Source organism: Aplidium turbinatum, chromosome 16, assembly GCF_918807975.1.
Source record: "Aplidium turbinatum chromosome 16, kaAplTurb1.1, whole genome shotgun sequence".
In the NCBI taxonomy this organism is placed as follows: Eukaryota; Metazoa; Chordata; class Ascidiacea; order Aplousobranchia; family Polyclinidae; genus Aplidium; species Aplidium turbinatum.
Genome location: NC_137487.1, coordinates 11,184,946 through 11,257,034, shown reverse-complemented (window position 1 = coordinate 11,257,034; position 72,089 = coordinate 11,184,946). Strand labels below are relative to the sequence as shown.

At 37.2% G+C, this 72,089-nt stretch overlaps 3 protein-coding genes across 6 annotated transcripts; 2 read left to right on the top strand and 1 right to left on the bottom strand.

Annotated features, from left to right (window-relative positions):
* The first annotated feature begins 18,366 nt into the window (after positions 1-18,366).
* On the top strand, positions 18,367-23,034 carry LOC145785446 (zinc finger SWIM domain-containing protein 3-like). 3 transcript variants are annotated; one of them, XR_014291173.1, is made up of 5 exons: positions 18,367-19,730; positions 19,997-20,167; positions 20,322-20,474; positions 20,633-21,283; positions 21,744-23,034. XR_014291173.1 is itself a non-coding variant. In XM_082597102.1 (4 exons), the coding sequence occupies exons 1-4, from the start codon at positions 18,431-18,433 to the stop codon at positions 21,007-21,009; spliced, it is 2,001 nt and encodes a 666-aa protein (XP_082453228.1). In that variant the 5' UTR covers positions 18,367-18,430; the 3' UTR covers positions 21,010-23,034. The 3 variants fall into 3 exon arrangements, 1 of the variants encoding a protein (XP_082453228.1); XR_014291172.1 differs by having other exon boundaries at positions 20,633-22,686; positions 22,812-23,034; XM_082597102.1 differs by having other exon boundaries at positions 20,633-23,034.
* Positions 23,035-30,577: 7,543 nt separating this feature from the next.
* Positions 30,578-39,294, top strand: LOC145785848 (12S rRNA N(4)-cytidine methyltransferase METTL15-like). 2 transcript variants are annotated; one of them, XM_082597556.1, is made up of 6 exons: positions 30,578-30,953; positions 31,293-31,481; positions 35,520-35,590; positions 36,288-36,444; positions 36,827-36,900; positions 37,757-39,294. In XM_082597556.1, the coding sequence occupies exons 1-6, from the start codon at positions 30,625-30,627 to the stop codon at positions 37,918-37,920; spliced, it is 984 nt and encodes a 327-aa protein (XP_082453682.1). In that variant the 5' UTR covers positions 30,578-30,624; the 3' UTR covers positions 37,921-39,294. The 2 variants fall into 2 exon arrangements, with proteins under 2 accessions (XP_082453682.1, XP_082453681.1); XM_082597555.1 differs by having other exon boundaries at positions 36,827-37,892.
* A 348-nt stretch (positions 39,295-39,642) lies between these two features.
* On the bottom strand, positions 39,643-56,297 carry LOC145785847 (integrator complex subunit 11-like). The gene is made up of 11 exons (XM_082597554.1): positions 56,070-56,297; positions 50,344-50,572; positions 48,122-48,336; positions 47,869-48,010; positions 47,631-47,773; positions 44,673-44,871; positions 44,394-44,552; positions 43,679-43,860; positions 43,346-43,403; positions 40,036-40,179; positions 39,643-39,854 (listed from the first exon to the last, which is right to left on the bottom strand). The coding sequence occupies exons 1-11, from the start codon at positions 56,270-56,272 to the stop codon at positions 39,708-39,710; spliced, it is 1,821 nt and encodes a 606-aa protein (XP_082453680.1). The 5' UTR covers positions 56,273-56,297; the 3' UTR covers positions 39,643-39,707.
* Between the last annotated feature and the right edge of the window lie 15,792 nt (positions 56,298-72,089).

The window sequence follows — 72,089 nt, the reverse complement described above, 5'->3', positions numbered from 1 at the left end:
TCCTTCGATGGAATTGTTAGTACGAGGAAGATCATCAACAACTCGATCCTGTATATTCCAAAGCATTGGAACGAAGGCAGGACGACGTCGACGGCCACGTTGCAAGATACCAATCCAGGTAGTTTCAAAATGTACAACAAAGTCATGAAATACGTCATCAATGTCGTCGTCAAGCGATGCCAGTAGCTCGTCGAACGCCTTCGTTACACGGTCAATTGGAATGAATGTGAGCGATTGGAACGTTTTGATGAGAAACGCGTTAATTGCCTGGGGATTCTCTGTACCACTGGTGAAGACCAAGTTCCTGTACCTTTCTCCACAGGGATTGGGCGAAGTGAAACAGACAACCCTTAACTTCAGCAGCTGGAAAAGCGGCCCTTAGCGATTGGATTGCGGCCATTTCAAAATCCACCATCACCGAAACAGGAGCCAGGTCATTTCGACAATCCTTCAAGTAGGTAAAAATACGATCATACGTAGTTCTGTTGTTGTTCTTTGCGAGACAGTACACAACCGGTATTGTTCTTGTGCCGGCTGCGATCATGTGGATGGTGTAAAGCTGATAGCCATTAGGAGCGCTGTCAAATGTTCCGTCACAAAAAATATTGTGCCTGAAGAAAACCTAGAGATAGGTTTTCTTGCCTGAAGAAAACCTAGCGCAAATTCGAAACCAGTGGTGTTCGACAGCTAAACGTCCCAGGTTTCGTTCGGTTGCGAAAATGTACAAATCTAATTCCTCGTCAAAAAGGGCCAGAACTCCTCTCCACGTGTTGTACGGCGCAGCTCGTCGGGAATGTCGTCACCATCGGGGGCTTTGCGTTTTCTTCTGACCATTTTCGCTAATGTATCGACCTTTGGTAGACTACCAGATGCTGCCAGGGGAAAATCTTGTGTGCAGTTCTGGATAACGTTGCTGGTAGATTCTTCGCAATTAACGGTAACGGTTACTTCTCAAATACTTGACCCGTTGTGCTGTGTAATTTTCAGTTACCATTTTGTGTGAGCAAGACAGTTTCTCAAATGTTTAGATTCGACCATATTTTTGCTGTGATACTATATGATTCTTTAGCATTTCTTTTAATATGTATTTTTCTTATAGGCTTGAAAAGAGCTGTATGACTAGCCGAAAACGTTCGCTTTTTGTTTTTTGTTTTTATAATGTTAAATGTAGTGTTGTTGCTGAGTTATGTCTGTTTATGGTTTAAAAGAGTTACCTCTCTACCCAAATTGATTTGTAAATCTGTTGTAAAGTTCGCAATGCTATGTAAATTATGAATGCAATCTTCTGTAGGCTACACATTACACAATGCACGTGATATTTGGCCGGTTTTTCCTGTAGAGTGCGAAAAGGGTTTTCATGTAGGCTAAGTAGGCTATTAAGATTGCATCTGGCAGCAAAAGGGTAGCCTATGTTAAACTTAAATAAACAATGTTTCAATGTTTTAACAATGTTTCAACGCAAAACTAAAGTTGCTCATGTTTGTGACCTGTCCCAACAAGCGGTGGAACAGTTGTCTTTTAAAAATTATGCTCGCCGCCAGCGAAAAACAGTCCGGTCATTCAAGAAGGTGTTTGGCCTGGGTCCACACATGGCTACAGTAGTTTTGCTTTAAGCAGCCCCACTACGCTTATAAGTTAACCAACAAAAGCATACCTCAAGCAAGCAAAAAATTTAGAAATTTGGATTCCAGCTACTCATATTTTAACTTTTTTGTTTCATCACTGATAACTTTTTGGCTATAGTTGCTAGATCACTGCAAAAATGCCTGTTCTCTAAACTCGATTTACGGAATAACTGTTAATAAGTTGCATTGGTAGAAAAAAAGACAATAAAGCACTAAATAAAGCCATGATAAGCAATAAGAAAAAAATTACGATCAAGCTCAATATTTGACCCCCTCCCCTCTCCTTGCCTTACACTGTATAGGCCTACAATTACACACAGCACACATTTATTAAAATAATAGTACGCCATTTAAAAGTATGGTTAACAAACAAAAATTTAAAATGTTGGTAGCCTATTTTTTCGTAAAAAAAAAACAAAAACAACTGGAATCAGCCAGTTATCTCCGTATGCATAAATTTGGCAAGAGTCCCTTATGTGCTTTATTACAACACCACAGTGGAAGGCAGACTAGACCGCTATAGGCCTAGAGGCTATTTTTTGAGTGTTTTTTTTATGGTAGTTTGCTTTTGAAGTTAAGACCATTTTGTTCAGTCAACTGTTAAAAAACAATTTATTTCAACTTTTTTTTAAATACTTTTGCTTATAAATACAATGCAAATTGTGAGCCTAGCCTACAAGGCTACTATTTTTTTTTACTGACAACTTATCTCTTGTTGTTGCTTTCTAAGTGTCACTTTTAAAAGTTTACGTTCAAATTAAGAACACAAACATGTTGGCAACAACAAAACATGTATGCAGTAAATAACCTGTTTAATTGCAGATAACCTTGACAAGAGTTCTTACACCGACGAAACAAGTTCTCATACACTTGATCAATCCGCGGCAGCTAATAATTTTGCCAATTGTACTTTATTACGGTCTTCAAGTTGGCTATTTTGTAACCGAAATAACTAGAGCGTTCATTTCCTGTATATTTGGAGTAGAAAAGGTGAGTAGGCTATGTGAAGTTTTTGACTGTATGATTAGATTTTCTGTACTTTCAATTAGGCCTTTGTGCACATCTGCGACGTGTGATCCCCATTTTATGTTGATCCCCATTTTATGCACAGGTGAGTGGTACAAGAAGGTGCAAGTAAAAAGGAGTCTGCACATAATCATTTATTTGGCTTCAGATCATCATCATCATAATCCATCGTCGGTTTGTTCCCCACTAGTGGGGGTGGCCGATTGTTTCCGCGCAGCAATTGTTTTAATCCCTTTTCTCCATTTTACCCTGTCATATTCACCCAGATGTGCATACATATTACACATCCATATGGAGTTACATGAAAAAAAGAAAAATAAGCGTGCAGGGGAAAGATTTTACTTTGATTTGAAAGATCATCCCCCCCCCCTTTGAGAAAAACTAAATGGAGAAAACTGAATCACTCTTTGAATTTTACAAAAAGTGCTGTAAGTGCCTTGCCATTTTGCCCGCAGTCAACGTTTCCAAACATTAATATTTTACTCCGCATTCTGGCTACTCTTCCAGTTACCACTTGCACCAATGAAAGATATTTTTCTGCTCTTCGAAGACTTAAAACTTTTAGAAATTCAACCTCTGTGTGAAAAGGTTCGTCGAATTCCTTTTTTCCTTTAGTTTCATCAGTAGCCTATCAATGATTTTTTGCATTTTTATTGCTTGCGTTAATCAATTTTTCATAGCTGTTTGCTGTAAGCATGATTCTACTAATTCGACATGTTAAAGCAATTCTGGTGATTTATTTTTTTAAATCAGTATGAACTTGTGTGTCATATGCTTTATAATTCAAAGGACCTTTTATATAGCAGGGTGTGACCGCTCTACAACTGTTCAGTATCCATGGTCTGCAGCTAACTCGTGTAGTTCATGGAAACACCGCAATATCTACAGCTGTGAAAAATTGCACTAACCATTTATATAGCGGATTCCGCAGTAATTTGTTATACAAATCTTGAATATATCAGAAATAAAGTAACTTCTTTCTCTCAAAGCTTTTTGTCTGACACTCATTAAGATGTATGACGTCTATGACGTTACGTTTTCTAAACTTTGGGTTAACTTTAAAGCATAAAAGTTAGTGACTTACCAGAATAAGATCGTTTTTTGGATCAACCAAGGAGAAAATTGATAAATAATGAAACTGTAATAATCTCGCAAAAAAAGCAATCAACCTACCTCTCTAGAACAAAGTTTGCCTAATTTTAAACAAAACTGCATTAAAAGAGCTAGTTTTGCCAATACCAAACATTCAAATATCTCAGCCAGGAATTAGCAACAAGAAAACATGGAGACTTAGCTTTATTTCCGAAAAATGCCGAAGAAAACATGATCTTATTCTTTTGCTATGCCACCGGACAGCACCATTTTACAGAAATATTCATACCCACATTTTTGTTGAAAATGCTCTCAGCATGCACCAAATTCGAAGTAATTTTTCAAAATTTTCTGGGGGAAGCCCCCCAGACCCCACCTTTTTTTTCAAAAGTGTTTTATGAGAAGCATAGCCTACTGTTATCGCAAAACGTATTCTAGCGCGAGACAAAACGGACCCCTCAAGGACCAGGCAACCAGTGTTGGGCGCGATAACTCATTTTTCAGTTAAGCGATAACGATAATCGATAAACGAAAAAAGCCTAAAGCGATAACGATAAACGATAAATCAAAAAAAAGTTAAGCGATAACGATAAACGATAAATTATCGCCGATAATGTCCGATAACGATAATTTTTTTTTTCTTGATTAGCGCTGCCCCATCCCATGCAGCACGAACTGTTTTCATCAACATGACGAAAAATCGAACATATAATATACTGTAAAGGGACAAAACTTTTGTAAGTTATGCATGAATAGAATCGCAACAGCGGCAGTAGGTATCGAATCTTCAACCTCTTGATCCAGAATCAAACCACTGAGGTAACCGCCGTGCTTATAATTATACCTTCAGATACCAGTTGGATGCTTTTATCAATTGAGTTACACTGCTGCTTACGTGCAGTAGGCAAAATAATTAAATCAAATGAAAATACCATAAAAAATTCCAAACTTTGTATTTTGCTTTCTGCTTAAAGGGCTGTTTACAGCAAAGTCAGCAATAATTGAAAAAATTCCAAAAAACGCAAAATGCTTGAAAATTTATCAGTAATCTTAAGCGTTATTGGTAGTAAAAATGTTTGTTTGTTTGTTTGTTTTATCTTTATCCTGCATTGCGGGAAAGCGGACTTGAGCGCTATGCATCGGTGTACGCCTTCCGACATACACCTGACCCACGCTGCAGCCAACGGCAATGTCTGTTTCCGGTTGTCTACTCTGCTTAATGCTTATGACTTAAATTTGGTACTACCCATTACTCGAAATCCATCACTGGGTAGAGGCAATTATCGTAAAGTTTCTTGCCCAGAGAAACAACAGCAGTGCAGCTTGTCAAATTAGTCGTGTTTGTTTAAGAACAATAACATTAATTATCGTAATTTACTGACAATTTCAGATAATTTTTTTTTTCTTTGTGAACACCATCATTAAAGCAATGGCAGAACGCTGAGTTGTTGAGATAAGAATTACAATATAGGCAGTGGCGTACGCAGGATTTTCTCAAGGGGGGGGGGGTTTGACGACCGGCGGGCGAAGCCCGACGGCGTTTTTGCTTAAGACACTCAGCGACAGGGGGTCTGGGGGGCCTCCCCCAGAAAATTTTGAAAAATTACTTTGAATTTGGTGCATTCTGAGAGCATTTTCAACAAAAATGTGGGTATGAATATTCCTGTAAAATGGTGGTGTCAGGTGGCATAGCAAAAGAACAAGATCATGTTTTCTTCAGCATTTTTCGGAAATAAAGCTAAGTCTCTAAGTTTTCTTGTTGTTAATTCCTGGCTGAGATGTTTGAATGTTTGGTATTGGCAAAACTCGCTCTTTTAATGCAGTTTTGTTTAAAATTAGGCAAGTTTTTTTTAGACTGAAACCATCATTCCCAAGCATAAAGAGACTGAAAGCATCATTCTCAATATCGTGACGTCACACGCGTGCCAAAGTGGGGTTGTAACCCCCAAGGCCCAACCCCCCTCCTCTTGGCTATACCACTGGCCACTGATATCCCAGACGTCTTCATAATATCCCAGTATGGTTTTAGTTTAGACTTTATCCATTTCTCTCTCACTAATCACTATAATAGGCTTACAGAACACTATGCTGCATTGGCATACCTGGGGTGGGGTAGGTGGATTGGGCCATGTATTTCGTATTGGCTTAGTCTATAAAACAACATTGTTACAGTAATTGCTTTGACAGAGCAATGCAAAACATATTAAATGCCTTAATCTACGTCGTTAACTACTAAAACATTTATAAGGGGGGGGGGGGGGGGGGCATGTCCCGATGGCCCCCCCTGCGTACGCCACTGAATATAGGCACTGTATTAGTGGGAATAAAAATATTTAATTAAGATAGGCTATGTCGCATAGGTAAATGAGAAAGGTTATACTGTATTTTGCATAATTTTACCACGCAACTCGATGCGCCTATTGTCATGCAAAAACTACTAGGCCTACAAGATGCAAAAACTGTGATGTCGGTCTGCATGTCAAATGCTTCAAGCAATATCATATTCCGCAATGACTTGTTTCAGTGATGTTGTGTTACTTTGCAAATTTTCATCTTCATATTTTTTGAACTTTCATTTCAATAAAATGCTTGATGACAATAATGACATGACAAGACATGAACAAGACATTTTCCATTTATCTCTTTGAGCGATAAGTAAAACGTAATAACGCTTAAGCATTTCCCACAAGAAACTTGTGAAATTTGATAACGGATTTGCCTAGCGTCTTATATATTGGACGGCCTTTTTCTCAAAAAGTACAAACACAATTAGGAAAAAAAGAATTGTGATATGTTTTTTAGGTCATAATTATGCAATATTTAAATTTTCCGAAAATTTTTTTAAGTACTTTCACTTTCGGCACAAATGGGTTAACTTTCTAAATTAAATGGCACTTACGCATTTGGTTATTATTTTTGGATTAAAGTTATATTGCCAAGCTAGAAAAAAATCGATCTTACAGTCTATAACCGATCTTGTGTTGTTATTGTGTGTGAATTTTGTCTTTTAAACTGAGTTTGTGACGTAACAGCACGTCTCAAGGCAAGTTCTTTCAATTTTAGTTAATCTACTCATCTAAAGATTTAATGCGCTTAAAACAGTAAGTTTCATGTTTTGACGAGAGAGATTTTATTTTTTTACGACAATTACTAAAAACTAACACTTCCAACGAAAAAAGAAAACACAAGAATAAAATAGTTGATCGTGAGGTGGCGCGAAAGACCATGTTTCCGATGTAAAAGCGGCCTCGCATTGCAACACTTTCACAAACCACTTGCCAACTTCTTTCGCTTCGCTTCAAAGGAATTTGTACCGCCTGTGCGCTTACATTTTAATTGTAAAATTCACTCGCGATTGCCGATTGCAGCAAAACAACAAGAGAATTATTGCATGCATTTCATTGCATTGCAATTTGCAACTCTAAAAATTATTGTGTTGTCAGAGCCGTCGCTGCAGGGGGGCGTGCGGGCGTGCCCCTTCCCCCTGACAACGACCTGTGCAGATGCACTTCAGGCACTGAAGAAAAACTGGTTTTAATTTTAGTTTCATTAACTAGGTGGCAAGTCAAAATATTACTTTTCATGGTCTTTCCACTAGTGTGTTGATCCGAAGTAAAATTTATCGGCGATAATCAAATATTGCCTTTGACGATAACGATAAACAATAACTGAAAAAATAATTGAGCGATAACGATAAGCGATAAAAATTTATCGCCGATAATGCCCATCACTGCAGGCAGCACATGGAATTATACAGTTGGTTGATTTGGCAGACAATCCCACTTCGTCAAACGGCCCAACAAGGATTTCGATAGCAGACGTAGCCTATTTACTCTGCTTTTTGCTATGTTTACTTCCAGGAAAGATTCGACAAATTTTCCAAGCAGTCTAAAACGGCTTGTGTTGGTAGTTCTTCTACTAAGAGACGTTGCTTTCTTTGTGGAGATTTTTACCAAGATCTCATTAGAAGGAATTGCATTCCAGCGCAACAAACGTAAAAACTATGGTTTCACTGAAAAAATGTTCTAATGAGGCTGGGTTTGGGGGCTTTGTATAGCCTATAACTTGTGTGTGGAGGGCTGATTTGAACGATACTTTGCAGTGATTATTTGTAATTTATTTTCGTATGTGTTGGCTTTTAGAGGAAATCAGGGCCAAACGGACCAGCGTAAAAAACGTAAAGTGTTTCAATGCTTTCGATGTCAAAAAATCGTCAGGTAGCATATGAGATAGGCTATAGGCCTATTAGGGCATTAGGCTATAGCCTTTAGGCCAATTTTTTGCATAACTTATAACTATTCAAATTGAACCGATGCAGTGTTTTTTATGAGACTATTGCCCCGCTTGTGGCCTGTTAGCCTATATCCCATGCAAAAATCGGTAAATTTTTTTTCGGAAACGATGCTACTTTCAGCTGTAATTTTTAGCACAAGCATAACCTATCAGCAGGCCTTTTCATTGCCAAGTAACCCATTAAAAATTGTTTATCTGCAGTGAAGAAAAACAGTTTTTTCTTAGTGGGTCCGTTTGGCCCCACCTTCTCCCTTTGCAACGAAACAGTGACATAAAATTACAGCTATATGTTTCAAACCACCTTCAAGTGGCTCAAATCACCCCATTGCCTCCAAACCTACTGCTACTGTATTTGTAGCCTACGTTGCTTTGATAAATAGTGGTTTCACGATGGTTGTCATTTTTAGATCAGTACTTTTTTCTTGATATCAACCGCTGAGGCAGCAATCGTTGCATTTGCAATCGGAACTATAGCCAGCCGCATTGGACGAAAGATTCCGTTTTTCTGTGCTTTTCTGTTGGACTTGACTGGTCATATCATCTGTTTGTTTTGGATTCCAACTGAGAATTCGCTATGGGTCGTTTATGTGTTGTTTCTTTTGATCGGGATTTCCGATGGTGTTTGGCCTGCACTAACCAACGGTAAGAAGCTGAATCAACGAATAGCCTAACAATGTAGCTTAGGCCTTAGCTAGAGATAAGGCTTGGGGTAATCGAATGCAAATACGTACGGTGGGTTACAGATTAAGAGTTAGCTAGCAGCATTTGTGTTCAAGCCTAGTAGCAAGCCTACATACACACTTCGCAAAATTGTTTTATATCATACGTGCTAGCAATGTAAGACACCTCCGTCCCTTCTAAGGAAGCGATCAACAACGTGATCCAAAAACTGCCAGGAAGAACACAACTCTGCAGCCCGCTCCACCCTGAAGAGATCTGTTCCCTCCTCGAAATTATCTTTCAGAGCAACGTCTTCACATTCAAGGAGAAGTTCTATAGCCAAGTTGATGGTCTACCAATGGGAAACGTCGTATCTGGAGTCCTCACCATCTTCTTCATGGACACCCTTGAAAAGCAGACACTGCGGAGCCAGACAAACCTCACCCTTTACAGATGATACGTTGACGACACATTCTTGCTGACAGTCATCAACAGGGAAGCCTTAGCCATCCAAAACTCTCAATCAAGCTCACCTAGCTATTAACTTTGAAATAGAACTACCAACAGCAGACAACACCATGTCAATACTAGATTTCACCATAAAGATCGACAGAGACGGCACAATCCACCACGAGTTCTACCAGAAAAAATCAAAGACAAAGCTACTCTCACACTTCAACTCGGCCCCACAAGTACCAAGAAGACCATACTCCTAAACGAAATACAGAGAAGGTAGGCCTAAGGACTTTCTCACCCAATAGATCAACACCACACCTGACGGAATTCGAGAAGACCATCGAGGACAGTGGATACCCCAAGGACTTTCTTAAGCAACCACCCAAACGACGACGACACCAGCAAAACAAACAAACCCCCCAGACACCATATAACCCAATACATTTTGAATTTCCTTTTATGAGCGACGACGCGTAGCCTACGTAAAGCAGAAAAAGTCTGTTAGGCTACACTTGAGCGACCGGGCCAATCATTAGATTAATTCGAACAACCTGACGTGTAAGTAGGCTATGTTTTATGCTGTGCCCTTTTGGTTCAAAATAAATTATCGGCTTCCTGTTTGCAGATTATAGCCAAAAGCCCACTGTTTGTTGACGGTGTTTGTTGACGGTTATATGTGGTCGCAAAAATATTTTTAAGTCCGTAAACGCATCTTAAACTGTAGCACATCATTCAAAAATTTGAAGTTACCAGTAGCTTACTAATTATATTTTATAGATATGTATGGAGCCTACTTTCCAGAAAACCGAGAAACAGCTTTCACAGTGTGGAACATGATCCTTTCGCTAGGAATAGTTTGGCAAACAAGCTGGTCCACAAGTCTCTGCGTTTATCAGAAAATCTACTTTCAAATCGGAATGCTTTGCTTTGGAATTCTGTGTTACGGTAAACAACTGCTAATTTAGGCTAAATACACTAAAATTTCGACTTAGCCATGCTTTTTATCGGCTTGACCCACTTTTTTTCGCGATTTTGTATTAAATATCGCAAAGCATCTGTCGATTAGCCTACACACTGCTTGGCGTTTTTATTTATGTCGAATGACGATCGGGACCTTCAGAGCCTATCGTGAGGTAGTCAGTTCAAAGAAAATATCAGGCCTTGGTTGTGATAACATATGGCTTGAAACCTGCACTTCTCCACACTCGCAATCAGCACTTCTTTTCCAGATCTCAACACAAACTCTAAATGCGGTTAAGCCTAACTACTAATTTGTACGTGACTGCCTCGTATAGCCTATTATGATATGTAGCCTTGTGTTCTTCTAATTTATATTTGGGCGCATGCAGGGCCGTGTGAGCACCATCTCGCTTCCCTCACGAAATACGTTAGTGGGCCCCTATGTTTAGTGATGGCTCTTAAAAATAGGACAAGAGAACGTTAGGTTATGGCCGTAAGCTCTTTCAATGTAGGGAAAAAACTCACACTTATAATGCCAACATCTATATTATGATTGGCCCATGATACAAGAGAAGGATCCACAAAGGATACAAACTGATATGCATAAATCAACAAGCGAATAAAGAAACAGTAACCTCAAGTACATGCAGTTCCACCAGAGGCTCTATCCACTTTTAGATTTCGGGGGAGGGGGGGGGGTGATTTTGGACAGTGGGCTAAAATTGTCATAATCATTTCAACTTCTGGAGGGCTACGCTCCCCAGACCCCCCATTGTAGCATCAGCTTTTTTGATCATGAACGTGCACAGGGTTTCCAAATCGTTTCACAAAGTATGTTTTGGAAGACAGTGATGCCGAAGTAGAGGGAGGGGAGGTATATCCTCCCCAATATTCCCCTCCCAATAATTCAGAAAAAAAATATTTGCTATGAAGTTGTACTTCGATTTAGTTGTTTGCAAGCATCTCGAATTGCTGTTGTTTTTCTTTTATTGATGTTTGATGACAGTTCTAAATTGTCTTGGATTTGACGCTAGACAATAAAGGACCTTCATTGAAGGTCTTAAGGACGAGTTGGACCAGGCCACTGCACTGCAGTAATGAAGAAACTGCCAGAGGTGGGCAGTAGCGCGCCACTAGCGGCGCTACTTTTTAGTTGGAGTAGCGGCTGCAATAGCGCGCTATTTTTTTTCAAAGTAGCGGTAGCGAGAGAGGCGCTACTTTTTTTTCAGTCGCACTCCCGCTACCCGCTACTTTTTAATTTAAAATGAAAAAAATACTCGTTTTTTTCGCAACGCTGACGTAGTCAAGCAGCTAATATAATCGGTTTGGTTGCAAAGTTTCGGTGTTTTGGGAATCTCGTTTTCTGGTGTGGAGCTGCGATCCTGTGAAACGTGGGTGCAGAAGGAAACAACAATTGTGGACGCCTTTTTTACGGATAGAAGCAAGTCCTTGAGCTTTTCGAATACCGAGTTAAAACATCTGTTCATTAAATACAACACCCCCATTCCTTCCACTGCTGCGGTGGAGAGACTTTTCTCTCTTGGTAAAGATGTGCTTAAGCTAAAGCGGGCAGGACTTAGTGACTCTCATTTTGAAATGCTCGTGTTTTTGAAAGATGCCTAACAATAAACTTCCCTTAGAATGTGTTTTCTATAACGACGTTAAAATGACAGTGTAAACGAATGATAACATTCGTTTTCAAGGTCATTTTTGCGTCACTAGGGACTTGAAGAGTGTTTCCTAGTGTCATTTTAGACAAAAGTAGCTGTAGCGCGCGCTACTTTGGTCCGAGTAGCGGTAGCGGGTAGCGCGCTACTTTTGTAAATTGCTAGCTAGCGGGTAGCGGTAGCGCGCGCTATTTTGGTCCAAGTAGCGGTAGCGGGTAGCGCGCTACTTTAAAAGTAGCGGGTGCCCACCTCTGGAAACTGCACAAACATATTTGGGACTTGTGCTGATTTTGAAGCCTTTGGCACTTATAGAGCAATTTGGTATCACGTTGCAAGGAGAAAAGCTTGACATTGACTCTTGTGAAGAGCTGTTTCAGACCTTGAAAATCACTCGAAAGAAATATCGTGATTTGAAGTTTGAGAACAATTACAAAAATGCAGTTTCACTTCCGGAAAAATTTGCTGTTAATTTTATCACGCCTTTGCAAGCACCACGGCAAAAAAGAGTTTTTGAAAAATTGGGTGGAGGCTCGATGGCAGCTACTGCAGACACTCAACTGCATTATAAAATAGCCTACTTTAACAATCAGTTCATGGACAGAGTTATCTCTTGTTTGTTTGTTTGCCTGAAGGTGGACACGAAGATTGGCTTCCTTGCCTTCTCGTCCACATAATCTAAATCTTCAACCCCCAGGTGTAAACCTGGATACGACAAACAGAGTTATCTCTGAACTGACTGAACGGTTTGAAAGTAGCCTGAATTCCGATTCGGCAAAGTATAAAGAACTTGCATGAATTTTCAATACCGGCTTAGTTCCTGAACTGGTCAAAAATTATCCAGAGCTAAATAGACAATCGATGAGTTATTGAATTGATTCATTCAGCAAGGCAACATGAGCAAAATCTCTGTACGATGCTAAAAGAGCTTACCAGGCATTGTCCGAGTTGGAAAAACCTCACTATTCTCAAATAGGCTACTCCAGCAAATTAATTTGCCCGGTAGCCTAAGCTCTGCTGTTGTGAGAGGTCGTTTTCCAATCTTCGTAGATTGGAAACCTGGCTGAAAAAAGGTTGAATTCCAGCATTGTTTGCAACATTCACCACGATATTCTTAATGACATCAGCATAAATGACATTGCTAATGAGTTTTCAATACGCACTACCGTAAGACGCAATATGTTCGGTTGTAACAAGTTCTTGATGATGTGTTTGAAAGTTAATAGGCTAATTTTGTCATAAACTTGCAGATGTTTTTCTGTAGCTTTGATTGTTTTCAGTCTCCAGACTAGTGACTTTGTCCTATAGTGCACTAAGTGTAGTGATTCTAGTCAAGGAGAGGGCAAGAAAAAAAGTATAACTTCTGTTGTTGTTTTTTGGAAAAACTAACTAGGTGGAAGGTCATAGGTTCGAATCCCGCTGGAGGTACCAATTTTTTTTTGCTTGTTTCTTAATCTTGCAGCAGTCATTCACAAGAGCACTGGTAGCGCTTTTACCTCCATGATTTCTTGTCTGTATACTATTATGCTGTTAGCAGCTAATTTACCGAGGTCCGGTGATTGTTTAATAAACTTAATACCAGTAGCCTACCACTAAAATTGTGTATAAAACTATACATCCCCCCAATGTTCAAGATCGTCTAAAGTTTGATAAAATTTTGATTTATCCTCCCCAATCCTCAAATAACTTCGGCACCACTGTCGGAAGGGCATTTTTGGGTAAGAAAACTAAGCTAAAACTCCACAGTGTGAAAGACTGGCTCGTAGTTCAGGGTTGCCAAATCAAAAATTTGAAAAAGTGATAACAGCCGAAATATTTTTTTCAAAATTCGATCAATAAAATATCACAAAACCTTTTCAATGCCAAATGAGTAACAACAACCGAATAATAAGAGCCAAAATATTTTTTTCAAAATTCGATCAATAAAATATCACACAACTTTTTCAAAGCCAAATGAGTGGGTGATTTTGCATTGCTCACCCCCCTCACCTCCCCTTGGATAGAGCCCATGAGTTCCACCCAAAGTGAAATTTACATGACTTTTGACTTTTTTTTATTTGTAAAAAAATAATGTCTAAAAAGACATTTTGACTCTTATGTTGGTTTAAAAATAATGTCTAAATTTTTAAATAAATAAAAAAAGTGTCAAAAGCCATGAAAATTTCACTTTGTGTGGAGCTACATGAACTTGAGGGGTTACTGTTATTTATTCACTTGCCTTTCAAATTGGTAATAAAAACAAGTTGTGATGTAATTGGGAAATTCCCTTCTTGGTGAATAAAAAACGCCTGGGCAGTGGGCACTTGATGTCATTAATCATTGTCAGGTCTTCATTTCAATTCAAGACGATCTCTATAACTGGTCTGGAACGAACAGCATTGTTCAAGCGAGGTTTTTAGCTGGATGGTTCAAGCGAGGTTTTTAGCTGTCATGCAAAGTTCTTTTGATATTTGCGTGTGCATTTTTATTCAGGGAGCTAAATATGCTCAATAACAACAAATTTCAACTGGGCACTGCAGTTTTTTCAGAAAATTTGAGGTTTTTATGTGTAAAACTAGATTAGCCTGGCAGTAAAGCTGCAGAGGCCAGCAGGCTAGTGTGTTAGATATGTTTAGTACATAAATTAAAACTCAATCCAAGCTAATTAGTCTAAATTGTGTGCTTTTGAAAGTGACATATATGTTTCTTTATACCTGTAGTTTAGAGACACCGCTAGCCCTAATGTGATAAGTGAAAATGGGCAGAAAATGTTGTGTTACTGGATGCAGATCTGGTTACGATGGAAATTAACAAATTTCAATGTATCGCTTACCCAAGGATAGTGAAGAGAGAGAGAGAGTGCTGGTTAAAATCATTACCATGAGATAACATACCAGAAAGCAAAGATACTGTAGTGTGTGAAAAGCACTGGCTCGTAGGTTGCAAAAAAGTTTTGTACTATGGTAAATTAAGGCTAGCAATAGCATCACATCCATCAGTTTCAAATGTAGTTCAAAAAGTTTTGTTCCTAATAACGTTTGTAAAAAAAGAGTTGTGGTACTCAGAGGGCTACAAGTAGTAAAAGAATCTTTGTTGCTGATGAAATAGACCAGTATCACAAAACAGACACAATTACTAGTTTTGATGCAGATACACCAGTGATGAAAAAGCTAAACGCTATATCATTCAATCCGCAGTAATTTCATTTGTTAAGGAGACAAGCATTGTGATACAGTCAACCGATTTAAGTTGTGGAATCCCATTATTTTTTATAACTTGCACAAAAATTTAAGTTTGATTGTTCGAAGTGGCTATTCTTACAACATATTGTAAAACTAGCCTCTGAAGCTATTCTTACAAGCACCACTCAAGCAAGACGTTGTTTACTCGAGCAAGACCTTAATGCGCTCAGGCGTTTCATCCGACGACGCTCATACGTAATTTCGCGCGCATGCGTATTGGCTTGTGCTGCACACTTGATCGTAGAGTGAACCGCGGTAGTTGCTGATTTTGCTGATCGAAACTACACGTCAATGAATCCATCGTCATCATGATTACGAAGGGAGCATTATATTACAGTTTTGAGACACTTTCTTCGGCTATTAAACAATGGGAAAAAGAAAACTTTGTCAATACAATACAGTATGCTTGTGTGCATGGAGGAAGAACACCCAAATCATGTAGTCAAGGAAAAAGACCAAATCAAAGGTAAGTAATGATGGTTTTGTCCTTGGTGCCCATAGGTTGAGCTACTCATGTAGCCTATATGCATAAGTTTTGCTAATAGATTGAGTTTTGCATAAGTGCAAATTGCCTACATTCCTTATGAATGCTAAGAACTTAGCAAAATGCATATATTCTACTGAACCATTCCCGCATGCTGTCTATTGTAATAAGTTTTGCTAATAGATTGAGTTTTGCATAAGTGCAAATTGCCTACATTCCTTATGAATGCTTAGAACTTAGCAAAATGCATATATTCTGCTGAACCATTCCCGCATGCTGTCTATTGTAATTTCCATTGAATTGTCATGCCCAGAATTATTCCTAAGTTGCATTGAATTACCCATTAGTTTTGTCAATTTACCCATATGTTACGTCGAATTGCTCATCAGCACAATTCGTCGAATTACCCGTAAGTCTCATGAAATTATCCATAAAGACATGCCTTATGGGTACTTCAACGCAGCTTTTTGGCAATTTGACGTCACTTATGGGTAAATCGACTAGATTTATGAGAATGCTCGGCTGAACTTGTGGTAATTCAACGTGACTTTATGGGTAATTCAGGTGGGCTTATCGGTAATTGGATGCAACTTATGGGCAATTTGACATGACTTGCTGTATGGCTACTTTAACGTGAGTTATGGCTAATTCAGGTGTACTTATGGGTGATTCAACACGGCCTATGTCACCTCATCTTTGTTGTTTTTCAGTACTTTTATCAAAGGTTGTCCATTTGGAATCAAAGTAAATGCAACGTCAGATGGAAAAGCGCTATGCATCACTGAGATTAGTAATGTCAATGATCATAATCATGATTTCAATGAAGTAAGTGGAAATAACCCTTTGTAGTAGTCATAGCCTTTGAGCTATGGTCACACTAGCCCTGTATATGATAAGGAGGCTTTCATCAGAAATTATGTGAAGGATAAAAAAGAGCAATAACATTAGGGGGGGGGGGGGGTTAATCGGCTTTTTTTTCAAATTCAATTTTAACCCAGGTTTTAGGATACAACAGTACATTCTAAGACCACTAGTAAAAAAAATTGAAATTTCCGTCCAAAACCCCCTCTATCCAAAAAATTACTTTTCGTGTATAATTGCATTTTGATTATGACACTTGAAGTTCAAATATTGTTTGCTACTGTACTAAAACACGTTAAGAATGTTGCAAGACAGTTTTTCTGATCTTGACTTCATCGTAAGACACGGTAAAGTGGTCATTTCACTTTGCGCGCATGACTACGCACATGCTGAATATGACCAGTTTGTGCGAAACTGGTCATATTCAAGCCGCCGATTCACCAAACCTGGTGATCTTGCCCATCTCTGTGGGTTGGACACCTGTCAAAAGATATGTCGTTTTCTTGATTATGTGCATATAAATTATTTTTCAGAATGCATTTAATTTGATGCCTAAACAACGAAGATTAAATGAAACAGAAAGAAGTGTGATCGGAGAAATGCTTGCCACCAAAGCAAATAAAAAGTTGGTACAAAAGCACATTCCAGCTTCTACAGGAAAAACAGTTATTCTTAAAGATCTGCATAATATTGCCGCAAAACAGAGACCTTTGTATGAAAACACCTATGATGAACTTATTAATGAAATGAACAAAGAAAAAGGTTAGTCGACAGACAAAACTTTTTTGTCTGTTATACAGTACAAGATATGTTCATGCTAAATAGTAGAGATGACTTTCTAATTTCTATGTGCAGTATGATAAGTAGTGATAGAATGAGCTCCGGTTCCGGTCAAATTCTGGCTCCGTACTGGAGGTGATGTGACTCCGGCCTAGAGCCGGATGTGTGTGTGCAAGCTGTGGTCAGGGTCATGACCTTGGAAAAATCTAATTTTTTGCATCATTGTAGTACTGCAGCAATGCAAGAATAGGCTACCAGGTTGCCTGTAACATTGGTCAACACCGTAGGCATATTTGCAATCTACAGGTCGCTGCTGCAGATTGAGTGTCACATGATATTGTGAGCATTCTTCTTGAACCATTTCAGATATAATGTCAATTAAGCAATTCGCGATTGACCTCTTGCCGTAATGGTTTAGACTGCAGATGAATTATTTCGATGACGTGGGTTCAATCTCACCATTGCCAGTTCAATTTAAAGTGTTGACCGCCTGGTTTACCGGTCAATAGACTCCGTCTACTGCAGCAAACTGCGGATTACCAGTACGCACATCATAGTAGGCTACACAAGAAAAATATCTAATTTTCAGACGTTTTTCTATTCAGAAAACGTTTGTCTAGTATAACCAACACAGAACATTAGCAGTACCCTACAACGTGTGGAAAATTTGCAACATTGAGCTATAAAGGGTCAATTGAGAGTATTTTTTGCTTCATTTTCTTCACAAGAATTCATTCTACTTTCCCAAACTCATGCTCCAAAGATTTTTGTTGCAACATAAGGCGCTATGGGGATTGTAAGATTGAAAGCGGGATCAAGGAATTCAATCAAAGGTCTTCAATATCTTGAAACAATTCTACTTTGAGTGGATAGAAATAGAAAACATTGCTAAATTTGAAATCTACGTAAAAGTTTACTCCTAATGGATCCTTTTAACGGACCCTAAGCATTGCAATGTGGCATCTTTTAGAGAATGGGGTGAGAGTGGTATACAACCGCTCAGTTGGAACATTGATTATATGATGTAAATATTACCAAAGGCCTAAACATCCTTCCTCTGGCCAATAATTAAAATAACATAGAATAGAAAACAAATTTCACTAAAAGTTGATGTTTTTGCTTTTAAATCTGATGGAGTGCCTAATAGGCCTAATTGTTTTGCGCTATTTTAGTCTGGCCCAGGATTGTCAAGATTCTTGCTTTGTAGGGTATACTAATCCTCAGTTTATTTTCATTTTAGGTGCTGCAGTAGATGTGTTTGCAGATGATGACAAACAATTGCAGGCGATATACTTTCAAACGAAAGACATGCGGGAAACCTTTGCGGCATATCCCGAAATGCTGCTGATTGATGCAACCTACAAACTTAATGACTTGAGAATGCCATTATATGTGATGCTGAATGTTGATGGCTTAGGTCAGAGTGAAATTGTGTGTCTGTGGCTTGTAGCCACTGAAGACAAACTGACCATCAGCAAGCTGTTAACTCAGTTTAAACTCCACAATCCAGCTTGGGATAAAGTGGAGGTTGTAATGGCTGACAAAGACATGGCAGAGCGGGATGCCATGATGAAAATGCTGCCTACTGCAGAAATTTTAATTTGCTATTTTCATACCCTTCGCACTTTTCGTAGAGAAGTTTCCATGGAAAAATTAGGCATTTCTTCAGCCCAAAGGCAGGTATCACTGGAAATTTTAGGAAAACTGGCAAATGCCAAAAATGAGTCAGCTTATAATTTACTGTATAACCAATTCGTTGACACAGTCCCAATTGCTGTCACAACATATTATAACGATAACTGGCATGCTATTCGACATCAATGGGTGGATGGACTGAGCAACTTGAAAGCTAATTTTTTGAACAGAACTAATAATCGACTGGAATCCATCAATGGAAAGTTGAAAAGTGTCATAACAAGATACTCAGGAATGACCATGTTTTTTAAAGATCTGATGGCATGTATCCAATCTCTTTCCACCGAACGTGACCACAAAGCGTCAAATGCTTTCCTTAAGGTTCCAATTGATGCGATTTCAAGTGTGGCGGAGAGACAATACCAACAGCTACTGACACCATTTGCATATATTCATGTGCAACAACAATTCAAGTTAGCGGAAAAGGTTGTCATGTCAGAGATTTTGAATGATTCTGCCATAGTAAAATCTCGTGTCCATGGGGAATTGGCAGTCACAACAACAGCATGTCCTTGTGGATTCACATCATCAATGCTGCTACCTTGTAGGCATGTCTTGGCAGTTAGAAGGCAGCTCCATATGTCAGAGTACAATCCCAATCTTTGTTCAGAACGGTGGACAATGCAATATTTTCTTAAATCCCATCGCCTGACAAGAAACTCACTGGACAACGGTCCTGCATCCACATTACCAGCTGTTGAGATTCTTAACAAGCCTCAAAGAAGATGTGTTTTATCAGAACAGCAAAAGTATCGCCGTGTTCAAGATATTTCCCAGAAGATTGCGTTAATGATATCTGAACAAGGAATGGATGAATTCCAATACAACCTGGATAATTTACGACAAATTGCAGAGTTCTTGCAGGAAGGAAAGAAATTCCAAGTTGTGAACTTTTTGGGTCAAACTCAGAAAGGTAGGCCTATATGCTAGCACTATTTACTAAATCAGAAAAACTAGCCTACTTTTTCAAATATCTGAAGAGATATGGGTTAGTTACTGCAACTTGCGTCGTGATTTTGCAGTCAATTTTTTTTTGAGCAATGATTTTTATGGCGTTGAGCTATCCAATATGTGGGCTAATATGTACTGCATGCGCAGTTGCGCACTAATTTACGATTATACAAGGTTGCAGATGCTCAGTAATTCTGCTTTTGTGAACAACTGCATGATCCTTTTCAGGCACTGATACTGGAAGTGCTGCTGCAACATCTTCCAGCAATGATCCTGGAATTGTATTTCCTACGGTCTCAAACAGTACTTTACAGCACACACCCGGTGACGTCTTGTCGACCGTTGATACCAGTGCGATTATGATGCAGACACCGTCCAGTTCTATTCAGTCTTTTACAAGTATGTGCTGTTTCTGAAACATTCATTTCTGATTAGTTGTTTTTTCTTGCATTGCATAATGCATTATGTTTATTAATTTTTTAATAAAAACGTTGAAATAGTGATGTTTTCTACGTTGTAGCCTATATTCGATTCTCGTTGTGTTTATTAACAGATGATGCAGGATCAATTAAATTTCCACCGAAGATGATGAAACGTGGCAGGCCAAAAGGAGCTGGATTGACAGTCATTGGGTTACCACGCAAGAGACAAAAAAAGAGCGGACCAATTTCATTCAGACTGAAGTCGTCTTTTCAGAAAGAAGCAGGTTTGTTGCATTTATGTTTGTGTGACTTCATTTTTGTTATAGCCTACGTTAGTTTAAAAAACTACACTTTGACTTCTGTGGGTCTGCCTAGCCGATAGGCTACGTCAAAGCGTACGTAGGCTACATCAAACAAAGTCACCCATGGTCATATTTTTCAGCAATACTCAGTTGGTTTGTCGATTCTGAGGTAGTAGAAGAGGTCTTGCGTCCATTCAGCGATCGACTGATCGAAGAAAATGAAATTGAAACGTTGCCCGAAAGAATTCCAATGAAGTGTTTAGATGAAAACATTGCCATTGCTTCTGTGCGAAGACATTTTTCTTTTGACGGTTGGACGTTGATGGAGAACCTACTGACCACTTTGCGAAATAAAGGCCGCTGGTTGTGCATCTCCTGTTATTTAGATCTTGATGCAGGCGACAGCATCATGTGCGACTCGTGTCTGGATTGGCACCATCTGAGATGTCTTGGTAGAACAATGCCGCCAAAAACGAAGTCTTGGTTCTGCAGGAAATGCAACCTTATGGAGAAGTGACATTGAATGTTCAGGTGATACTGCAATCTCGCTTTGTCAATTAAACCAAGGTTATGTAAACCGTGAACTACGAAAAGACTTATTGGCCTTGACGCGTTATGCTTGAAACTTGTAACATTTGATAAAAATCGTTTCTTCAATGGTCCTCACATAAAACGCTAACGATGTGTTCTTGAATGACTAATGAGTCCAATCCTGGCATTAAAAGTTCTGATGCATTTAGGACATTTAACATTCTTTGGGAGAGTTGGCTGAAAGTCATGGACTAGTACAGGTTTGTAATGTAGTTGCTGCAATATACTACGGTCCAACAAGACCTTCAACAGTTCATCAATATTCAACTATTTTACTGTTTCCAACTTAACACAATTAGTATACGTATGTTGAACTCTTTCATAGCAAATGGTGGTACAGAACTTGAAAATAGCAAGTAAAAGGTAGCTCGAAGCTGCAGTTTTTTTTTTGACTGACTCATCAGGAGCTGTCATCAGAATAAAACAAACCTAAATGTGGTGAAGTACTTATAGTAGAAGGAAAGAAGAAAAACTGGAGCTTCAAACTATCAGCTACCTTATACTCGCTAAATCCAGATTTGTTGCATGTGTGTAGTATTTACATTTCTTCACTGTAATCTTAGGCTATGGCATAAATGCTTTGATTTCTTATGGCAAAAAATGGGTGATGAAGATCCATAAGTTTATAACAGTAAAAAATCAATTGTTTATTGTTGAAAGTGGTTGGCTTCAGTTGAAGATGCCATGAGATCCATTGAAGAGTACGAAGCAAAAGCAGGAACGAAGCTTGTTGTTGTTCAGAAACGAGCATACGGTGCCATGTTAATGTTGATTTTTAACATCCTGTCATTGTAATTCACTAGTGTACTAAGTGTTGATATTCATACTACAATAATAAGCCTTTTCTTTGTTGACAAAGATTCTGAAAAGGTTTCTGCAAAGCACAGTGTTTTCACCAAAGTGGAGGTTAGGCATCATAAAAGAGGAAACGGTTTACTAACTGCAAAAAATGCTATAAACATATGTAAATGTGTTCTGTTTCATCAACTTTGCATCTCGTTTCTTAAAGACACTCAGTTTTCAGGTGTAAAAGCTTTGTTGATTCAGAGTAGCCTAGCCTACTTCACTGACCTCTTTTGTATTTTTTCCATCTAGTGTGCCAAATCCATACGCCTATGTGGTGTTATTGATTGGACCAAGTGACATGTCCAGCGGTAACCAAAGGCAGGGTTTGGGTCACAACCAATCTTTTTGAGACAATTTATTTTTTACCATATTCACGTAGTAGGCTTGGTGGTTTTCAATGTTACGTACAGTACCGTATATTATTTCTGTAGGCTACTATCATAAGATGAAAATTTAGTTGATTGTAACTCATCTTAGATGAAGATAATACGATTGTTGCATCGTTGCGGCCAAGGCATTTGCCTCTTGGATGCAACTTACAAGACGTCCAAGTATTCCCTTCCTCTATTTTTTCTTTGCGTCAGAACGAATGTTGGTTACCAGGTTGTTGCTACGTTTATTATCCAAAATGAACAAGCTTCGGACATAGCAGAAGCACTTTCTGTTGTAAAAGGGTGGTCAGAAAACTGGAACCCTTCGTTTTTCATGACCGATAAATGTGAGGCGGAAATCAAGGCCATCGAAAGCGTTTTTTCAAGTTAGTGAATTGCATTAACATTTTCGTTGCTTGTGTGCTGTCTCCATTGCTCATGCATTTGTGTCGTCACTGTTAAGTTGCTACTGTACTTTACCACTCAGTGCCCACGACTTCTTGTTCCGCAGATTGCTACGTGTTACTCTGTGCCTTTCATCGCGAACAAGCCTGGGAAAGGTGGATGAGGAAAAGTGACAATGGCGTTCGCGATGATAAAGCAATTGTGCTGACATACTGGACGCAATGAGGAAAGCAACTACATAGAACAGACTTGTTTGCAATCAAACCAGGCGACAATGAGCGAATGGCAAACGCGATACCCCCCTATTCAGGGATAATATGCGTGTCTGTGACCGCAGGGGACCTGGAGCCGAGTTGTTTTGCACGTTGATAGCACCATGCAGTTGCAAGCACAGTAATAGGCTACTGAGCTCACATTTTGAACAATTCTGTGATCTTCACACCAAGGCTTTTTTTCAGTTGCTAACACGGCCACAAATCGCAGCGCATATGCGTGCTTAGTGTTAAGTAACAGCCTAGTGGAAAGTGTTGTGGATTGAATTTGCTAGTTCAAATAAGTATATTAATTCCGGTACCCAAAGCCTCAAATGAATTCACGAATATCGCAATTGTTAACAATGGCATATAAATTAGGATGTTAGTGCACACAAAGTAGGGAAAGTATTGCTTGAAGAGTTGATTCCTGGGACAAAAATTGAACACTGTAGGCTATGTCGAGCAGAAACTGGTTTAGTGTTTTAAGGTGGTCAAAAATGTAAGCATGCGTCTATTTGCATCCAACAAATAACGAAACTCTAAACTTCTCAGTTTGGTCGGGAAACAAAAAGGGTTGCGAGGACAAATGGCAGGTCTCATCTAGGCAAGGAGAGGAGGGACACATGGGTGATGATCTGGCCTAACAGTTACTGTGCTGTGCTCAAAATATGTACAGTTTTTGTTTAACATGTGCGGTATTCACTTTTTGTAAATAGCCTAGCTTTTCGGAAATGCAACGAGTCATCTGGCGCTATTTGCTTGTGTTTGAAGCCCGGTTGCTCGCTTTGTGAAAAAGCTATCAACCTCAACTTTTGCTTGTCAATAGACAGAGATATGTTGTTTAGATTAGCGTTTATTAAATGCTGTTATCTTTAAAAATATTTGTGGGATAAATGGTTAAAGTCGGTCAAGTTCAACTCTTTACCTAAGAAATATTTTTAACTTTTAGAGTCTGGCTGACCTTAATTTGGATAGATGATAGCTTGTGCTTTCCAGCAATGGTTCAATTGTTAAATTCGAAGCAGAAACAAGCAACTTACAACTAATTTAATAAAGACATATAATGATCGCAGACCGGGGAGACTTGTATACTTGCTTCGATTCGGAAATGCAACGAGTCATCGGGCGCTATTTGCTTGTGTTTGAAGCCCGGTTGCTCGCTTTGTGAAAAAGCTATCAACCTCAACTTTTGCTTGTCAATAGACAGAGATATGTTCTTTAGATTAGCGTTTATTAAATGCTGGTATCTTTACAAGTATTTTTGGGATAAATGGTTAAAGTCGGTCAAGTTCAACTCTTTACCTAAGAAATATTTTTAACTTTTAGAGTCTGGCTGACCTTCATTTGGATAAACGATAGCTTGCGCTTTCCAGCAATGGTTTAATTGTAAAAATCGAAGCAGAAACGACAAAGATATATTATTGATTAAATGCTGGTATCTTTAGAAGTATTCTTCGGATAAATAGTTAAACTTGGTCAAGTTTAACTCTTTTCTAAGGAGATATGTGGTGTTTTTCGGGCCTGTGTTACATAGCTATTAGGTAAAAGCGGACACTTGCATGCTTTTTTTTGTCATGGTTGACTATTTTCACCCCACTTTTCCACCATTTTATGGTGGATTCCTCCTGTGTGACGTCATCGCCTTTTTAACCAGGGTGGCGACTTGTATACCAGTTCCAGATCACGCATGAGCGCATATTGATGTCAAACGTAATGCTTGAGTGGTGCTTGTAAGAATAGCCTCTGAGGCTATTTTTACAATATGTTGTAAGAATAGCCACAGCCTTGATTGTTACCATCTTGGAATTAAACGCTTTATCTTCTCTTTAGTCAAAAATAGAATTGTTAAAATGACCAAGGGGTCACTGGTCAATTATAGAAGAAGTAGTTAATTATCTATTAAAAGCAAACAAAAGTCGCGGTCAAGTGCTAGATTATTACAGAGGAGCAATGTCTTCCACATGCTTAGTTGGAAGCAAACTTTATTCTCCAGCAACATTGATTCGAGTTTTTCAATATTTTACTTGATCCAGAGCAGCATATGAGCTATTTTGAAAGGATTATCAACTTCCCAGACTAAAAACTCTTACTAGAATTGCATCAAAAGTTAATAACATATGCAAGGTTTTAACTTCTTAAAAACTATTTTAGATACATTGCAGAGTCGCCAGAAACAAGCAGTTCTTTTAAGGCAGTGGCTATTTGACCGGCGCTGGTCTTTGAATCTGAAACACTATTTGACCGGTCATGACGTCACTATACAGGCACCTTTTTCTTTTTCTCTTTCAAAGCAAAAGACGAGAAGCGCGTATATAAGTTCTAAATTGGACAATTTTATTCAAGTGCGATACTTCGCCGGCTCAATATTCATAATGATGAATGTATTTTATATTATACTGACTGTACAAGATTTTATTCTGACAATGCTTGTACTTATCACTGACAAACTGTGACTTTTAGGAATTTCTCTTCTTGTTTATGGAGAGAAACCATATAAAGCAAGTGATTCCAAACTTCAACAGATGCTCAGAGATACTACAGAAATGAAGCAGTTGTAGTTACATGTGCATTTAAAAACGTATAAATAGAATTGGAGCAAAACTTGTGTAGACATGTAGGCGTCCGCACTGTGGTGTCAGATGATTAAGATGCTGCCTCACTATGGCACCGGGAAATTTTGATGCTATATTGAATAAAGTGTATGCTATTGGATGCTTGGTGGTTATTTATAAGTATTACTATGGCGGTTGTACATAATAATAACACTTGTGTCTGAAACTATTGTCATGGATTTTCTGTTTTCAAGCTTGTATTTGAATAGTCTCTCATGGAATGTCCTTCATCTATAAGGCTAACCTAACAGCTAACCTATCAACCAGAAATATCAAAAAAACTATGACTATTAATTTAGAAGTAATCACATTCAAACTGCATGTTAATGGTGTAGGCATTAATAAAATATATAGAATAATAGACACAATCAATTGTATGCTTGTTAAACGCATAAACCAGTTTATTGCATAAGATTCCTGAATATCAATCTGCTGGCAGATTTTTTTTAGATAGTTGCATCTTGCATGTATCGGTTACATGCATAAAAAAAGAAGTTCATTACCGTACTGGTATGCAATTGTCTGGTTTCCTCTGTACTGCACTATTGCAAGCACCAAGTAAACAAATGTTATGCAAAATGTATATATTACTTTAATCAGGTGCTGCCACAATGATGCGGCACCTCTATTGCCTGACACTACAGTGTGGGTGCATATGTGGCATTCCGTCTGTCTACATGTCTATTGTCTATGCTTCAATGTTGTGGAGCCTAAATAATATTATTATGAGATATAATATTAATAGTCTGGTCAAGAATACGGTACGGGTGTCACAAAGCATTGAAGGTTTGTCATAGAGCTATGTCATTTTGTTAATGTTATAAATTTATAGTTACCTCAACTCAGAAACTTATTGGACAAGATTCCAACTAGTGTGATTCATTATTGGTTCAGTAAGATGCAAAACGTTTTTTGTATGTGTATGAGCGTGCGTGCACACATTGTCATAACCTTAAAAATATACATTCCTATAAATAACTGTACAATTCAAAGACAATATTTTAACATTTTATATTACGGTATTTGAATTCTTGACATGCAATTACTCTTAATACATGTTATGCTGAAGATCACCTTCATAAAAGTGTTGATTCTAAAAGTCAGATGTAGGCATGCAATTTGATGATACATGTGCAGTTGTGCGCAAACTTCATAAACATACATCGAAATTTTGCTCTGCAAATATTGCATGATAAGAGCTAGAACCTAGTGCAGCAGCTGCAAATATGCAGTGTACAGTATGTATTATATATTGTATAATGTATAACCTTTCTATTGTGGTTTGATAATGTGAAACTGAATCTAAAAAAATTGTTTTTCCTTACTAAGGTATTCAAAGTTTGTAAATTTAAGTGACTACATTTTTAATTATCTTAATATTGTTGTACTTTCTGTACATTCAAATATATAAATACCAATGCTATTATCAATAATCTGCCAAGTTTATTTGTATAATCAATAAGCATTTAATTTCTATTTGCTTGTTAAAACTAAAATGTTTTGTTAGTTTAAGGTTGGTCATTTTTGTAGTGTGCAATTGTGCGTATTATTATGTTACATCATTTGTCATTGTGCCCTTCTATCTTTACATGGCTGTGTAAATAGAATGTAGGAAAAGCATTGCATTTGCTACCAAATTGTTTCTTATAATTGATAAATAATAGTGAGTCTGCTTGTGTGGGCAGTAGTGCTATTATGAATTATTTTATGGATTAAAAATATGAAGTTAATCAGTTAATCATGAGTTTCATTTATTAGTTTCTGCAGAAACAAGCCGACAAGCTTATATTCTTACTTAAGGTGACTGTAACGTATGTAGACTTTTGGCCTGTTTATATAAATTGTATGATTGGGAAAATGCAGTATTGTACCGTATACTATATATCATAGCTTAAACATCAATGTTCTGTTTTACTTTGAAGAAGATCATCAAAATGTAAGATTCGGAATTTGATGTTAAGCTGAGGTTGTAAATAACCACAGGAGAATTCTCAAGAAGTTTCAATTTTTGTGATTTAATTGACTATCTGTCTAATTTGATGTGCTTTGTCTTACAGCGAACCCACTTGTTGCACATCATTACTTACTGTTGAACAATTAAAAATATAAATACTGCAGCTAAATGCGTGTCATGAACACAGTGTAAAGGTATGTGATCAAGTTGCTATATGGATCAATAAAGCAGACTGATTTTGTAATAAGAACTGAAAGTAAAGAAAATTAGAATCAACTAAGCAAAATTAATACTCAGATTGCTTAAAAGTTCCTAGATGCATTGGAAGTTGAGAGCATTTGAACAGAATGGCCCATTTTGAAGGATCCGATTTGGAGATGCTGATTCGGAGACAACCGATTTCTTGAAAATGCAGCGACAACTTTTTTTTAGAGAATTTGTAGGGATCATTTAGGTGGGCGTTTTTTTTTAAACTTACCTTTCCATACCCGTGCAAATGAAAAGATTATTGTCATGGTGAGGTAGATGTAAATTAGCTGGTATCTTGCAGGTATATAGTGATATCTAGCAACGATTATTTTATGATATATAGATCATGTAACGACAAAACATTGGTTTACTCTAAGCAGCCACTAGATTTTAAACTAGTTGATTATCATCATCAAATGCTCTTTCGCAACTATTTTTTTCCTGCTGAGACTTTGGTTGAGACTTTATTTGATTAACCTCTATTGTTAATCATGAAATGCCATTTGACAACTGTTTTTTTCACTGAGACTTTAGTTGATTAATCACTACTTTAAACAGGATTGGGAAAAACCCGGATTTTTTTAAAAAAGCCCAACCCGCATGTTTTTTTTAAAAAAACCCGGGTTTTTTGGGGTTTTATTTGAAAAAGATGCAATAAAGGTAGATTCATGCTTATTTCACCTCAAATACTACTTTTTACGAATGAAGTGCCTCTCACTCACAGTACATGCTGGCATAACTCAATAAAATAATGCACTAGGGCTGTTTAACTATGAGGCGTTCTTGCATAAATGAGTTTTAGTGTGGTACAAAGTGGCAGTACTTGATTTTGTGTACAGAAATATCCACTGTATTTTCAATTTATCTTTGGAAATTTACTTCACAATCACATCCTTAAGTCCTAATTTGAAGTTTGTTTTAAGTACCTTGTAGTACTTTGGTTCATTTTTTCAATTTTCTGATAAAAATTGGACAAATATGATGCTCTGGGTTTTTTATGGGTTTTTTAAAAAAAAACATCCCGGTTTTTTTGGGTTGGGTAAAATACCGACAACCCTGACTTTAAACTAATCCATTTGAATAAACAGATGGTGCTATGGGATTTTCTAAATTTTGTCATGGTTGTTACAAATGTTACCTCATGAGTTATGAAACGGATATAGAAGCTATCAGTGATAAAACTAGTCAAAGAAAATACAAGTATTAAGTTGTGCGTTACATAGGCCAACAAAAATTTTTGGCACTTATTTAGAATATTTCATGTCACCTGATTCTGAAAATGCACTTAGTGTTTCGAATTGGCACTAGCTTTAGAGATATTCCTTAAATGTAATTTGAAATCAACATCCGAAAGCTTTCCATTAGTTTAATAACCAGGGGCGCCAGAAGCGGAGAAGCGAATGCCTCTCTGCCCTCAATTTTTCTGTGGATGGGGGGTAGGAGAGCAATGGTGCCCTTTTAAGGTCACGTAAGCTACTGCACATTTTGCAATAACAGTATATATAACAATTTCTGCTATTCGCTTATAGCCTTTACAATTATTATCGTTTATTTTTGCCTCAACATAATATTCACAACACAAAATTCTGTATCACAGTAGGTTACATCATTATAACATAGCATGATGCCCTTCTGTGCCATTGTTCTTTGTATACTGGACACTGGTATCATTACTCGATAATGAGCTGATAGATGAGCATTATCGCTACATGTTATCTTAAAACTTAAAAAAAAAATGGGCCTTTTAGTAACAAAAGTGCCCTTTTTTTATAATCCTGCCCCCCCCCCAGTCAAAAATCGTTTCGGCGCACCTGCTAATAACTCATTTCCAGCTCTATGTATAATTGTAATGTCATAATTGCATTTGTCTGATTCAATTGGTTAATACAGTAGAAAGTTCAAAACACCAGCAATGTGTAAAGTGAAGTGTATATAAGGAATGAAAGTTCTTAGAAAAAGTGGTTAAGAATCAGCACATTTCCTGTAGAAATAGCTTAAATATAGTAGGCTATTATGCTTTTGGCATGTATGACACAGAACACTGTTGTAACAATCCAAATGCTATATATTTTGTTACCTTTGTGATAAGTATATGACAAAGCAGAAACGCTTCAGTGTGTGTGATTTCTCTAAAAGAGTTTCCCGAAATAATTTTGACATGAAGCTGGGGGATCAAAATAACTCATGGATGCCTCATAATGTAGCCTATGTAAATGTTGCACCTAAACTCTTACCTGGGCGTTTGTTCATATAGCTTTGTTTTGGTTGTATTTGTCTAAAACCTCAAACTAAATAATTTATGTATTCAGTGCGTATTATATTGTGTGTAGCTATTGTTTGGCTGGTCTGACATGGTTGAAGTAAACGGTAATTGGAAAAAAATCCATACACTACAAAATATATTCATACAAAAAATATCTTTCAAATTCTGTAGACCAGCTATCAGGATGGATATTTTTCAAAAGAGCCCAGACAGTAAAATCCTTCATTTTTACATTGATTCTACATCTGCAGATGTTTAATCAATGTTCAAATGACGAATTTTACTGTCTGGGAGAAGATATTTTCCAGTCGGGATATTTTTACCTACATTTGAAATCAACAAGCATATAAACAGGTTTTTAATGTTCTTCCTGTTGCATGCTCATTGCTCACATTTACCTCATGTCACATTACATGTTGAGTGTTACCGTACTTTTACTGATACTGAAATATGTACCATAGGCTACTGAATTTTATTCTATTTTCAATGAGGTAAGTAACAAATTTGTTGCTTTTTAATAGATCTGTTGGATGCTGAGAATAATAAAAAAACAATAAAAATCTGGCAAGTTTTAAACAAAAAATGTTATGTATGTCAAATCACTATATAAGCTTATGAACCCTGCTATTTTATACAAAGTGAAATTTTTTGATTCGCACACATGCAATTACACAAGCTTAGAAAACGGAAATGTCCAACCGAACAACAAGCGCACATCGCTTCATACTCCAGTCATGTTGGAAGAAGCAGTGGAGTGTTTGTACACAAAACCACAAAGTGTCATTTTGGACATGACTTTCGGTGCTGGTGGTCATTCTAAAGAGTTTCTTTCAAGATACACAGATTGTCATGTGTTGGCTGCAGATAGAGATGAAAAAGCATTTAAAATAGCAGAGGCTCTCTCCAAAACATGCAGGTAAGACGTGATCTTACTCCGGTTGTTTCTCCATTGAGATTTTACATTTAACAAGTTAAATTGCATTTGTATAGTAGGTACTCTAGCTATGAATTTTTTTCCAAAAAAAAAAATGATTGTAACTGCCGGCTGTAAAAGTTTTAAATGAAGATTTATCTTTTGTTTTCAAACAGTGTTTTCACAGCAACAAACACTAGTAATTTTATGTTTAGTGATCTATGAGTGGAAGAATATGTTTGTCTTGCATTTCAGCTACCAATTTTGTTGAGGGTAAATTATTCTAACTTTATAATAAAATTAGCCTTTGATACAAAACTAACAATTGAATATTTTGAATAGACGTGTTACTCCAATTTTGGGAAAGTTTTCAGAACTGGATACGTTATTAGATAAACTCGGCTATGTCGATGGAAGTCTTGATGGAGTACTTATTGATGCAGGATGTTCATCCATGCAATTTGATGAGGAGGATAGAGGGTTTTCATTAGCTAGAGATGGTCCTCTCGACATGAGAATGGATGGAAATAGGTCAGCTTTGCTTCATTATGTTTTTCATCCACAAGGAATGACTTGATATCAACTGTACCGGTAGTTTGTACTTCAGGAATGATTTATAAATGTGTACATATGTTCAACCTTAATCTTGCAGAGAATCCTTTATGCAGTTTGTAGACTCGCAGGGGCAGGGCCGTTGAGAACATAACTTGGGCCCGCTACCAATGAGATCATAGTTTCCCAATTCAAAACTCACCATATCTAAAGAATACGCGTTGATTTTTTCAAACACCCTGGCCTCTTCAGTAGGGTGGAGTGAAAAATTTTTTTTCTTTCAAATCAAAAAGTTTAGTTTACCAAAATTCGGAGTTGACCCCAAAAACACCTTCAAACACAATTTTGGGTCGGTGCCCCCCAGGGGGTGCAGGCACACCCCCCCTAAAGTTCGAAAAACCCCAATTTTATAAAAAAAAAAATAATATCTCATTAACCACAGACGATAGAAAGTCGGTTGATGGCTCAAAATCATCAGAAGGTGCAAGTTCATATTACCTTTAAGAAAAGTATTTTTACTAAAAGCACTACAAAGTGGTCATTTTTGCAATAATGTAATTTTAGTCGTCAATTTATGTCAAATTTGGTCGACTTTTGTATATTCAGTTGATATTTCATGCTTAGTACGGTGTAAATGCGTACAGTGGCGCTTGGCTACAAAACCGCATTGTTAATGACTCCCTTAGTCCTAATCTGTTATGATTAGGCACGGATGTAGCTTCAATAATTGTAAGTTTATTTCAATCTATGTTCACTTGTTCAGATTAATTACATGCTCGAGGTTCTTCAGCTTTGTCAATATTGCCAACCAAATCTACCACACAAAACCGATCATCTCTAAAAGAAGTAGCAATAACTTGTGAAAGATTTGGAATTTCGAATAGAGCAGGTGCTGCTGTTGCTACTGCCACTCTCAAAGCATTTGGTATAGTAACTGACATTGATAAATCACAAGTTATTGACCAAAGTAAAGTAAGGAGAGAACGACAAAAGTACAAAGAAATTCAGAAGGAAAAAGAATTGCAGTTCGATATTGTCGATGGACTTTATGTTGATGGGCGAAAGGATGCCACCATTACCAGTGTGAAACAAGGGAGCAACTATCATCGAACCAGAATCATTGAAGAGCACTAGATGTAGTTGTCGGTGAACCCTTTGAATTTTACATCACTCATATCACACCAAAAAATGGAACTGGTCAACAAATTGCTCAAGCTGTGTATGGTGCAATTGAAGGCACAGCAATGGAAAGCAAGCTAAACATCATTGGGACAGACGGAACAGCAACTATGACAGGGAAAAAATCTGGTTTCATTACTTCCCTTGAAAAAAGCTTGGGCGTCCATTGCAATGGGTGGTGTGCTTGCTGCATCTCAATGAGCTCCCTCTAAGGCATATATTTCAAGAATTAGGTGGTTCAACAAGTGGTCCAGAATCGTTTTCTGGAACAATTGGCAAGCAATTAAATGGAAAAGTGTCAGCTTGGGCTGTGGCGAATTTTCTGCCTATCTTAAATGACGAATTTCCTATTCTTCCTGATGAAGTAATTGAAAGTCTCAGCAGTGCTCAGTATTATGCTATGCAAATGTGTCAAGCTGTTATTACAGGCGTTGTTACACAGGATTTGAAATACCTTGAAGTTGGTGGATAATGCCATTCCCGTTGGTTGATCTCAGGATGTCGAATCCTACGTTATTACGTTTCAAAGAAGAGGCCTTCAAAGAATTTGCGCACTTTGACTGAATACCTTGTTCGAGTCTATTTTCCCTGTTGGTTCCGCATCAAATATCATCATAGAATTACAGACGGGTCCAAAATTTTTTTCTTTATGCTAAATGCCATTTCTCATTTTCCAAATGTACTGGTAAACAACGTTGGACTTAAAGTTTTGCAAAACAATGCTTTTTTTGCCCACCATGAAAACATAATTTTGGCAATGCTGGGAGATGATGACTGAAGCGTTCGTATCACTGCAATAAACAAAATTCTTCAAAGCAGAAGTCAAAGCATCCATCAAGAAAGTGTTTCTGCTAAGATACGAATGTTCATTCTTCCGAAGTTAGATGCGGGAGCCAAAGCCTATTACGATATGTCAAGTTTGGACCTTTCCGATTTTCACGAGCCGCCTGCAGTCAGGAACATGACGAATGAAGCTGTGCAACAAATTATCACAGATAAACTTGAGCTAAACCATCCCTGCCATAACCAGGCAGTGGAAAGGCATGTGCACTTGGTAACTGAAGCTGCTGCAAGCGTTGAAGGTTTTCACAGACGAGATGGCATGATCAGACAAAAAATTAAGTCTCGTATGCTAATGCCGTGCTTCAATACCAAAAATCAATTTAATGCCTGATGAAAAATTTGCTGAAATTTGATTTATGATAAATTTGAACTTGGTCGTATAACTTACACGTAATTGAACATTTTTACATCAGCTCACTGTAGTTAAGTGCATTTCTTACAGCAGTTTTCTTTGCTAAGAAAATTGTAAAGTAAGTACTTGCCCAAAGTAGATTAAAGTACAAGTTTGCCCAACGTATTTTTTTATGCTTTAGAAAAATTTTGCCCATACTTTTACTTCAACACACGAATTTTTTAAGTAATATGCCAAAATTTCACACAAATCTATCTTCACATTTTTCAAATCAAGGAAAAAATTGCTCAAATAATTTCTCAACTTTGCACCTTAGAGCGAACACTGCATTACAGTTACCATTTTATGATATTCATATTGTTAAATGACAATGAATCTGCTTGATTTTTCACTTCTATGACACATACTAAGCACAAAGATTAACTTAGTTTACAAAATCGACCAAATTTGACATAAAGTTACGACTAAAATTACATTATTGCAAAAATGACCACTTTGTAGTGCTTTTAGTAAAAACACTTCTCTTACAAGTAATATGAACTTGTACCTTCTGATGATTTTGAGCCATCAACCGACTTTCTATCGTCTGTGGTTAATGAGATATTAATTTTTTTTATAAAATTGGGGTTTTTCGAACTTTAGGGGGGGTGTGCCTGCACCCCCTGGGGGGCACCGACCCAAAATTGTGTTTGAAGGTGTTTTTGGGGTCAACTCCGAATTTTGGTAAACTAGACTTTTTGATTTGAAAGAAAAAAAATTTTTCACTCCACCCTACTCTTCAGATCTCTAGTCTAGATCATGCCAGGCCCGGCTTCAAAAGTACCCTTTGAACTACGCTGTCACAAATAAACTGCTTCTATGCTGGATTAGTGTTGAAAAATAACTGAGATTCGGAATGTTTACAACAAGCTAAAACAATCTCGTACCATTAAACAATTTTACAACACGTAAAATGTAGGTTGACTTCCCCAACATAGTAACTCAGCTGCATCATTTTGTATGAAAACTGCTACATCTACTTTTTCGTTCTAAACTGACGAAGGCCTTTGTACTTATAGTCAGACCTTGCTACTGAACATCAGCACAATGTGTACAGTAAGCTGCTATTGTTCTACGAAGCGAACAAAAATGTTTGAGCTAAATTTTATCCCCACAACAGCTTTACATTAAATTGTTTTTGTAAGTGAAGATGTCAGTGTCACCACATGTGTATTGTAAAAATTATAGTAGACTTGGAAAGATTTCAAAACTATAATTTTTGTTATGAATTTACAAGTCACCTAACCCCGAAACTGAAATTTTCATGAAATTGGCGTTCATAGAAATTTTTGTGTATGCAAGATATTTTTTATTAAATTGATCAGAAGGGCATAACGACTCCTTAACATCGAACAAAATAAATCACAATATCTATACTAAAATGTAAAGGTGTTTAAACAGCACCGAAAAATTTGTTCCCTTGGAAAAAGGTTAATAAAAGTGGTAAAAGCTAACTGAAAAGGCGATCTGGTGCTAAGACATTTCCTCAAATGGGCGATCTACCTTATAACCAGAAGTAATCACTAAGAAAAAAAACAAGTTTTTTTGGTTTATGAAAACAAACCAATTTGTTTTTTATGTTTAACAAATTCATTATTGTGCAGAAATAGCAGACAGGTCACAGCTGCCGATGTAGTAAACCATTTGAGTGCTGAAGACCTCACTCATATTATTAGTGAGTAAAATTTTTTACAATTAGTAAAATGTCGTTGTTGCTTGTTGGAAATGTGTGAATTACCTTTTCTAATTAGGTTTTACGCAATTTTGCTTTATGCTAATTTAATCAATTTGTAGGTTGTGCTAATTTGTTTTTGTTGCTAAAGCACAGCAATAAGAGTTTCAACAACCCAAGCAGTGTTTTATATCAAAAGAGTTCTTCCGTTTTCAGTTAACTCTGGAAATTAATTTGGTCCTTTTAATGTACGCAATAGATTGAGTTTTGCTTTTTACAGTATGTATTCTCATGCATGTATGTATGCGTTGTATTCTCATGTATTGTTTTAGCGTATTCTCGTGCAATTGAATGGCGATATTCTCTCGCGTGGGCTAATACAGTGTCCAGAAAAGTTTCATCAGTGATCAAGACTGTCAGACAGTCATGTAAAGCTTCTGACCAAACAAACCGGCTGTTAACAAATAAAATCGAAGCCACTTAGGTCGTAGCTAACACAGCCAAGGGAAATGCCCACCTTGAAACAGCTTGGCCTTTTTCTATAGTTTTATCAAAAATATGGCACCCAGCAGCTGCTAGCGCGTCATTCCTTGAGAAGCTTGCTCAAACGTGTATTATGGAAGTGTACATAACAACTACGTAAATCAGTCTAAACGTAGCTGCAATTCTTCGCCAATTCATATAGCTGCACCTTGTTCAGTGAAATATGGAGAAGAAAAAAAGGCTGAAATAATTGCTCAGTGTATTGTGGATAATCGACCTTATAGTCGCACAAGAGAATTGGCTCAAGTTATCGACCACGCCGTCTCGGATTACTCCGTTAGAAGCCACTCCAAAACAGACAGCCTCGGACGCAGGTGATTATATGTCATACTTATTTCTATCTAAACACGTTATTGAACATAAAACATAGACTTGTAACGTGTAACCCTGTTGTGGTAGCAAGTTATGACACTTCACCTTTTCAACTTCAAGTACAATTGTTCTTAACTGTAGATTAATTTTACTGTATTTCGCAGTACTTTTCCAAGAACTATTCACTATTAGACCACTACACGTAACGTACCGAACAATGTAGGCTACCGTAGTGAAAGTTGGGCATATGGAAAAGATGTTGCTGCAGTTGTAAATTTTGTAATGGGAGTTTTTTTTATTTTAGAATTTGTAGCCTAGTGTTTGGATGTTACATTTTTTTCTATTGGTGACCATTCACAATACGGTACTTTCGGTTTTATACAGACGGCACGCAGCTACCAAGACGTTCATGGCACTTCGTATTTTCGTCAATGATGAAATGAATGAACTCCACGCAGGTATCACATGCGCTGAGAAATACCTCCGCCATGGAGGCCGTTTGGTCTGTATTTCATTTCACTCGCTCGAAGACAAAGTGATTAAAAGGTGCATGCGAAGATCGGTACATATCGACGAAGCCGGAAACAGTTTGGATGGAAGAAAATCTAAAGGACATAGAATAATAAAGCCTTGGACGATGGAAAAGGATTTATTTTGTTGTCCATCGGAAGAGGAAGTTATGATGAACCCCAGGGCCCGTTCAGCATTTCTGAGAACAGCAACACGAAATAGAGCCACCTGATTTCTAGGTGTGCTTGTCGTATGAGGTCAAAAACCAACTTGACATGTGGAAGCAGCACGAGAGTGGGGGAAAGGTGTGCCATGAAATCGTGTGAACACTACTGTCTGTAGTGATAGGCAGCCACCAGTGGCAATTTTTCAAGTTGGTAGCCTGCCAACAACATAGCCTACTGCATAGGCGTCGGTTTTTTCTTAGAAGAGAGGAATTCTGGGTGGGCGAGAGTTTTCAAACAGATTTCATTGAATGTGTATGTTCGCAAATTCGCAATGGTTAGTCTTTCTCACGAAAACTGCGTTTAGCGTCGCTGCAGCAATTAAGCTTTAATAGGTTTGATGTTTGCTTTCTTGCGATCTTATGAGTGCTGCTAAACTAAACAAACTTCTTTTATGTTTTCCCTTGCGACCTAAAAAGCGCATGACTCGTGACCTGTTTAAAGTGGCACCTTCGGATTTGCCGCAAAATGTTCGGACTGCTGACGGAACTTTCCCGAGCCGGAAGCTGATCCGGCAGCATGCTAACGTCAAATGGAGCAGGTGGATTTTCATAGCTCATGCTGTTTTCTACAACTACAGGTGCATTGCCTGAGACATTGACTTCACCACTGTCCATCCTTGAAGCACTGCTTTCTTCATCAATGTCATCTCTACGTACATTCGTGCTGGACGTGGCTTCTTCAGCGTTATCATCTCGACGCCTTTTGGAAGCTGGTTTTAAGAATGTGCGAATAGATGTTTGACTTTGCTTCATGTTTAATTTTTCAATAATGAAATGGCAACATCGCGCGGTGCCCCAATTTATGGTAGCCACTTTAACAAGTCGAAATTCTGCCACTGAAATTGACTACAATGCAACCGCCAACCAATCAGAACGTGTTATAAGAGGCTACCGTCCAATTGTGACCCTTCCAGCACTCATCCAGAGAGTTACTGCTTGTTTTGAACTTTATTTGGTAATTACAGAAGAAAAAGAGCTATAGCAGTGGTGAGAATCGAACACGCGTCAATGAAATGACTACTTTCTAGCCCGAACCCTAACACCTAAGCCAACCAGCTGACAAAAAATCCATCACTTAATTTGCTTTCTATGGTCTTCTTTTCGCCATTTTTACGTCACTTAAACCGTAGCTTATGATTGGTTGGCGGTTTCATTCTAGTCAATTTCAGTGGCAGAATTTCGACTTGTTAAAGTGGCTACCCCAATTTATACCCAGCAACAAGTTTGTGAGAAAAGATTTGTAAAAAGCGATTGTTTCAGTACGTCTTTAGTTTGTATCGGTTATTTTATTGTCACGTTCATTATGATGTCATATCCATATTCCGTTACGCTGATCCGGAACTGAAGTTTGATTGTGACGTAATCAAAGTGAGACCATTCGGAGAAAAGATCAAACGTGGCTTTCTCTCACCAGGAATTGCCAGCGTGTGGCAGTTGCCGTAGCAACAACAATGCAGCGAGTACGGCCTTTTTTTCAACGCAGCGTTGTTGCGGAATTGCTTTGTTCTGTCGGATACCTAGCGAGAGACAAAACGTAAAACAAGAAGTTGCGCTGCAGTTGGTTGGATAATTCAACGTTTAACAAAAACGGAAATAATTGTAACGAACACTTCATAAGTGTCATGAAAACAGGGTGGGCAAAGCATATTTTTCCCACCCTCGTTTCACGGCAGGGTGGGCGCTGCCCACCCTATTTCGACGCCTATGGCCTACTGTATATATCTGACTTTATCTGTACAGTAAAATGCTTAAAATTTCCTCTGTTGAAAAACGACAAGATGTAGAATAGCAAAATGGCGTCATCTACAGTTTCTACACAGAATGTAAACTCTTATGCATGCTGCATTTCCTTAGTAGTAGTTCTAATGAAAAGCGCACTAAATAATTAATTATTAGCTGCTCACTGCTGAAGTCAATCGTGAACAACGTTTGATGAAGAATTTGTTCGGATGTTATACTGTAGCTTCATATGGTAGAATGCAACTGTGTCTTTGGTTACGTCTTGCGTTATAGTGAGTAGTTGAAATGAGTGCAGTGGAGCCGCTCTATATAAGCTTATAATATATTGTGGGGTCGGGCGGGTATTTTTAGATTTAATAATAATAATAATCGTGTTTTTTATTTGTGCCCATTGCGATAACATACAGTACACTGCGATACAACAGACGACAGGAAGTAGCAAAGGGACATATAGTCTTCGAGTCAGCTGTTCCCCTATATTGGCTTGCCATTAAGTGTCTTTGCCGAGACACAGCCGCGTGCTCTGGAGCGGTGTCGAACCCACGTCCTTTCAAACGTCGCGCAGACGTTCTCACCACTCGGCTACGCAGCCGACTTAACCATGACCTGAACAAATAGCGAAGTTTGACCGCGCAGCTTTATCAATGAAATTGATGCTAATCAACTATCTTCATTCCTTGTGTAACAGTGAGAACGTTACACCCATTACACGACCAGCATACGCCTGGTTAGTCGTATGTATTCGTAACAAGTTGAGCAAGGATAGATGGCAGTGTAAAATGTGAAACGCTACGTGACTCGGGCTGGCAGTCCAGCCTTCATCGTGTCCATTATGTAAGTTCCCAACTCTTCGTCTTGCAACGACCAAGACACAAGAACGTTGAGGTCGGTTTGATCGGCATCATCATCTTCGGTCGGCTGCGCCTTCAGTAAAACCTGTGTAAAAATGTAAAGTTCCTCTAAACAGTCTCACCAAATTACCCATAGCCGAGCAACTTTGAATCCCAGAATTTACCAGTCATAACCCACGTAAAACTTGGAACAAGAGACGTTAAATCGTATCCAAAGATAGATATACATACATTCTTCAAAAGCCTGGGATAGACAATTTACTTACAGTATCAATTAGAATGTTTCCGTCCGCGTTAATGCTAACGTTGTGGGAGCGCAAGGTTTTCTTCAAATGCCGATGAAGGTGATCCATGGCGTCGGAGGTCGGTCTTTGTACGTTGGCAATTTGAACGGTGGATGTGAATCTCAACTAAAACGAAAACATGCTGCTATACAGGGGCGTTGACAGGGGGGTCTAGGTGGTACTTTTGGACCCGGGCCCGGAATATTTAGGGGGCCCGGATTTAAAAGATTCCCCGCGACTTCAAACATTATCAAGATCTTAATATAATCAGATCTAAAGGAATTGCCATCAGAGGTTAAAACAGCCACTTCAGCCGTCAGATGGTAAAGTAACGGGCCCCCTTCCGGGTATAGTGATTTCCCTAACCAGGATTTTTTTTTCAAAAACACGAAATATTTTTCTTCACCCACTCTTTAATTCTGAATATATATATTTTTTGGTGGTAATCACTTCTAGCTACTTGCAAATCATAGCCATAGGAGGTGGGCGGGCAGGGGGGTGGGGGCGGTTGCTCCCCCCGCTGAAAAAAAAAATGTCGCAAATTTGGGCAAAAATGTCCAGTTATTTGGGCAAATCAATCTTATCACAATGTTTCGATGCCTCACCAGTTAAAAAACTTTACATAATTGTTGAAATTTATGAGATACATTAATATTTTCCAATGAATGTAAATGTATTATCACCGACTTTGAAAACTGTTGCATGTGGTATTGCAATCTGGGCAGAAAAAGTTTCGATTCGACAACTGCAAAATAGAACACTCTGTAAAAAGTACAGTTGGGAAACAGAGGTAAGCTTATTACTGATTTTCACTAACATGTAGGGCTGTAGGCTGCATTTCTTCATGGGTAAGATTTAAAAGCCTACTATGTAGGCTACTGGTAACTTCACAAGGTTTTTTTTTTTTTTTAATATCCTACTAATGTAGTTGATTATAAAAATCATTTGGGAAAAATGTCTAGTTATTTGGACAAATCAATTTTTACCATAAGTTTTCAACATTCTACCAGTTTAGTAACTTTAAAGTGTTGCATTTTGTATAAAAAACATTTTGCTTTGAATGTAAAACAGAGTATCGGCAATTTGAAAACTTTTATATTTGGTATTAAAATTTGGACAGAATAAGTTTCGATTCAGTATTTGCAGAAAAAAATGCAAAATAATGCTTCGACAAGCTGAGATAAGCTTATTACAGATATTCATTAGAATATCACACTAGCCTACATTCCTTCATTGGTAGAATTTTGAAACCTTGCTGGGTTCTGGTGAACTTATGAAGTTTTTGTTTTTTCTCTATATCCCACTAATGTAGTTGTTTGTAAAAATATTTTGGCAAAAATATCCAATTATTGGATAAGTCAATTTTACCACGAGTTATGCTATGCTTGCAAAACTTGACTTAAATACTACAAAGATAGCTTATCATTTTTAGATTGGTCAAACAAAATAAGCATTTGTTATAAACTTTAATAAACAACAGTTGTGAGGCCACATACTGTAGGCCTATACACCACTTTTGTGACCATTGATCCCGGCCACTAACTGTAGTTATGTACAAAGTGAAAAAGTGTATTAAATGAAAACAACTTGTGAATTTTCCTGGATTTAATTTCATGTTTTTGTGAGCTATGTTTTAACTGTTTTCTGTATTGAATTTTTTTGTATAAACTGCTGTTTGTCTTTGCCAGTCCCAGGGTTGATATGCTCAGCTATTTACTATCTATGACACAGAATTAGAGCAACAACAATCAAATCTAAAGACACATGTTATGTTGTTTTGTCATCCAATTCATGCAGTTAATATATCAGGCAATGTAAGCAGTGCTATTTTTGTGTCATGTTTTGGTAATGTGGTCTGTATTTTGTGGCAACGATTGAGTTTGAAGCTATTATCTGGGAGTCATTTTTCTTCAGTGCTTGTGATTTGAGTAGGCCTAGCAGCTTCATTGTGAAGTAAGATTATCTTTGTAATGATCTTCTGAAAAAACATTGACTATGATTATATTGTAATATAATATCAATATTTTTGGTATCAAAACTAGTTTTGTTCAAAGGTGGAAGTTTGATGCACATAGCATGGTAAACTGTCCAATTCTTTTCAGGCTGTAGGATTTGAAGCAGCATGGATTAAGTAATGTTACTGGTTTGATAAGTAGGCCTAAGCGGATTGTCATTTTAGTATTTTTCAATGCAAATTTACAAATATTGAGTCTTTGGACTATTTTTTAATTGAAAAGATTGAGCTACTTTTGGTCAGGCCTTTTATTGAAGTTGGGCTGGAGATTTTCATATAATCTGGTGACATGAATATTCAGCAATTTTTGTTATCCAGTTATTAGTGAAGTCTCAGTTCAAATTTTTTTGAATCCAGTTAGGCTTAATATACTGTATATTTTTTGTGATACATAAGAATGTTTTTATTTGATGGTTTATTTAATTGGGACACAGGCAGGTCTATGAACGTAGATTAAAGTAAGTTCAGCCTTGTTTTGCTGTTGTACGTGTTTTTTTGCTTGTATTTTGTACACGGCCAAGTTGATGACTCACAGAGGTTGTGAATAATTTTGTATTTTTGAAAATATATATGCAAAGACAAAATTTGGGAAAATTATTTTCGCCCCCCAAAAATGTTTTACTCTCTTACGGCTACTCTACTTTACAAAAAATTAATTTCAGTCGAAAACTCCAACAATTTTAAACATATCGACGAAGATCGTGATTGAGAGCAAGGATTTTGCGGTTTATAAAGAAATCCCTAATGCGTAATTGCACAGTTGGGGAAATTTGTGGATACAACAAATCTTTGAGAATATATAAATGATATTCCTCTTAATTTTCTACATTGAACGGCATGTGTCATCCTCATTTTAACAGCACATCAATAAAATTTTGTACACAACCTTTATATTCATAACATTGTCGATGAAGGGGGCCCGAAAATAAATGGGTACCGGGCCCGAGAAATCCTGTCAACGGCCCTGCTGCTATAAGCAGTGTTGTCTGTCGGAATCTTGCTGAAAACTTCATTGTTCTGTTACATACATACTAAAAGACTGTTCAAATCTCACATGACATCATTTTATTGCTTTTCTTCACCCCCTTACACGACGTTAGTCACCAGTAAACATGGCTGTTCTGAAAAGTTCCTTGAGCGTCATATCAACAACCCGAAGCAAAGGTAAAATGAAGTTCATTGTAAATATTTAACTGCTCTTAAGGCTTGTTATATTGACTGAATTCTTGGCAAGGTGGAGACTCGCGTGCGTAAAGACAGACTTTTAACATACCCTACCTCGTGTTTTGTGAGCTGTAATTCTTCTACAGCTTCTTCTGGGTCGACTAGCTTCATACTGCGAAAACATGAGCAACATAATATTATAACATTTTTGTAGAATCAGTTCGTCCATACCAATTAGCAACATACACGCGCGACAGGTCAGTACGTGAATGAAGAGAAAACAGTAAAGTGACCTTAGTTAGAATAAGGGTAAGTTGTCGACACTGTATAGAAATAGAACAGTTACCTGAAAGGTTGACTGATGACACCATGCATAAAAAAAAACTATGATCCTGATCAGCTGAAACACCATGCTAATACTACTTATTATTCTTAAGCTGTGTGTACCTGTTTCCTTTGATCAGCATTACACCGTGTAGGGTTTTAATTCGTTTCGGATTCGGTGTCAAGCCTTGTATTTCCCTGTGTTTGTGCAGTAGTTTCATGGAGGCATCGACTGTGATCGGCGGCTTTGTCGTTATGACAACTGTTTCGCCATTGGCGGGTTTGAAGCAAGGAAGATGCAATTCCTGGTTGAGAGAGAGGGATGGTAGATAATCACACAAAATATTTAGCTTTTCTTTCATAACAAATGTTCCGTCGAACATGGCAGCAACAACGCAATGCGGAGAGTGTAGATGCTCTAGCTGTCGCATTTAACTAAATCCAATTATTGCTCTTCTTCCATCACTTAGTATATTTAATATGTAACTGACAGAAAGCCACATTTCTTCTCCACTTTCTAGCGTGTCTGTCATAAAGTGTCTTGCCAAATGACAAGATATTCTTACTACTTACGGACATTTGTTGATTATCTGCGCTATTTTTTTGTTCACAAAGTTAGATGCTAACATACGTGTAGTTGAACCATTGAGACATACTGAAACATTAGTAAGCAATGAGGTGGCAAGAAACTTAACTTTAAAACCAGAAATATATATTTCGAAATGTAACTTTTGCCTCATCAAGCGCATGTGTAAGGTTAAGCAATAATTTTGTAGAATAAGACCACGTTGATTACTATATACGTACTACAGGTTATAATGCTACGTTAAAATACTACCTTGTTGATTTTCGATTTAAGAAATTCCATTTTCGCCGCTTCCCCATGCACCAGCATCACATTCCCTGGTTCACACATTCTTATCAACTGCATGATGCCTTTCGCGTCAGCATGAGCGCTAAACGACATGTATTGAACTTGCATTTTGATCTCGACCACCTTGAGAAGTAGAAATGATATTGGTCAAGAATATCTAGTTCACTCATCATTCATAGGTACATTGTCTTAATAAACTCCATACAAATCAACATGCACTTAATTAAAACAGGAAAATTACACCTGGCCTGGCTTCAATTCTATTTTTCGCATTCCTGAAAGGATTTTATTTCCAACCGTTCCAGCCACACAATAGCCGGGCATAATGATCATGTTCTTTTCGTTTGTGCACCACTTCTTGAATATTTCCAGCGACAAACCACCATGTAACATTCCAGGTGTGGCAAAGACAATCATAGGGCCTGGATTTTCAATGTAAGACCTGTGAAAAATATGAGTAAACATGATTCTCTTATATTTTTTGATGGGGGGAGGGCAAATCTAAGGGCTATATGACTATATGAAAAGGGCTATATGAATAGCCGAAAACGTTCACTTATTGTTTTCTATTTTTATAATGTTAACTGTAGTGTTGTTGCTTAGTTAGGCTAAATGTCGGTTTATGGTTTGAAAAAGTAACCTTTCTACCTAAATTGCAAATCTACTTCACGTAACCTAGAGATTTTTGATTTAACGTACCTAAGGTAACTACATATCCGTTAGATACTCTATTTCAAGGGTTTTCAACCTTTTCTTCACGGCGACCTCCTCAGAGCAATCAACGTAGCCTCGCGACCCCCCATAATAATATTCAACAAAATCATATTTAATGCAAAATTTAACCAAATTTGATTCATGCCGACATCCAGTTATGTTTAGTTTTTCTGTTCCAATGTAAACTTCTAAAACCAAAAACGTCCTTTTGCGATGTTATTAGAAGAGAAAAAATGAGAATGATCCACATTTTCGCTCTTTCTTCACCGGTTGAATTTATTGCAATCTTTTATGGATTTCTTGAAATCAATTTCAGTGAGATGGTTGGTGCTGCATATTTTTAACAATTAAGCTTATCAATGCGTGCACCTGTTGCTGAAAGAACTTTCAAACAAAATAGCCAACACTAAATTTTTTCAATGCCATTGGAAACCATACTGAGAAATTTTTATTTTGCATAGGATTCTAAATAATAAATATTATATGCTTTTTTGCCATAGCGTGGTTACTGGTTAACTTTAGTCAGCACAAAGCAACGTACAAGAACTTGGTTTAAAATACACAGTTTTTAATCTTTTCTAGCAAAAAGAAATTGAAAACAATATAGGCTATTGCAACCCTCTGAAAAACGGCTCGCGACCCCAGGTTGAAAACCCCTGATCTATTTGAACTCAGCTCAGCTAAATTGAGCTTGATGGAAAAGCAAGACTCTGTGCATTCAAAAGCTGCACTGAAAACAATAAAAAATTGTGAAATGTGGTCACCGTCTCGTTGTGGTAAAGTGTAACCTACAGCAGTGCTTCTTAAACAGGTGAATGGTTCACCTCAAGGTGAATCAAATTTTTGCAAGGGTGAACCAACCAAAAGGGGTGAATACGGGTGAACCGTCAGAAATGGATGATAGCTTGCGAGCAGGGCGGATATTCCGGGTGTTCAACATGTTTAGTGAACAGGTGAGAATTTCCAAAAACAAAATCAATTCGAAGTTTTTCATTTAAGTAAATCGACTAGGCCTACTGAACTGTTTTTTGGTGTTTTTTTTTGCTTATTGTAATAGTGAAGTTGGTTTGCACTGAGTGTATAGGCTAGGCCTATAAGTACAAAAATTTGGTGACTGTGTTTTGTGCTTTTGCAGCTTTATATCTCTTGACTCGAGAAATTGTAGATTTGTAATCGTAAAGCCTAGCTTGAGTTGATCTTAACAAAAATCGAAACAACCTAAGCCATTTTGTGCTGTTATAGACGAGATAGTTATATCTAGGGCAACCAAAAGCCAATAAAGTCAAATTTGTTCTGCCTTGTTCAAAGTTTATAAAACGCCCATAAACTAAATTTCAGGCTGACACAAAGAGAGGTTTCAAAGTTACTAAGTAAAAAAAAGGTCATATTTTATGGTTAGGTCAAAATTTTCTTTTAATGTAGTTTTCTTCTCTCTACTGATATTTTATTAAAGCTACACAGATACTGATTTTTTGTTGCAATTTCTTTTGCTATTCTGGCATGATAATCCATTTTTGACTGGGGGACAGGATTATGAAAAAAGGGCACTTTTGTTGCTGAAAGGCCAATTTTTTTTAAAGTTTTAAGATAGCCTAAGTATAGCGATAATGCTCATCCATCATCTCATCAAGTAATGATACAAGTGTCCGGTATACAAAGAACAATGGCAAGGAAGGGCACCATGCTATGTTATAATGATGTAGACTAACCTACTGTGATACAGAATTTTGTGTCGTGACTCGTGAATATTATTTTGAGGCAGAAATGAAAGATTATAATTATTAATTAGGCTAAAAGCGAATAGCTGAAATTGTTATATCGTATTGCAAAATGTACAGTAGCTTACATGACCTTAAAAGGGCACCATTGTCCCCCCTGCCCCCATCCATAGAAAAATTGAGGGCAGGGGGTGCATCCGCCCTGCCCCCCGCTTCCGGCGCCCATGGACAGAAGGCAGGAACTTAAAAGGCGATAATGTGAAACATTACTTGATGTTGAAGTATAATACTGCAGAACCCTTCCAGTAATTTCCCGATATTTAAAGACACTCCATATTTATCTTTAGCAGTTTTTCAAGTTACTTTCAGTACCTGTTCGTTAGCTGTGGTGTCGTTGAGTCTTCCACATTTTTCTTTTATTTCAGTACAAAAAGAAGATATCCTTACCTAACGGTTTGATTTCTAATATGCTTTGTATTTCACATTTGGGTTGCAAACGCAGAAAGCTGTTGGTCAAAATTAAGTCAAAATTTGTAAATTATAAAGTCAAAATTTCAAGTTTTTAGGTCAAAAATATGATTGCCCTAGTTATATTATATCATGACTCATGAGACAAGGGTGAATGAAATCTGGAGATAGATGCTAGAGGTGAACAAATCTAAAAGAGTTTAAGAAGCACTGACCTACAGTACAGTCCTACACTGTGTATATGCATATAGGAAAAAAACTAACAGCCACTTTTCTAGAGTGAAATAATGATGCATTTTACCGATTGAAACCTTTGATATGTTTAAAGTCAAACATATTTCTTTCCACAAATGTGTTCTTTATCTTCTGATTGGTCCATGTAATAAACAACTTGTAATACTCAGTGGCTTTGTTGGTAAGGCCAGTGGAAAAATAAATCGGAACCTAAACATAGATGTAGTTCATTAAACAAACATTCTTTATATAAATAAAGGCATAACAATGAATGAAAACAATTGACAACAAATATACACTTTTACCTTTAAATTCATGCGTTCCCAATAAGATTCAAGTAATATACAAAGCTCTTGTGCTCTTCCAAGTGCAAAGACAGGGATCAAAACTTTTCCACCTTTTTCAATAGTTTCATGAACTTTTTTGAGAAAATCTCTCTCTCGGCACCTGTTGAGTAATCTAGTTAGTATTAGTGAAGTAAAACATATTATAAATTAAATTAAAATTTAGTTAAAATAAAACGAAAATACATTTCAGCTTGATACTGATTTATCTGACCTTTTTGAATCTCTGATAGTTGTGGCATAAGTTGATTCGGTGATTAAAAGACTTGGCCTGCATTTGTCCACCCATGCTGCACCCAGATGGCGATCAGGGGTCATGTTATAATCTCCAGTGTATAGCACAGACTCTGTTCCCACTTTCATGTAAAACATTGCTGCACCAAGCACATGGCCAGCGTAATAAGCTTTTATTTGGAGTTCATCATCAACCTGAAAATATTCATTACTATGCTGATAAAAAAACTTCTGAATTTACAAAGGTATTCACAAAGAATCACCCTTATGCCATAAAACCTACAAGATCATAATTTATATGTACTGACAGTCACTGGCGCCGACTTACGGGGTTATGGGGTGGCCACGCCACCCCGTAACCGCTGTAGCGCGGTGGCAGCCACCCCGTTTAGGCTACATTACTTACTGCAAATAAAGGTAATTTGAACGGACGTTTAAATCTTTTTTTGATCATTTGTTTTCGCTTCAAGTCAACATAAAGCAAGAGGTGAACCAATACAGCATTGCAAAGAAAATGATTGTTTTGTCACAAGCATGATACTCGCGTAACATCAAGCAAGCTACGTGAAGATTACGCAACACGTGGCTACGAATTTTTCCTTGTTGTTGTTGCGATCGTTTTATTTGTTATTTGTCATAAGTCATTGTTACATTTGTTAGGTTTACAATGGGATTTATTAATCAATAAAATACGATCTTTCTATTGCCTCCCTCAAAAATCTTTTTTGAAAATTTTTAAACTGCTTATAATATCGCTATAAATTATGCCAGCTATAAAAAAATTGTAAATAAAATTATCTCGATGATTGATAGCTCCACCCCCTAAATGAATATCTATTTTCAAATTTCATTGAAAAAATGCAATTTTCAAAACTTTCGAAAATTTTCGAAAAGCAGCTCCCAGTGTAAATGCTTTTCTTGACCAGTATGAGGTCATACTAGATTGGCTTGACACCGCATCGAAAGAAGATGGCATGGATGCTGTCACTCGAAACAATGCCACTAGCCATGTTCCATGCACATGGACAGCATCCATGCCATCCATGGATAATTTGGACGTTTACTTTTTCTTGCGTGTCCTGCAAAAGCTTTTGCTTATTTTAAGCCCTGTACATATCACTGTTCAGAAACGTGGGATCAATGTCGGAAAGGTACGTGAATTACTGGAAGCCGTATCATCAACGGTTTCTTGGAATGCAGCAACATAAAGTGAGGCATCTGCGTTGTTTGAAGCATGTAAAAAATCAGCTGTTGATATGGGTTTGCAGTTGCCATCTTTGCCGCGTGGCCGTGGTGGACGTACTGCAATATCTTTCGATAACCAGCAACAGCAACCGTTTTTTTTTTCTACCGTAGATGCTTACTACCAAAGCATTTATTTAGACGTATTTAAACAGTGTTCTTCTTCACTTTTGTCACGTTATTCACAACAGGACATGAAAACGATAATGACATGGAAACAGTTCTGCTTTCCAAGGATCAAGCATCGGAAAAGAACAGAGCTGCTTTTGAAAATGTCGCTGCCACATATAAAGATGACATAAACCCAACGCTTCTGCGTCTGGAATTGCAACAGCTGGAAAGTTTTCAACAGCAAAAACAGATTTTTGTTTCAACTATGTCGCAACTGCTTGATCTATTTGCAAGCAATGAAACAATTTCATTAATGCTTCCAAACGTGGTCTGCATTGTGAAAATATACTTATCGTTGCCTTCCACCACCTGCGAGGCGGAGCGATCGTTTAGTGCACTCAGGCGCATAAAAACCTCCTTGCGATCTACCATGACGCAACAAAGATTGAACCACGTCCTAATTTTAAATGTTTATCAAGCTGAAGCTTCACGGTTACAAGTTGACGATTAACAATTGGATTGACAGAGCTGCTGTTCGCAAAAATACTTTTGCCAAATGTTAAGTGTCAGAGCAGCAACGTAACAATAAAATTCACGACATACCTCCTGTGCTTTGTTTTAAAGTTGCTTTGTAAATTATCGAGCTACAAATCAGGTGTGAAAAGACAATAGGATCTACGAAACACGCTTAGTAAAAATCAAACAAAAACATGCAGTTTGAAAGTTTTTAGGTTGCCATATTGTGCTATCCGCCACCCCGTGCAAAAATAAAAGTCGGCGCCTATGCGACAGTTATGTAAAACCTAATCCTCAAAGAATATTATTTACTAAGATTAGAATGCAGCTTACGTGCACAGTTTGATGAAGATTTACTGGGACAACTTTTTTCATGCAATCTTTAATCATTTGTGATGTGAAGAAATCAGTTTCTCCTTTCTTTTCTACAGTTATTTTTCTGTAATCTTCAAGAAGAATTGGACAAATTGCTTTGGTCGGGTGAGTCATATAAATAGGCCCATCAAAACCAACCATCTCCGACATATATGGCAATGCCCCGCAGTGGTCCAAATGAAAATGACTGTTTTGAATAAAAAATATTGTTTAGCAATATGTTTATAAGTTTTACGCATGTGCAGTGTGCATGTGTTTTAAAACTTATATATAAACAAAATGCATGTGCAGTAGGGTGGTTCAAAAAAAATCAATTTTTGAAAATGATATGGGCTACCCTGCCAAAAGTTTCCATTTCCAGAAAAAATAACTTGTGTAAAATATTTTTGGAAAATATTAATGTTTAGGGGTGCCCCAAGCCCCCTAAAGTTTTGGCGATTTTGTCATAAAAGCCTAAACTTAAAATGGCTGTGTTTCGAAAACGGTTCATGCTAACATACAAGTGTTTGGGTTCATTTTAATCAGCAAAGTGAGCTCTATGATTTGGCAAAGAGTAATAGTACTATAAAGTGAATTTTCAAATTTCTGATTTTCATGTTAAATTTTGTTATGTGTTCTAAAGTTGTGTTATTGCTGTACAATAGTAAGCCTATAAGTCTATTGGTTATTACCAAAGTCCACAGAAGGTCTTAGGTCATATTGGGTCCCCCCACTATGACAAAATGGGTGTTAGCTGTTTAAAACAAGGATTTTATGGCGACCAACCACTCACTGTTGCCCAATTAAGGTGTTCTTTGATGCTTGAGGAAAGCGTTTGCGATGCTGATACACAAGCTGCAAAAGGAACTGCAACTGGTCTTCACCTTTGGTCAAATGTCCAGAAAATGTTTTTACAAGGGCAACATTTCTTTCAGCATAGTCATTAGTGACAATCAGTCATCTAAAGAAATCTTTGGTCATCTGATAATCACTGTTTCCATCCCATTCTGCAACTGGAAGGTGGAGAAAGGCATATGGGATTTTCAGTTTCTTGAACAGCAGTTGTGTGTTGGTTGTAGCGAATGTTGCCAATGTTTTGGTGTGTATGTTATCAAACAACACAGTAGCTCTTTTTTCTGGAGTCCTCGGTTTCCTGAGCGACCATTATTATCTAAAGGAGACAGACCCACCAACTCTTCAGAAAGGGGCCTCAAATGGCGAGCCATTTTTCTGTTGCGACTTTGGAGATTGACTCATTGATGGCTGCATACTCCTTCAAGCTTTTCAGAAACACAGATTGGGAGCCTTCACAGCCAATGGAGCAGTAATCCATGCTTTAACATAAATACAAGAAAATAAAACACACAGTTCATGAAGTCCTCTCTGTTCATGCAAAGTCAAATGAAATTGACCGCGAAACATCCACACTTTGAATGTGTAGATGACTTAAGTCATCCATCTTTCATGATGACAGCATCAGGATATCAAAACCTAGTTACATAAGGTAATGGGGCAACAAGAAACGATAACGTTAATTCCATGACCTCTCAATAATCATCTCGATATTGTCTTTCTGTGGTCAATTTTACAATGGTAAACTCGATCATCTCTTCTCTAATACCCTTATATTAATATATTATCTGCTGCATCATCCGTCAATGCATCTTTAAAATTATTTTGATCTATAAACTCCCAGGAATCTTTAAACCTTTTGAAAAGCAGGATGTCCGAGGCAGAAGATGATGGCATAATTTTATTAAAGACTGCGCCTGCAATCAGTTCTAAAACATGATGGTGACACACCAAATATAGCAGGTCTCTTCCAAGTAGCTGCTCATGAAGGACACAAGCTTCATTAATGCAACCAGTGTTTGAGCTAGTGGTATCAAAACACACATGGCTTCAACGTTTTCTTCAATATGCCAATCTTTAAAGGCATCAAATACTGCATGAGCTTGAGCCTCACCTGTGCCAGATGGAAGCTTTGGTACTGACAACAGCTGTGTATCCCCTTGAAAGGTCACAAGGAAGAAAAGGCGATCGACGTGATTGTGTCCAGTTAAATCTGGGAGAAGTTTTCCATCCCAGTGAACCATTAAAGGAGCTTTCGGAGACAAGTTTTTCATGATTTCTGTTGTAAACTGTTTTCGATGCTGACGTCTGCTGCGCCTGATGCTTGAAGTACTGAAGGTTAGGTCTTTAATGTTATGTCCCAGACTTTTGGAAGTTTCACTAACGATGTACATTGCTGCTCGATTGGAGACATTAGCTCTGTATAGGCTTGCAAGTAAAGTAGGAGATAAAACCTTTTCTCTACCCTTCTGGGATAAAATGGAAACAGCAGATTACCCAGCTTATTCCTCACTCTCTGAGACAAATTCTTCAGTTGCTGATCTGCTGCTATCTTCCAGAATAGCCATTGTGGCTGATGTATCGTCGTTGCTTGTGTTGTTTTTCTACAGCATTTCGATGCCTTTTTTTCTTTTGTAATAGACTCCTATCGAGCTTGCCTAAACATCCTCTGCGACATCCTCAGCCAATCATCAAACATCGAATGGCAAAAGCAATAATGGTGGCTCAGGAAACCGAGGACTCCAGAAAAAAGAGCTACTGTGTTGTTGGATAACATACACACCAAAATCTTGGCAACATTCGCTGCAGCCAACACACAACTGCTGTTCAAGAAACTGAAAATCCCATATGCCTTTCTCCACCTTCCAGTTGCAGAATGGGATGGAAACAGTGATTACCAAATGGCCAAAGATTTCTTTAGATGACTGATTGTCACTAATGACTATGCTGAAAGAAATGTTGCCCTTGTAAAAACATTTTCTGGACATTTGACCAAAGGTGAAGACCAGTTGCAGTTCCTTTTGCAGCTTGTGTATCAGCATCGCAAACGCTTTCCTCAAGCATCAAAGAACACCTTAATTGGGCAACAGTGAGTGGTTGGTCGCCATAAAATCCTTGTTTTAAACAGCTAACACCCATTTTGTCATAGTGGGGGGACCCAATATGACCTAAGACCTTCTGTGGACTTTGGTAATAACCAATAGACTTATAGGCTTACTATTGTACAGCAATAATACAACTTTAGAACACATAACAAAATTTAACATGAAAATCAGAAATTTGAAAATTCACTTTATAGTACTATTACTCTTTGCCAAATCATAGAGCTCACTTTGCTGATCAAAATGAACCCAAACACTTGTATGTTAGCATGAACCGTTTTCGAAACACAGCCATTTTAAGTTTAGGCTTTTATGACAAAATCGCCAAAACTTTTGGGGGCTTGGGGCACCCCTAAACATTAATATTTTTCAAAAATATTTTACACAAGTTATTTTTTCTGGAAATGGAAACTTTTGGCAGGGTAGCCCATATCATTTTCAAAAATTGATTTTTTTTGAACCACCCTAATGTGCAGTATATATATACCGGTATATATATATATAAAAAGTGAAAAACACTCTTTGTAATGCTGATGGGTGCATGTCAACTGAACCAGATTCCACTCATGTTCATCAATTCAGAACTATTAGAAGTTCAATAATGGTACGCTACTGGCATTGTATAACATTTGAACTTCAAAAAAAAGGGTACAATAGCTTATAGCCTGTTTTCAGAGTGTTTATTTCTTTTATAATTTATCAACATAGTAGTCATTAAGTAAAGTGTATAATATATATAAAAAAAAAAATCACAATAAAGATACAGTCGTAAGGTAACAAAATCAGGGAAAAATTACAAGCATCATTGGATTATTTACAAAAAGGATACCACAACATTCAACAAATTTAACCATGCATTTTTTTTACTATAAAATAGCCTGAAGAGTGAAGAGGCACTATCAATCTATCATACCACTGATGGAATCAGGACATTTTAGCATGGCCAACTTGGTGAAGGACTACTAGTATTACTCATAATGGATCTTTTGCAAAAAGACCTGAACATGAGAATACGTTGGCGCGAATTCTATTTCATTTATCAAGCATTGTATTTTTATTCACCATTGTTCTTGTTTAATTCCCATCACAATTTTTTACTGGACACTTGAAATAACAGCTAACGCTAAAGCTATCCAATCAATGTTTGAAACAATAAATATATATATACAATTTAACAATAAACAAAAAGCTAGTCTAATGTGGAAGTAAGGTCATCATCAGTCGTTATCTCCGCTTGCGGCAGATTGCACATCAACAATTCAACATGGCTTATTTGCTTCCAAGAGTGGCGATTTTGAGCCAACTCGCCCAGTGTCGTCAAGTGGAGTCCGGTCCATGATTGAATGTTGTCTTGCCATCGTTTTGGTTGTCTGCCACGTTTTCTTTTTCCTTCTACTTTGCCTTCTGTGCAAACTTTGCTGATTCCGAATTGTGATCTTTTAGTGTGGCCAAACAGTTTTAAAACTTTTGATTTTATTATTGCTGCAATTGGATGTAGTTTTGTCATAGTTAGAAGATCTTCTATTTTTGTGTGATCAAGTAACCTTTTGTTGGTCATGCTTCTCATGATGTGATTTTGGAAGGTAGTGAGTTTTTTCATTGTTGATGATGTCCAATTTATGCATTCTAGACCGTACAGCACGACTGGTAAAACGTAGGTGTTGAAAATTTTTGCTTTCAGTTTGATTGGGAGTCTATTGGATGTTAGAATCTTTTTGTTCTTTTCAAATGCTGCCCAGCCTAAGCCAATTCGGTGTTGCACTGCAGTCTTTCCATCGTTGGTTGCGGATAGTCGGTGGCCAAGATATATGAATTCTGGTACTTGTTCTATTTGTTTTCCATAGAGAGTGAGATTGAGTGTGTTGTTAGTTTTGTCGGTTGTCATACATTTGGTTTTGGACACATTTATTTGGAGGCCGAATTTAGCAGCATTTTTTGACAGAGCATCTAGGTATTCCTGCATTTTCAGTTTAGAATTATTCAAAATGGCCATATCGTCTGCGTAGCTTAAGTTGGATATTACATGACCGCCGATGGTGAATCCAGTAGTGATGTTATAATATAATTATAATGTGTTGTGGTTGAATGAATTTTTTTGGATATTATAATGAAATCAAACGTAGGAAAGTTTGTGTTGAAAAAAGCTTCATTTATTTTTAAACAGCACCACCCATTTTACAATAATCATCAGTAGTCAGCACTTCCAATGTACAGTGGCATTCTACAATATTAATCCAAGCCATTGAATTGTAGATTAATTGTATAGCCTATACTTTAAATTTTAAGAAACTTCAATTTTAGTTATTTCAGCTTGTTAAAACGTGATGGAACAAAAACTTGCACAGATCTATTGTCAAAGTACAGTAATTGCTGCTGTGACTGTTTGAAGCAAAATACTTCAATACAGAATTTCCATTCCTTACAAAATGACAATGTCATTGTGACATTCTTTTACTTTTAAGTTAGCTTTTTCATTTGTTTGTATCCTGTGTTGAATTGTTTCCAATGTTAAATAACTTTTGCATCACACCAAGCGTCCAGTGAAAAAATTGAGATGACAATTTGACACTGATAAACAAAAATATTTGCACATGGCAAGCTTTGCTCAATGCATGAAATAGAATTTGTTCTAAGTAGTCAGAAGTAAGATGTCTCAGTGACATGTCAGCTGCAGTAAATCGTCTTAAATACCAAGTCAACCAGGCCAAAATGTTCTCTATCCTTATAATGATACCGGTACCTTATTAATACCTTATAATAACACAATCAATGTGCTCAGTAAGTCGTCCATTTCCACCAGTAATGTAGTTGAAATATGGAAATCTTCTTTCATCATTGAATCCCATGTGCATTCCACAATCCAGCATTATGTTTTTGCCACCAAGAGTGACAAGAATACAACTTCGTCCAACATCTTGACCAGCTCCCAATGGAACTACTCGAATGTCAGGCATATTTATTTATGTTAAAACAACTTACAAAACACTATCAAATTTGCAATAGAATGAGTTTCGCTTTTAGCAGCATGATCGTTGCTTACTTCACAATGGAGATATTAACGACAGCAGCCTCAACCCAAACAAAAGAGTCGCATTAATTATAGAACGACTCACTGATTTCAACACCATTCGCAATAGCACATGACGCTCAGGGAACTGTGTTCCGAATGCTAGTGCAATTCGCTATTACCACAGCAAACTCGCAGCATCAGGCTAAAGCAGATCGTTAATATCTACCATACATTGTCAATTATCAAATTTGTTCCAATGTCGTGTCAGAATTCTAAATATAAATTTATAATCAGTTTATTTGATTTTTTGAACCAATACCATAGGTAAACAAAATAAAGTATCCTTAACGGGTTAACATGTTTTATTACACAGAGATACCGTACAATACCGTATAACATAATTTTAAAAAAATCAAAAACTTTTTCGACACGTGTGTCCTTATCAGGAATTACTTAAATCTGCAAAATGAAAATTATGAGATAAATCTGACTATGCACTATAACTTTAACGACACTCCGGACTGAAAAGCACTAACTGAACTTTGAGTTGATTTTTTTAATTATATATGTTCTATATCTCTGTGTAATAAAACATGTTAAACCTGCTAAAGTTACTTGTTTTGTTTGTCTACCGGTATGGTTCAACAGTGGCCGTGGCCGAGTGGTTAGCACGTTGGACTCGCAGTCGAGAGCCTGCATGTTCGACTCCAGCCACCCGCACTTGCTGTTGTTTCTCTGGGCAAGAAACTTTACGATAATTGCCTCTACCTAGTGATCGATTTCGAGTAATGGGTAGTACCAAATTGAAGTCATAAGTAAAAGTAGACAACCGGAAGCAGACATTGCCGTCGGCTGCAGCGTGGGTCAGGTGTATGTCGGAAGGCGTACACCGATGCATAGCGCTCAAGTCCGCTTTCCCGCAATGCAGGATAAAGATAAACAAACAAACAAAAAGCAATTATATTTCGTTTGTTAAATATCATCACAAACACTTACAAGAAAAATTTAATTTTGGTGACCTTTTCAGTTTTTGTTGCCACCCTTGTTGCATGAATCAAATTCCATTTAGTATTATAGTGTTCGTGATGATTGCATTTTGCCAATAAACTCAATTTGACAGTTACGATGACCACAACATAAAACATCTGTTAAAGAAAAGATTAAAGTTTCACCATGTGATGAACTCTATCCCTGCATTTTTGTTTTATTTTTTGCTATTTGTTTTTTGGGTTTTGTGGCCGTGCTAACTACTGATGTATAGCCTACTACATAATTTTTCATTCAGGCACGTTTTAAACCTTTCAAGGTTTTGCCACCTTTTCCCGTTCGTTAACGTGCTGGTAGGTTTATATCGATTTTTGTAGTTAGTATCTTTTTCGTCCCGGACGCGTTAATGACGAAAAATAAAATGATTGATGATTGATTGATTAGAAGGTTGTAGTGGGTAAGTAGACCACCATCATTCTGGCACCACCGTCATTCTGGCAGAATTGTTTTTCCGCTTTCCGCCTAAAAAAGTCATCCGTGAATAAGTGCGAGGCATAAAATGCGACCTGACATACCTTCGAAAAATCTTGAATAAAACAATAACCCGAAACACGTGCCACTTAAATTTTACATGCATCGGATTCAGTATTAAATTACCTTTCCAGGGATGTGCACCAATAGGTGGAAATTTGGAAGGAACTCTCAGCAGAACGCTTCAAAGATGGAGGATATATTTACGATAAACATTAAAATAATACGATTTTTGCATAATTGACACCTCTTCAAACATCTTGAAATAAAACTTTAATCCGCAACACGTGCCACTTAAATTTTGCATGCATCGGATTCAGTATTAAATTACCTTTCAAGGGATGTGTACCAATAGGTGGGCATTTGGAAGGAACTCCCAGCAAAACGCTCCAAAGATGAAGGATATATTTACGATAAACATTAAAATAATATGATTTTTGCATAGACACCACTTCAAACATCGTCGAATAGATATATAATCCGCAACACGTGCCACGTAAAATTTACATGCATCGGATTCAGTATTAAATTACCTTTCCAGGCAGGGGCGCCGGAACGATTTTTGACTGGGGGGGCAAGATTACGAAAAAAGGGCACTTTTTTTTAATAAAAGGCAATTTTTTTTTCAAGTTTTAAGATAAGATTTAGCGATAATGCTAATCTATCAGCTCACTATGTATTGAGTAATATTAGCCTACAAGTGTCCAGTATACAAAGAAGGGCATCATGCTATATGTTATAATGATGTAACCTACTGTCAAGCCTTAAAGCAGCCTGCGGCCATGGCCGCTAAGTAGTGCTTAAATGACCATCGGTGCTACCTCCACAATCGGCCAAGTTTGGCCGCCGGTCTCTTCTAGCCAAATATTTAATTTCGCAATACAATGATCGTGGATTAACTGTCGAAAATATGTAGTATCAAAGAGTGACGCAAAATTAGGTCAGCGCGTCATAATCGCCATTGTTGCATTGTGCGGGAATATTTGTTATTGATGGAATATATCCATCTGCGATCACCAACGCTGTAAGTCTTGTTTGTAATTCCCGACGTTTATTTTAACAAAGTCTTAATCCGAAGTGCTAATTTACATCGGCTGGCAATATTGTCGTTTTTATGTCGATTCGATGTTGTCGGACATTGAATCGTTGTTAAAAAGGAGAACTAGATTAGTTTGACATAAAAATCGAACGTTGGCCAGCAATCAAGCCTAGTCAGTTTTTAAGCAGGGCTGCCAGACAAGTTTGGATCAATCGCACATAGCCTAAATCGACAAAAGTGCTTTTTTTTCTTGTTTTTATTTGAATGCGAAGTGTTTGATTTTTTTTTAATTGATTTTAAATTTTGTTGCTTTATGTCAGCGGAAAAGTGACAAAAATTGTCATAAATTGTTATTTTGGGCTCAAACTTTGTAATGATACATCGCCTGGATTTGATTTGTTAAATTTCGTCTGAAGAAAACATTATTGACCTATTGTGTTGTTCGGTTACACTCAAATATTTCTCATTTACTAGTTTCAGGATTGTTCGCTAGTTTCATGCAGCCTAACAGGTCACACTGAGAGTTACTCAGCCATTTCTTTTATGACAGAACAATAGGCCTAACTTATACCTTTTTTTAAAATTTTGATTATTTTTGTATTGTAATACTGTTACTAAAAATGTTTTTACTCGTATAGTCTTGTACTATTTATTGGCTTGAACTTTTCTCTGTTGCACTGAAGTTTAAACGCCCTTGCTACAAGAGTTTATTGATTTTAAAAGTTTTTCCTATTTTTAATCACCCGGAATAAAGTTTATATTTGAATAAAAAACCACAGGACTTCACTTGAGGATCGCAGCAGCACATGATTTTTTTTTTCTTTCATTAATATTACTCAACATCAGCCTATCTTGTTTCAACGTAATTTGCCGATGCTTGACATTTGTCACATTAAGAACTGGGAAGCAGCTGACTCGATGACTGATATAGTCTTTCGCTGCTTCCTGTCTGTTGTGGTATTTAGATAGCTATTTTATTCGTATTGTCGCAATTGTCGCAACAGACAAAAGAAAAGGTTTCTCTCTCTCTCTTGTAAGCTTAGTTTAAATGGCAAAATCGTCATTTCCGTAGGGTGGCAATTGACTTGTAGACCGTATGGTCGTTTCGTTGTCTCCCAGTCGGTATGGGAACTTGTGTAACTTTGCATTGTGTACATTAATTGCATATTTCAAACATCTACCTATGTTCCTGTTACTGACAAATAAAACATTGATTGATTGATTGATTGACATCCAAGGGGAAAACATTTTTTGATCATATTTTGCAAAAATTATGCTTCTTTTAGTAATGTCCTTCACATCATTGAAATACTTATTTTATTACCTTGCTGTCACCGTCAACACATGTCGGACGTTGTTTTTCGTTGCTAAAAAGAATTCTAGGGGAGTGGCGAACTTCTTTAAAATCAGCCACATTGGAGACACTCGTGCAAGTGTCGTTAGATGGTCCCGCAGTACTGGATTACAATCCCGATAAAGCAGTTATTGCGTGGTGCAACGATTCTATTGTATAGGTCGTCGCCCAGGCCCAGATTTCAACAGCGCTAAGTGATCATTTTAGCATTGTTGCAAGTTTAATTTTATTTACTTGTGCCATCGTTATTTTTATTTTGTATTTTGGCCTCCAAGCACGCAAATTTGGCCGCCGAGAAGGAGCTCTAGAAAATAAAAACGAGTTTTAAGGTCTGATAGGCTACTGCCCTGCAAACATCACAGTATTGGGCCGATACTGGCCAATACTGGCCCAGTACAAGCCGATACTGGGCCAGTATCGGCCCAATACTGTGATGTTTGCTGGGTGTGTTGCAAAATTTTCTGCCGTAAATACTATTATTAGGCTAAAAGCGAATAGCAGAAATTGTTATATTGCAAAATGTGCAGTTGCTTACATGACTTTAAAAGGGCACCATTGCCCCCCCTGCCCCTCCATCTGCAGAAAATTTGAGGGCAGGGGGGCATCCGCCTCCCCTGCCCCCCCGCTTCCGGCGCCCCTGTTTCCAGGGATGTGCACCAATAGGTGGGCATTTGGAAGGAACTCCCAGCAGAACGCTCCAAAAATGGAGGATATATTTACGATAAACATTAAAATAATATGATTTTTGCATAATTGACACCACTTCAAACATCTTGAAATAGAACTATAATCCGCAACACGTGCCACTTAAATTTTGCATGCATCGGATTCAGTATTAAATTACCTTTCCAGGGATGTGCACCAATAGGTGGGCATTTGGAAGGAACTCCCAGCAGAACGCTCCAAAAATGGAGGATATATTTACGATAAACATTAAAATAATATGATTTTTGCATAATTGACACCACTTCAAACATTTTGAAATAGAACTATAATCCGCAACACGTGCCACTTAAATTTTGCATGCATCGGATTCAGTATTAAATTACCTTACCAGGGATGTGCACCAATAGGTGGGCATTTAGAAGGAACTCCCAGCAGAACGCTCCAAAAATGGAGGATATATTTACGATAAACATTATTACAATATGACTTTTGCATAATTGACACCTCTTCAAACATCTTGAAATAAAACTTTAATCCGCAACACGTGCCACTTAAATTTTGCATGCATCGGATTCAGTATTAAATTACCTTTCCAGGGATGTGCACCAGTAGGTGGGCATTTGGAAGGAACTCCCAGCAGAACGCTCCAAAGATGGAGAATATATTTACGATAAACATTAATATAATATGATTTTTGCATAATTGACACCTCTTCAAACATCTTGAAATAAAACTTTAATCCGCAACACGTGCCACTTAAATTTTGCATGCATCGGATTCAGTATTAAATTACCTTTCCAGGGATGTGCACCAATAGGTGGGCATTTGGAAGGAACTCCCAGCTGAACGCTCCAAAAATGGAGGAAATATTTACAATAAACATTAAAACAATACGATTTTTGCATAATTGACACCACTAAAAAACATCTTCGAATAGAACTATAATCCGCAACACGTGCCACGTAAATTTTGCATGCATCGGATTCAGTATTAAACTACCTTTCCAGGGATGTGCACCAATAGGTGGGCATTTAAAAGGAACTTTCAGCAAAATGCTTCAAAGATGGAGGATATATTTACAATAAACATTAAAATAATATGATTTTTGCATAATAGACACCACTTCAAACATCTTCGAATAGATATATAATCCGCAACACCTGCCGCTTAAATTTTGCATGCATCGGATTCAGTATTAAACTACCTTTCCAGGGATGTGCACCAATAGGTGGGCATTTGGAAGGAACTCCCAGCAGAACGCTCCAAAGATGGAGGATATATTTACGATAAACATTAAATAATACGATTTTTGCATAATTGACACCACTTCAAACATCTTCGAATAGAAGTATAATCCGCAACACGTGCCACGTAAATTTTGCATGCATCGGATTCAGTATTAAATTACCTTTCAAGGGATGTGCACCAATAGGTGGGCATTTGGAAGGAACTCCCAGCAGAACGCTCCAAATATGGAGGATATACTTACGATAAACGTTAAAATAATACAATTTTGCAATTATGTCTATTTGTCTATTATGCAAAAACCATATTATTTTAATGTTTAGCCTACCGTAAATATATCCTCTATCTTTGAAGCGTTCTGCTGGGAGTTCCTTCCAAATGCCCACCTTTTGGTGCACATCCCTGGAAAGGTAATTTAATACTGAATCCGATGCTAGCAAAATTTAAGCGGCACGTGTTGCGGATTATAGTTCTATTCGAAGATGTTTTTTAGTGGTGTCAATTATGCAAAAATCGTATTATTTTAATGTTTATTGTAAATATATCCTCCATTTTTGGAGCGTTCAGCTGGGAGTTTCTTCCAAATGCCCACCTATTGGTGCACATCCCTGGAAAGGTAATTTAATACTGAATCCGATGCATGCAAAATTTAAGTGGCACGTGTTGCGGATTAAAATTTTATTTCAAGATGTTTGAAGAGGTGTCAATTATGCAAAAATCATATTATTCTTAACGTTTATCGTAAATATTTCCTCCCGCATCTTTGAACCGTTCTGCTGGGAGTTCCTTCCAAATGCCCACCTATTGGTGCACATCCCTTGAAAGGTAATTTAATACTGAATCCGATGCATGCAAAATTTAAGTGGCACGTGTTGCGGATTATAGTTCTATTCGAAGATGTTTTTTAGTGGTGTCAATTATGCAAAAATCGTATTATTTTAATGTTTATTGTAAATATATCTTCCATTTATGGAGCGTTCTGCTGGGAGTTCCTTCCAAATGCCCACCTATTGGTGCACATCCCTGGAAAGTTAATTTAATACTGAATCCGATGCTTGCAAAATTTAGGTGGCACGTGTTGCGGATTAAAGTTTTATTTCAAGATGTTTGAAGAGGTGTCAATTATGCAAAAATCGTATTATTTTAATGTTTATCGTAAGTATATCCTCCATATTTGGAGCGTTCTGCTGGGAGTTCCTTCCAAATGCCCACCTATTGATGCACATCCCTGGAAAAGTAATTTAATACTGAATCCGATGCATGTAAAATTTATGTGGCACGTGTTGCGGGTTATTGTTTTATTCAAGGTTTTTCGAAGGTATGTCAGGTCGCATTTTATGCCTCGCACTTATTCACGAATGACTTTTTTAGGCGGAAAGCAGAGAAACTATTCTGCCAGAATGACGGTGGTCATTCTGGCAGAATAATTCCGCGCGATCCGCCTAAAAAAATAATGTGTAAAAATTTGCGCGATAAACAAAGCGATGAAAGTAGCAACACTCGGAAGCTGATAAAATCACTTCTCATTACCACATCAAAGCAAATCTTATATTTTTTCCATAGCCAAATGAACAGTGAACACAGAAATTTAAATAAAAAACTCGACTTGTCAAAGATAAAACAACTACAATTGCGAAAAGTAAGACATTAAATCGTATCTATTAAGACTGCTATATGTGATATGGCAACAGAAGTAAACATCACAAAAACGACTATAAAAATACTTTCCCGAAATATTTTTTGGAATTTTATTTTTGAATCGTGTTCAGAATTAAATTTCCTTTCCAGGGGTGTCAATTTCGTGGTGGGGCAGACGAAGGAAACGCGAGCAGAATGGTTTAAAAATGGAGTAAATGTCTTACGCATTTAAAAATAAATACAGATTTTAACGTTTATAGACGCCTTCAATTAGGCGTCTATAAAAATATTTTCCCGAAATATTTTTCTGAATTTTATTTTTGAATCGTGTTCAGAATTAAATTTCCTTTCCAGGGGTGGCAAGCTCGTGGTGGGGCAGACGAAGGAAACGCGAGCAGAATGGTTTAAAAATGGGGTAAATATCAAACGTATTTAAAAATAAATAGAGATTTTAACGTTTATAAGAGGCCTTCAATTAGGCGTCTATAAAAATATTTTCCCGAAATATTTTTCGGAATTTTATTTTTGAATCGTGTTCAGAATTAAATTTCCTTTCCAGGGGTGGCAAGCTCGTGGTGGGGCAGACGAAGGAAACGCAAGCAGAATGGTTTAAAAATGGAGTAAATATCAAACGAATTTAAAAATAAATAGAGATTTTAACGTTTATAGACGCCTTCAATTAAGCGTCTATAAAAATATTTTCCCGAAATATTTTTCGGAATTTTATTTTTGAATCGTGTTCAGAATTAAATTTTCTTTCGAGGGGTGTCAATTTCGTGGTGGGGCAGACGAAGGAAACGCAAGCAGAATGGTTTAAAAAGGGGTAAATGTCTTACGTATTTAAAAATAAATAGAGATTTTAACGTTTATAGACGCCTTCAATTAGGCGTCTATAAAAATATTTTCCCGAGATATTTTTCTGAATTTTATTTTTGAATCGTGTTCAGAATTAAATTTCCTTTCCAGGGGTGTCAATTTCGTGGTGGGGCAGACGAAGGAAACGCGAGCAGAATGGTTTAAAAATGGAGTAATTGTCAAACGTATTTAAAAATAAATACAGATTTTAACGTTTATAGACGCCTTCAATTAGGCGCCTATAAAAATATTTTCCCAAATTATTTTTCGGAATTTTATTTTTGAATCGTGTTCAGAATTAAATTTCCTTTCCAGGGGTGGCAATTTCGTAGTGGGGCAGACGAAGAAAACGCAAGCAGAATGGTTTAAGGATGGAGTAAATGTCTTACGCATTTAAAAATAAATAGAGATTTTAACGTTTATAGACGCCTTCAATTAAGCGTCTATAAAAATATTTTCCCGAAATATTTTTCTGAATTTTATTTTTGAATCGTGTTCAGAATTAAATTTCCTTTCCAGGGGTGTCAATTTCGTGGTGGGGCAGACGAAGGAAACGCAAGTAGAATGGTTTAAGAAAGGGGTAAATGTCAAACGTATTTAAAAATAAATAGAGATTTTAACGTTTATAGACGCCTTCAATTAAGCGTCTATAAAAATATTTTCCCCGAAATATTTTTCGGAATTTTATTTTTGAATCGTGTTCAGAATTAAATTTCCTTTCCAGGGGTGTCAATTTCGTGGTGGGGCAGACGAAGGAAACGCGAGCAGATTGGTTTAAAAATGGGGTAAATGTCTTACGTATTATAAAATTAAATAAGGATTTTGACGTTTTGACATGCTTTCAATTATTGTGGTACATTTGTTCACTAATTTCTTTATTGTTGTAAGGTTTTCCAACCGCACCTTTGAGGCAACCTTATGCGGTCGTTAGTTTTTTTGTTAACGCAGCACCTGTCGCCAGTAGGCATATTACACTTTCCTATACAGCACATCTTGAGTAGTGCAAAAAAAATTTACAGAACAGTTAATGCCTTGGTAATACTGAACTTTTCAGAATTTGGAAAATTGATGTGTAAATTGAACAGATCTTAACTTGAAAACTTAAATTTCTCTAGAAAGCGATTATATACACTTCGAATGGGTATTTTTTAAGTTTTTATAGATTACTTACATCTACAATGATTTCATTCCGAAATCAGTAGGTTGGTTTGTCGTATCCAGGCGTACACCTGGTGGCAGGTGCGGATCTAGGATTTTTTTCGAGGGGGGGCAGAAAATTTGAAAATCAGTTAAAAAAAAAAGATAAAATAGATATGAACAACGAAACTACGATATATTGCCTACGATACAGACTTGGACAACTAAAATTTTGTAGTCTTTCGAAATTAGATTAGAATTATACTTAAAGTACGGTAATTTAAGTGTTTACAAATTAGACTAGGATTAGAATTAGAGTTACTCAAGTTTTCACAAATTAGTGTAGAATTTAAACTAGATTAGAATTAGTTGACATATATCTTTTTTTAGTTGGATAAAAACGCCAATGTGGCAACTCGGGATCAAAGTGTCATTTCACCATCACAGCGCCAAAATCACTTGTAAACGTCATAATATACATTGTAACATCAGTAAATTGATGAATTAATCGAATTTTCATGACTTTGCTGCTCAAGGAATGGAATGACACTTTGATCTTGATCGTTTTATTGCATTTTCTTTGTGTAGCGTTGATAAGAGCGCGGTATCCTTACATTTGCCAAAAAATACTGTTGGACAATCTAAAATTTTTAGTAAAACTGGAGATTGGATAAGAATTACAACTAGAGCAAACAAGTTTTTACCGAATTAGATTAGAATTACCGAATTACCTGCAAACATACAAATATCCAATTGGTCATGGACACTGCATACAGGGTTTTAAACCAGATTTCAAGTTTACTTTGCTTGCTTAGCAATTTTTGTTCAAACTAAATTTATTTTATATACGGTATTCACAATTGATGAAAATGACTGTTTTAATGTCTATTTTGTAGCATATCGTATCAGGCTTGGACAACTGGATAATTCTAGTTGTTTAATTCGATAAATTAGAGCGAAATGTCGGTAATTCAAATCTACATTTACCCCTTTCTTAAACCATTCTGCTCGCGTTTCCTTCGTCTGCCCCACTACGAAATTGACACCCCTGGAAAGGAAATTTAATTCTAAACACGATTCAAAAATAAAATTCAGAAAAATATTTCGGGAAAATATATTTATAGACGCCTAATTGAAGGCGTCTATAAACGTTAAAATCTCTATTTATTTTTAAATACGTAAGACATTTACTCCATTTTTAAACCATTCTGCTCGCGTTTCCTTCGTCTGCCCCACCACGAAATTGACACCCCTCGAAAGGAAATTTAATTCTGAACACGATTCAAAAATAAAAAAATAAAAATATTTCTGGAAAATATTTTTATAGACGCTTAATTGAAGGCGTCTATAAACGTTAAAATCTCTATTTATTTTTAAATACGTTTGATATTTACCCCATTTTTAAACCATTCTGCTCGCGTTTCCTTCGTCTGCCCCACCACGAAATTGACACCCCTGGAAAGGAAATTTAATTCTAAACACAATTCAAAAATAAAATTCAGAAAAATATTTCGGGAAAATATTTTTATAGACGCTTAATTGAAGGCGTCTATAAACGTTAAAATCTGTATTTATTTTTAAATGCGTAAGACATTTACCCCATTTTTAAACCATTCTGCTTGCATTTCCTTCGTCTGCCCCACCACAAAATTGACACCCCTGGAACGGAAATTTAATTCTGAACACGATTCAAAAATAAAATTCAGAAAACTTTTTCGGGAAAATATTTTTATAGACGCTTAATTGAAGGCGTCTATAAACGTTAAAATCTCTATTTATTTTTAAATACGTAAGACATTTACTCCATTCTTAAACCATTCTGCTTGCGTTTCCTTCGTCTGCCCCACCACGAGCTTGCCACCCTTGGAAAGAAAATTTAATTCTGAACACGATTCAAAAACAAAATTCCAAAAAATATTTCGGAAAAATATTTTTGTAGACGCCTAGTTGAAGGCGTCTATAAACGTTAAAATCTCTATTTATTTTTAAATACGTTTGATATTTACCCCATTTTTAAACCATTCTGCTCGCGTTTCCTTCGTCTGCCCCACCACGAAATTGACACCCCTGGAAAGGAAATTTAATTCTAAACACAATTCAAAAATAAAATTCCGAAAAATATTTCGGGAAAATATTTTTATAGACGCTTAATTGAAGGCGTCTATAAACGTTAAAATCTGTATTTATTTTTAAATGCGTAAGACATTTACCCCATTCTTAAACCATTCTGCTTGCATTTCCTTCGTCTGCCCCACCACAAAATTGACACCCCTGGAACGGAAATTTAATTCTGAACACGATTCAAAAATAAAAAAATAAAACTTTTTCGGGAAAATATTTTTATAGACGCTTAATTGAAGGCGTCTATAAACGTTAAAATCTGTATTTATTTTTAAATACGTAAGACATTTACTCCATTCTTAAACCATTCTGCTTGCGTTTCCTTCGTCTGCCCCACCACGAGCTTGCCACCCCTGGAAAGGAAATTTAATTCTGAACACGATTCAAAAACAAAATTCCGAAAAATATTTCGGAAAAATATTTTTGTAGACGCCTAGTTGAAGGCGTCTATAAACGTTAAAATCTCTATTTATTTTTAAATGCGTAAGACATTTACCCCATTTTTAAACCATTCTGCTCGCGTTTCCTTCGTCTGCTCCACCATGAAATTGACACCCCTGGAAAGGAAATTTAATTCTGAACACGATTCAAAAATAAAATTCCAAAAAATATTTCGGGAAAATATTTTTATAGACGCCTAATTGAAGGCGTCTATAAACGTTAAAATATCTATTTATTTTTAAATATGTAAGACATTTACTCCATTTTTAAACCATTCTGCTCGCGTTTCCTTCGTCTGCCCCACCACGAAATTGCCACCCCTGGAAAGGAAATTTAATTCTGAACACAATTCAAAAATAAAATTCCGAAAAATATTTCGGGAAAATATTTTTATAGACGCTTAATTGAAGGCCTCCTATAAACGTTAAAATCTCTATTTATTTTTAAATACGTAAGACATTTACCCCATTCTTAAACCATTCTGCTTGCGTTTCCTTCGTCTGCCCCACCACGAGCTTGCCACCCCTGGAAAGGAAATTTAATTCTGAACACGATTCGAAAACACAATTCCAAAAAGTATTTCGGAAAAATATTTTTGTAGACGCCTAGTTGAAGGCGTCTATAAACGTTAAAATATCTATTTATTTTTAAATATGTAAGACATTTACTCCATTTTTAAACCATTCTGCTCGCGTTTCCTTCGTCTGCCCCACCACGAAATTGACACCCCTGGAAAGGAAATTTAATTCTGAACACGATTCAAAAATAAAATTCCGAAAAATATTTCGGGAAAATATTTTTATAGACGCCTAGTTGAAGGCGTCTATAAAAACGTTAAAATCTCTATTTATTTTTAAATACGTAAGACATTTACCCCTTTTTTAAACCATTCTGCTCGCGTTTTCTTCGTCTGCCCCACCACGAAATTGACACCCCTGGAAAGGAAATTTAATTCTGAACACGATTCAAAAATAAAATTCCGAAAAATATTTCGGGGAAAATATTTTTATAGACGCTTAATTGAAGGCGGAAAATATTTTTATAGACGCCTAATTGAAGGCGTCTATAAACGTTAAAATCTGTATTTATTTTTAAATACGTTTGATATTTACTCCATTTTTAAACCATTCTGCTCGCGTTTCCTTCGTCTGCCCCACCACGAAATTGACACCCCTGGAAAGAAAATTTAATACTGAACACGATTCAAAAATAAAATTCAGAAAAATATTTCGGGAAAGTATTTTTATAGTCGTTTTTGTGATGCTTACTTTTTTTGCAATATCACATATAGCAGTCTTAATAGATACGATTTTATGTCTTGCTTTTCGCAATTGCAGTTGCTTTATCTTTGACAAGTCGAGTTTTTTATTTAAATTTCTGTGTTCACTGTTCATTTGGCTATGGAAAAAATATAAGATTTGCTTTGATGTGGTAACGAGAAGTGATTTTATCAGCTTCCGAGTGTTGCTGCTTTCATCGCATTGTTTATCGCGCAAATTTTTAGGAATCATTTTTTTTAGGCGGTTCGCGCAGAATTATTCTGCCAGAATGACGGTGGTGGTAAGTAGCTATTGTCGTCACATAACCTGCATACGGTTGCAACTTGCAAACTTCTTCGTACCCCAAACAATTCGGCCGTTGAAAAGATCGAAAAAAAACCTAGAGCACCGCCGAAGTCGCTGATCGGAGTTTCCGCGAAACCTTTTCAATTTTATCGGCAAGAGTTGAGTTGGACACTAACAGTGCCAAAGGGCCAAGTCGCTAATTAAAGTTTTCACAATTTTTTTTTTCAACTTTATCGGGTGGGTTTGAAAATCTTTTATTTGTCAAAAAGGAGTGAAGTTGAAAGTTGGTAGTTTGTGGTGAGCGGTGACTCATAACAATTTATTGATTGGTTTCCAAAAATTCTGACAAATAAAAGGTTCTAAACACTCCCCTAAATCACCAATTGAAGGTCTATTTCCCTATTAGGCTATTGTGCTTTTCAAAAATCATAGAAAAGTTGATATATTTGAAAAGAGTTCCAACTGTCTTTATTCATTTTCCTTCAATATCGATTTTGTTATGATTGCGCGACTACAAATTTGACATAATAAGCACTAGATTATCCACAAAGAAATAAGCTACGATAGCCTACTGGTTTTACAGGGCTTGTCTTAAGCTACTCGATATAAAAAAGGTTTTTGAAAGTCAACTGCTAAAACTCTTCCACAAAAGCTTGATCAAGATGATATTCGTAAACGATATTCTGTGATTTATCAATATACTTTCACTTAATGAGTATGGCGTCATTCAAAGTTGAAAGCCAGATCTAATTTTGTTTTTATTATATTATATATACTGTAAGCCCAGGGCCGTAGCCAGACCGCAGAGCATGGGGGGGGGCAATTTTCAGGGGGGGCAAGGCTCTCCTGGCCCTCGGCTGGCTACGGGCCTGTGTAGGCCTATAGCCTACTGTAGCCTATAGCCTAAATGTCGTTAGCTCAGTGGTTATCCTACTTCTGGAATGTTAGTTTTTTTACTTTCCAAATGCGCTAGGTGCCGTAGAAGAGATTCAGAAATATGCCCCTATAAAACTTTGAAACAACACACTTGATGTACGACGTAGGCTACGTGTTTAAAACGTTGCTAAGGTACCTAAGTATCATAGTCTACAGATGATATAATGTTGTTCCATGCAAATATTCGTATTTTAGTGAAACAATAACACAAAAAGTTACCACAAGTTCCACAATTTTTCAAGAGATTCATCGTATATTCAAAACCATAAGACCTTTAGCGAATTCGGGTCTCAATTGCCGAGTTACTTCCCTGGCGTAACCAGGTTCCAACATCTACTTCGCTGGTGAAAACTTTCTCAGTGGAGGACCGACCATTCGCATAAAGAGTAAACTTGAAACAGTTACAGTGTATAGAGAAGCACGGTCAGATGTCAGTATGAGGTTCATTTGTGAAAATCCGCGCTCACACTAGCTCGATTAAATTGGAATGGATTTTAGTGACGTTATCAAACTTAGAAGACTCTGGGATCTTTTTTCGTAGTTATAACATATTCACGAAGTCCCCTCACAGCTTCGCGTTCATCTAAGCCCAATCTCTTTGCCACTTCAATGATTTCGTTTTCTCCATGTGTTATCCTCTGGCCAAGTAGTTGGATCAAGTATTTTGCAGACGTTAATAAATGACGAGTCTGTTAAATTTAACAAGCGATCTTGGATGGAATTTCCTAAGTGATGATAGAAGATGCCGGGATTAATTAGCGGGCTATTTCTGCAAATTTTTAAATGCAATTCTAGGCCTACACCTTTGAACTCTAAGTTTTCTTCAGCATCCTTGGCAATGCGATAATGTCGCCCGAGTTCGTTCCTAGGAATTTCAAATAATTTTGCAAGATTATTGATTTTGTTATCTGCATCCCAAATTGTAACATGCTCTATTTTGCAGTTGGAGGCTTACTTCGGATAACTCTTGCAAGGAATCGTAGGCTACCGTACATCAAAGCCAAGTCCAACAAGAAATCCGTGGATGTTATCTTCGACAAGAGTCCTTGATATTTCGCACGTTCCTGAGAATCTCTTGTGTTGCTACTAGCTCCCTTTTTGAAATGATTGACAAGTGCTCGGAAATCATTCCAGACGGCATTAACTGTGCGGAAACTCGAGGCTACCCAACGTCGTGTGTCCAGTCAGTGCCGGTCTTAGGGTATTTCGTGCCCTGTGCGGAATATGCTTTGCGGGCCCCAATGAC

Excerpts from the sequence above, each read along its gene's own strand:
- LOC145785446 (XM_082597102.1), top strand. The coding sequence starts at position 18,431 with ATGCGGGAAACCTTTGCGGCATATCCCGAAATGCTGCTGATTGATGCA. Across the intron at positions 19,731-19,996 it reads TTTGGGTCAAACTCAGAAAG|GCACTGATACTGGAAGTGCT; the intron begins GTAGGCCTATAT and ends GATCCTTTTCAG. Across the intron at positions 20,475-20,632 it reads GTCTTTTCAGAAAGAAGCAG|CAATACTCAGTTGGTTTGTC; the intron begins GTTTGTTGCATT and ends CATATTTTTCAG.
- LOC145785847 (XM_082597554.1), bottom strand. The coding sequence starts at position 56,272 with ATGCCTGACATTCGAGTAGTTCCATTGGGAGCTGGTCAAGATGTTGGA. Across the intron at positions 50,573-56,069 it reads ATTGATTGTGTTATTATAAG|TCATTTTCATTTGGACCACT; the intron begins GTATTAATAAGG and ends TATTCAAAACAG. Across the intron at positions 44,553-44,672 it reads TAGAATTGAAGCCAGGCCAG|GTGGTCGAGATCAAAATGCA; the intron begins GTGTAATTTTCC and ends CTACTTCTCAAG.
- LOC145785848 (XM_082597555.1), top strand. The coding sequence starts at position 30,625 with ATGTATGTCAAATCACTATATAAGCTTATGAACCCTGCTATTTTATAC. Across the intron at positions 30,954-31,292 it reads GCTCTCTCCAAAACATGCAG|ACGTGTTACTCCAATTTTGG; the intron begins GTAAGACGTGAT and ends TATTTTGAATAG. Across the intron at positions 35,591-36,287 it reads AGACCTCACTCATATTATTA|TGAAATATGGAGAAGAAAAA; the intron begins GTGAGTAAAATT and ends CACCTTGTTCAG.